The 71598-nt window shown below is 38.6% G+C and overlaps 5 protein-coding genes across 5 annotated transcripts; 3 read left to right on the top strand and 2 right to left on the bottom strand.

Annotated features, from left to right (window-relative positions):
* Positions 1-13496: 13496 nt before the first annotated feature.
* On the top strand, positions 13497-16519 carry LOC133743991 (uncharacterized). The gene is made up of 9 exons (XM_062172092.1): positions 13497-13838; positions 13909-13987; positions 14090-14147; positions 14243-14349; positions 14437-14529; positions 14673-14951; positions 15115-15335; positions 15794-16003; positions 16185-16519. Exons 1-9 carry the CDS (start codon positions 13632-13634, stop codon positions 16293-16295), a joined length of 1365 nt encoding a protein of 454 aa, XP_062028076.1. The 5' UTR covers positions 13497-13631; the 3' UTR covers positions 16296-16519.
* A 365-nt stretch (positions 16520-16884) lies between these two features.
* Positions 16885-21524, bottom strand: LOC133743992 (FKBP12-interacting protein of 37 kDa). Its single transcript, XM_062172093.1, has 14 exons — positions 21375-21524; positions 21227-21278; positions 21087-21145; positions 20551-20618; positions 20392-20428; positions 20027-20114; positions 19802-19866; positions 19548-19625; positions 18872-18919; positions 18682-18735; positions 18066-18227; positions 17740-17809; positions 17553-17608; positions 16885-17265 (listed from the first exon to the last, which is right to left on the bottom strand). Exons 1-14 carry the CDS (start codon positions 21399-21401, stop codon positions 17083-17085), a joined length of 1047 nt encoding a protein of 348 aa, XP_062028077.1. The 5' UTR covers positions 21402-21524; the 3' UTR covers positions 16885-17082.
* A 6594-nt stretch (positions 21525-28118) lies between these two features.
* Positions 28119-31614, top strand: LOC133745265 (short-chain dehydrogenase TIC 32 B, chloroplastic). Its single transcript, XM_062173322.1, has 7 exons — positions 28119-28326; positions 29190-29421; positions 29568-29647; positions 30551-30704; positions 30801-30879; positions 31036-31123; positions 31226-31614. Exons 1-7 carry the CDS (start codon positions 28188-28190, stop codon positions 31486-31488), a joined length of 1035 nt encoding a protein of 344 aa, XP_062029306.1. The 5' UTR covers positions 28119-28187; the 3' UTR covers positions 31489-31614.
* A 3673-nt stretch (positions 31615-35287) lies between these two features.
* Positions 35288-37777, bottom strand: LOC133745476 (kinetochore protein SPC25 homolog). Its single transcript, XM_062173556.1, has 8 exons — positions 37529-37777; positions 37305-37370; positions 36930-37076; positions 36621-36719; positions 36452-36541; positions 36233-36355; positions 35779-36008; positions 35288-35683 (listed from the first exon to the last, which is right to left on the bottom strand). Exons 1-8 carry the CDS (start codon positions 37695-37697, stop codon positions 35672-35674), a joined length of 936 nt encoding a protein of 311 aa, XP_062029540.1. The 5' UTR covers positions 37698-37777; the 3' UTR covers positions 35288-35671.
* Positions 37778-56475: 18698 nt separating this feature from the next.
* LOC133745671 (leucine-rich repeat receptor-like serine/threonine-protein kinase RGI4) lies at positions 56476-61666 on the top strand. Its single transcript, XM_062173786.1, has 2 exons — positions 56476-59877; positions 60961-61666. The coding sequence occupies exons 1-2, from the start codon at positions 57024-57026 to the stop codon at positions 61440-61442; spliced, it is 3336 nt and encodes a 1111-aa protein (XP_062029770.1). The 5' UTR covers positions 56476-57023; the 3' UTR covers positions 61443-61666.
* Positions 61667-71598: the final 9932 nt, after the last annotated feature.

Raw genomic sequence — 71598 nt, 5'->3', positions numbered from 1 at the left:
AGATGAAAACACTAGCAGAAGAAACCAAATGCAAACAAGAGACTAGCTAATAAGGAGGTCTTCATTCAAGATAAAACTCAGATTTTGCAGAAGGATTACTTTCCTATAGACGAGCTTGCTTCTTATAGTCTGAATTATAGTAGAACAAGTCACTTTAGGAGGCTTTGGACTCCTTCATATTCTCTCCCTAACTACTCATTCATATTCCTCCTGTGACTTAAACCCGATTAACCTCTATCAGCTTCCTCAATTCTCCCTTTTTAGGTTATACATTCTGCAAAGTAGTGCATACTGTGCATAGAATCCCTGAAGATTTTTTTATTCCTTCGAATCAAAAGGATTCTCTGCAACTTACCTACCCATTATTAGAAACACCATAGTACTTGCAAGCGTAAGTAAAACACCCATATTTAGAAATCATGTTTCGGTGGCATAGGTTTTGCAAAATACTTAGCTTCACCAATCAAGCTTTTGTTTCCATGATCCACCTGTATCTAAATCAAATTATATAGGCTTATATATAGTCCATGCTGCTCCTTTTCCGATGTCATATTTATTGTGAAACTCAGCATAAAAGAATAATACTAAATGAAACAAAAAGATCCTAGGAGGACAAGTTAATTTCAGAAATAGACTTGATGAAGGTGAACTACAATTGTCTAGAGTGAAAATACTCACCTGTTCATTGCTTTCTCATGCTGCAAGTGGTTAACATATGTATGGGTTCAAAATTAAAAGACAAGATATATGATAGAGTATTACATGTTTGAGATATGATAAAATACAGTATGTCTTGTGGTAATGTGATTTGATCCTCCTCCTTAGCAGTGCCGCTTCCTGAGCTTCTGCAAATTAACCCAAATTAAACATGAAAGCTGTTAACATCTATCTATATAACTATTTTGAATAACAGATCCATATCAATTTTCATACTAAATTAAAAATCAAAAATTAATCGATACCCATCAAAAGTCCTCCTTGAAAATTCAGGAGCTTCAAAATTGTCTACTGATTCATTATAAACATCTCAAATCATCTAAACCAAGTTATTTAGCTACTGGATGCGTCTAGTTCATTATAAAAGAGAAACAAGCACAAACGAGAGAGAGATGGAGGAGAGAGAAAGTGGATCTGGAGGACTCTCTCTCCTCTGTCACTGATCTCTGACCACTAGGGTGGACTCACCGTAACCACCATCTTCTTCGCCTTCCTCCGACGAGTCAACGCCAGGCTGCACGCCATCCGGTCACGACTATAAGAATGGCCACACGGTTCTGTCCAGTCGACCTCCGAGATGAGCCACAAAGAAATCTCACTAGGGTTTTGTGGTTTCGTTTGATTGGGACCACCGCGGGTAAGGTGAATATGTCACCTCTCATACTCCGATTTCGAAGCCCTGGCAATCCGAGGTCTTCTTTCTCTGATTCAACTCCACCCGAAAGCAACAACCACCATCGCCGAAAGATCTGAAGAACCCTAGAGGCTACCCATTAGGTTTTCTTCCCTTCGCTGCTTCCCAGATCGAATAACCAGATCTCTAGGATTTTGGCGTAGGTTTGTCTAAGAGAGAGACAGCTTTGGTTGGGGTTTGTCGAAGAAGAGATAGGATTGGGGTCTATCGAGAAAGGGTTTGTCAAGGGAGAGAGTGGCCGGGACTTGTGAAGAGGAGAGAGAGAGCTTTGTTGGATGAGAGAGAGTGTCGGGGTCTGTCGAAGAAAGGCAGGCGTTTGTGAGGGTCTTTCAGTGTCGGGGTTAGTGGCTAGTCTTCACTTGATGTCTTGGCCGGGTAGTTGTGGAGTGAACGCCTAGTTGTTTTTTACTTTTTTTTTTCCCCCAAGTATACTTTGGTCTAAATGGGCTCACGTACTTGGCACGAACACATGAATAAGCTATTAGTAGATACATATGTACAAGCCATCAGACAATGGTTTTACATATAAGTGTTGTCTCAATGTCACTTTTAAATTTTTAATTTGCCTCCTATTGCTGCCTGGGTGGAGGGAAATGGGTTTGGGGGGAGAGTGGGGGGAAACATTTGGGGGGATTGTTGGTGAATATGTTTCTCTCTTGTAAACCTATGGATTCATACCACAGTTTTAAGCTAACCGTCGTATCACCACTATATGTTGGGAAAATTTGAGTGGTGTCAAATGGTGGGAAACTTGCCGCCCTATAACCATTTTAACCTCACACCACGCTTCCATTTATAAACGTCTTCTGAAGCAATACATAATTTCAGCATGAAAAACACCCGTTGGTTGAATTCATATTAGAAGACGGAAATTTTACAACCGTCGTCTGAATAATGAGAAATGATTCACACCACGGAAAACAGTGTGACGTCGTATGAGAGGTGTCGTGTGATTCATTTTCTGTAGTAGTGACAATCCCAAATTCAAACCCATACTCCAAATCAAACAACAACAAGAATTACTTGTAGAAGAATCTTCTGAAGAAGAAGAAGAAACTAGTGAAGATGAAGAAACTAGTTTCATTCATGAGCATAACCTCAAGCATTTCCAGAATAAGCTTGAATCCCAGAAAATTCCAACTCTTGAGAAAATCAAGAACCTACTCGAACAGAATATCGATGTAGACCCTCAGAAGTTTTGGGAAAAAGACCCAGTGGTCTGTGAATTAAGATTACATGACATGAATGCTATCTGCCATGTCAAAGCAATTCCTCAGTACAAAGAGGAAGACCAAAAAGAATTCAGAAAAGATATTGAAGATCTCCTGAACAAGAGATTAATTCAACCTTCCACTATCCCTCATCATGCTCCAGCATTTTACGTGAGAAATCATGCAGAAAACCTTAGGGGAAAAGCTAGAATGGTTATTAACTACAGAGATGTCAACAAGAAGACCGTAAAAGACGGTTATCAAATTGCTTAAGTACGAGTACTGATCAACCAGCTCAGAGGAGCTAAAGTCTTTTCAAAATTAGATGCAAAGTCGGGTTTTTGGCAAGTCAAGATGCATCCTGAGAGTATTCCTCTCACTGCATTTGGAACACCACAAGGTCATTACGAATGGATGGTAATGCCTTTTGGTCTAAAACAAGCTCCCTCAATCTTCCAAAGAAAGATGGACAACATCTTCAAACATGTTGCGGAGTTCTGCGTCGTCTACATTGATGACATCCTTGTCTTCTCCAAAAACAGAGAAGAACATATGAAACACCTCCACGAGGTTGTCAAGCTGATAGTTCAGCATTGAATTATCCTAGGAGAAAAGAAAATCTTCTTTATCCTCGATGAAGTTGATTTCCTAGGAATAAACATCAAGAATGGAGTAATGAAACTCCAACCTCACATCCTTTAGAAGATCTGGAAATTCCCAGACAGAATTCCTGATGCTAAGAGTCTAGAGAGATTCTTAGGAGTCATTAATTATGGGAGAGATTTCATTCCCAAAATCTCAGGACTAACAGCAATGTTATCTCCTAAAATCAATTCCAAGATAAAATGGAACTTCAAAACAGATGATGAAAAAATTATGAAGCAGATAAAAAATCTCTGCAAAAATCTCCCTCATCTACAACAACTAGAGGAAAATGATGAAATTATCCTCCAAACAGATGTGAGTGATAATTACTGGTCTGGTGTGGTTCTAGCAAAAACGCCTGAAACTAACATTGAAAAGATCTGTAAATTTTGTAATGGCAAGTTCAGCCCTACAGAACTGAATTATCCCACAAGGGAAAAAGAAATCTTGGCTGTCAAGAAAACGATTTTAAATTCTCCAGCTTTTCTTGGAAAACCCTTTACTGTCCGCACCGATTGTGCTAGAGTAAAGAATTTCAAAAATTTTAAACTTGATAAAGCTGCTGATAGAGGAAGATTAGCAAACTGGCAATTATTTCTTAACCAATATGATTATAATGTGGAATTAATTGCAGGAAACAAGAATTATCTTCCAGACGCCCTAACCAGAGAACTGGCAATGTTCAGCCGAAAAGATGACGACGAAGGTCGCAATCCCAGAAGCAGAAGAACTGGGAAAGAACATGAAGATGCTGAGGATCCAAAAGAAAAAAATCCTCAAAAGGTTTCTGCTAGGTCCAAAAGGACTAGCCCAAACTGATCAATCCCAGGGTAAAGGATTGGCTAGCCCGTCTCAAATGGCAGACAGTAAAGACTCATCAAGACCGTTGATGGTTGTTGCTTTGCCAAAAAGCAAACCTACTCTAACTGGAGTAATAAATGTTTTTAATTATGAACTTCAAACGTTTGACACTCATGATTTCAGACCGGGCAGGAGACTAGCTTACCACCAGAAAGCAATTCTAGGTAATCTCCTATTTACCTTTCAGGAAAGAAGCAGTGGTCTGATGTTCCCAGCTCTCTTTGCACTAGCTAAAGAACTCTATGAAAATGCTAGACCACAGTTTGAAGAAATCCATACACAGCAGAGTATTGTTCGAAAAGAAAAAATTCACTTCCTCGAAGATCCAGAAAGTGCTAGAGTCCCCATTATAGCACTCAAAGATTCAGATTGGTTTGAATTCCATAATCTGATAGGAAGCCATAATTCTGAGGCATGTATTCCTCCAACCCTTTTCATTATTGCAGGACCTTATGTTGGAAGATACCTAGTCAATGTTCAGAGTGAACATCTTCAAGAACACAAGCTTTGGCTTGTTGAAAATGGTTTTGTCCATAATCTATGGACTAAAACAAATGATGATCTCAAGGGACTTCCCCCTATCATTGTCAACACAGTCAAAAATGTCAGAAAAAATGACTGTATGCTGAGACTGAAGTTCAGATCTACTCCACCAGAATGGATACACAAAGCAAATGGTGAAATTGAGTATATTTCTCCATATCATTACGTAAGAATTATTCAAAGAAGATATCTTCAGCCCGCCTGTGTCGGTTACAATGGCCAGCCAAATTCAAGCATTCCATGGATGAATGCCATATCGCTGGAATACATTCAGAAGATCATCTCTGAAGACACAAAGAATACCTTCCTGGAAGCAGGAGAAAAAACAATTATCACTGCATACGATCATCCTGACATAGTCAGCAGTGACCTTTTTCTATCTCTCACAAGAAATGAAATAGATTCGACACTGGCATGCTTACAGTGGGTTGAAAAGCTTGAAACAGACAACCACTACAAGATGTATGTTGATACAGATGTCGAAGACAATACCACAACTGCTCGAATGACCCAGGCAGATAACAACTCGTTTGTCCTTGGTCACAATTCAGAAACCGACAAGAACATGTGAAGCAGCAGGTGTAGAAAGCACTGAAAGTACTTTTGGACTCTTCCCAAAAGTTGCTTTTGCTTTTCAAAAAGAAGGGTGAAAAAACATTTCACCAAAAGGAATCTGCTTTTCCCCGTCCGACCTCCACCAGCAGGAGCACTCAGGAAAGCAGGAAATCATGGAGTTGTTCTGTACATTCTGTTATTTTGAATTCAAGTTTGAGTTCCGCTCCCTATATAAGGAGCCTTAGGTTTCATTTGTAAAGGCATCGAAAAATCTCCTCACATCAAAAACTTCCACCATCTGAAAATTAAGTTTAGAAACTTGAGCAGAAGAGTCTTCTCTCAAGAAAGAGGAATGTCATAGTAGCAGTGTGATCTTTCTTTCCAGTCTAGTGTGAAGTGTGCTTTCATTACAAGTAAGTACTGTAATCATTCTTATGGATAGCTAAACAGCTTTTTAGCTGTTTACCTGAGAATGAGGCTCTGAATTTTTAGTTTGTAATTATGTCTAAATAAATACTTTCAGTGTGCTCATCCACTTCATCACGTTTTTAAGAATTTGCAAGTTTTACATTGTTAATAGTTGTATCTAGCCTTTATCCTATATTACCTGTAAGTTCAGATTTTCTGGTTTTTATATAAATTTGCCTCAGCTTAGGATAGAAACAAGCAGCAATGATTCCGCCTGTTAAAGTAACTGTTAGGCATGAAGCCGTTAGGTGAAAGACGTGGGCATGTTGAAGCCTAGTTTTGTTTTTTTCAGAAGTTGGAACAAGTTTTTCTGAGAAAAAGTGAGTTTTGGACCCAAAAGTCAGCATATGATATATTTGGCACTACCCTTAGGAGTCTTTTCCCCTAAATTTTGTGTACTTGGGCACAATACCAACTTGGTTGATTGATTGGGCAAAATACTTCATGTTTTTGGGCAAATGGGCTTAACCCCTTAATTTTAAGTACATGTGACGGCTAGATCGATGCTCTTTTTTTTTTTTTTTTTTTTTTTTCTGTTTCACCCAAGCTCATCTGCTCATGGGCCTCAAGTCTCAACTCTCAACTCTCAAGCCATTTTAAGCACTTGCATGAGCTGCGCATGATTTAGAGCTAGTAGATTGCAACATGTGAAACGAGGGCATGCAAAGCAAGTAAAGTAGCTATTCATTAGCAAATGCAAGAATTTCAATACTAAAATGAGCAAAAGGAGAAAATGTGCTCCTAACATTAAAAACTAAAATGCAGTGCATTTTTTGCAAGGGTTGGTTAGGTAGGTTACATTTTAGCGTGAATATATTTTTTTTGAAGATATTGGAAAAAATTAATGATTGGTGTTATATACATAGAAAGTATATAAGACGTTAAATTTGAATAAGAGGTTAAATCTGTCCTTCAGAGTCCATGAACTACATAGAAAGTATATGATATCACAAGATAATTTCAATGTAAATATGTGATGATTAATGATATAAATTAATTAAATATAGAAGCGTGAGGACTAGCAAACATATGAACCGTATGCAAACTTGTAAAGCAACCATTTTGTGACTTTTTTGACATAAATTTCATTAGCAAAGAAAAGAACAAGAGATTGAAAATGTACTGTTGTCATGCTTTACTACTCAAACTACATTTTAACTAGTGCGAATTCATTGTTTAAGTTAAGATATTGGAGAAATCTAAACATTAATTTCATACAATTTTAAAGTTTTTAATAAAGTAATCTCGCATATTTTTGGTCAAAAGGAAAAGTCATTTCCTCTATATTATGAGTTGCAGTATATTTTAAAAAATTAGTACTAATTGAGAAACATGTAGAGAATTAAGTGATTCAAAAAAAAGATTCAAAGAAAGAGAGAACAAGGAACGTGTCTTCAACCACCATCAAAATCCTTCAACGTAATGTCGCTTCCCAACTTCTTTTTTCCAGCCTATTGCGGCTCGCCGAAACCTTTTCCTTCGCTCTACCGAGCATACTACTTCTCTATTTCCTCCGTCATAATCTGCTATGTAAACAAAGACCAGTAATAACAAATAATAAATTATGACAATTTTGAAAAAGAATAACAATGTTAACAAAGATGCTTGATTATTTATCTTTTAAATCGATGAGGCCCGTTGTATTATGATTAAAAAATAAGAAAACTGTTGAAGGATATCGACATTGAGTGTGCCTCTTCAAACTAGGGTTTAGTCTTAGAGTTGTAATAGGAGAATGTTCTAGATTTCCTAATTATGTTCGGATTCTATTACCTTTTGTGTACTCTGTAAATCCCTATATATATATAGGGCTCCTATTATCAATAATACTACTACAATTCTCCCATCAATTCTCTCTGCAAATCATATTTTCCTTAAACACGTTATCTTTTGAAACACGTTATCAAAAAAAAAACACGTTATCAGCACGAGCCATAACCCTAGCCCTAAAAACCAAAAAGTTGCTTCAAACCCTAACACCCGAAATTTCTTTCACCAAAAACTGCCGCAAGCTCCTAGCCCTTGCTAGCCATACCGTGCCCTGCTCCTGCAGCCCTTGAGCACCCGTGTGCCGCCTACTACCCCTGCAGCACTGTCGCACGCCTGCTGCCCCTGCAGCACAGCAGTACGCTCGTTCCTGTACAGATTAGCCTGTTTGCACGCCTCGAAACATCTTGATCGGGACCTCAGATCAAAATCATTCCTTCATCATAGTTGTTCGTGTCTGCCTCTTCTATCTGACCCCCAAATTTCAGCCCTATTGGAGTCGTTTTGAGACCTTTACACCATTCGAAGTAGGAGCTGTTCAGAAGCGAATCTGCTCCGAATTTCAACAAGTAAGTTTTTGTGATTAAAGTTCCTGCTTTCTTGTCTTTTAAATTTCTTTATTTGCTGCAGGATTTGCAATATACGAACATGGGTTCGATTATTTAATAAGCGGAATTGTGGGGATTCACGCTAAACGAACTAAGAGCGTTCGTAATCAATGAACTAAGAGTGTTCATAATATTCGAACTAAGAGCGTTCGTAATCAATGAACTAAGAGTGTTCATAATATTCGAACTAAGAGCGTTCGTAATCAATGAACTAAGAGTGTTCATAATCTTCGGACTAAGAGCGTTCGCAAGCATCAATTTTTGACCATATTAAACATCATTGTTTCGGTCTAATCCAAATATTCTTGGAAATTGATTTCTTGGTAGTATAACTCGGAAATCTTATTATTTTAGTTTTCGTGGAAGTTTTTACTCCGAAACTAATCTATTCTCCTTCGTTTTTGAATGTCGAATGCAAACGTGCAAAAACTCGACTTCACTAAACCAGATTCAAATAACATTGGTTATCACCGATGGGTGAATAACGTCAAGAATCACCTCACTACTAGTGGGATTCTGTGGAGAAGAGCACGCAGAATAAAGATTAATAGAGAAAATCCTCTCAACCTTCCCAGTCTCAGTGCTAATGATTGCCAAGCAATATAGGCTTGTGTGCAATGCTAGACGGATCACGAGGTTTCATCAACTTATGTCAGTTACTGAGTAAGCTGATAACATACTCATGAAAAACTATAATTCAAAGGCTCGTTGGAACTAAGAGTGTTCATGAGACGAATTATAAATTACGCACCTAAAGGAAGGCGCAAGGAGCGGAACCCTAAAAGTTAGGGGACAACAAAATGGACGTGTGGGTCCATACAACCGCCCTACAAAGGAAGGAAAACCGCGAGATACGCGGACACGTGGCAACATTGGCCAACGTGGGAGAGACAAAACAGGCGCCGTCGGTAGTGGTGGTGTCGCCACCAACGTCCATGGAGGATGTCCAAATGCACAAGGTGCATCTCAATTAATGGGTGAGGTAATGCTATAGTGGGGATCTTTAAAGCATTGGTTTAAGCACTAGAATGCGAGTGGAAAAACAAAGCTGCACAATACAAGTGTATAAAGATATGAGAGAGCATGAGGCTCATCTCGCAGCTGAAGGAGATGATGGAAATGACAATGACGTCAATCTCATCATTACAGATTTCAAATCTGGCGAGGAAAACAACCATGTTGATGCCGCAGATTTTGATTAAATAGTCCATTTATTTTCCAAGAATTATGTAATGGCAATTATGCCTTAATCAATAAATGACAATTTTGTATTAACTCTTTCTCAAGTAGCGCATGCAATGAAGTATGATGTCTAGGAAAGTGATTGAGATTAGTGGTACTTAAGAGAGCCTCGCTCCACCGACATCTCTCTCTACTTCACTGGTCATATTTGATTGGAGTTCCCAAACGGATTGAGTGACTACGATTTGTCTAAGTTTGATTTTTATTTTGGATTAGACTTTGGTTAAGAAACTTTGATGTAATCATTGGCTATTAATAAAGTGTCGATTCTTTTACTTAATGTCTTGGACATACCTTAATTCGAACTTTATTTGAAAGATATAAAAGCCAATGGTTTTCATGTGGAAACACATTGTGAGAATGAACAAGAGTTCATTTGCATCACCTCTAATGTCTACGGACATAAACGAGTATTAGAGAAACTTATGTGTCGCTCTAGTGGGTTGTATGCAACCATTATTCAAGTCATTGAATCCAACCATGTCATGAGAGATGACTTATGGGATTCTGACACATATAGGCTTTGGCACGACTGTTTGGGACACCCAGGTCATGATATGATGATCCGTGATACTAAAGACTTCACACGGACATCTCTTCTTCAGAACGAAGAGAAGTAAGAATCAAAAGTCGATTCAAAGAGAGCATTGCACCACCGCCGCGCCTTGGGGCGCCGCCACCATGCACCACCGGCCGGCCAACGCCGGCGCCGTGATCCCCCTGCGGCAAAATCATGGCTTTGACCCCATGTATGGAGACTTGGCTCCTCTCTCTACTTCTCAAAGTAAATTGTGACATTGTGGCTCAACCAAAACCTTCATTGGTTGATTATAAGGCCAATCTTTCGTTCTGTAAAGCCTATTTTTTTTAAGGATCACGATCATCCTATGCAAAGGACACTAAAGAAATAATTTCATTCTTACAAAGAATCCAAGGGGATTTTGTGGATCGACTCAACCAACTTGCAGACTGCTTAGATGTTTTATGCTGTTGGTTGATATGCGGACACGCTGGTCACGTGTCGCACTATCGTCCACTCGTAATGCTGTTTATGATGAACTCCTAGCCCAGAACATATGGCTACGAGCTCACTACCCAGATCATCTCATTCAGTCAATTTGACTTGATAATGCTAGAGAGTTTACATCGAAAATTTTCGATGACTATTGCATATCATTGGGTATTGATATCAAATATCATATTTCCATGTACACACCCAATTGGTCTCGCAGAAAAGCCACCATTAAAAGACTACGATGGTAGCCCGAACTTTGGTAATGCGCACCAATATTTCCGCTTGGGTTATGCAATATCGCATGCAGCTATGCTAATTCGTCTACGACTCAAAGCCACTCAACTTTTATTTGCGTTACAGTTAGTGACTGGGTGCGAGTCTAATATCTCGTACTTATGCATATTTGAGTGTGCGATTTATGTGCCAATTGTGCCGCCACAGTGCATCAAAATGGGTCATTTCAACGAATGCATATATATATATTTATGTTGGACATAAATCTCCAACTATCCGTCCACTATGTAGAACCCTTGACAGGCGATCTCTTTTTCGCTGGATTTGCGAATTGTCACTTTGATGAGACAGTCTTCCCGTCGTTAGGGGGAGATTAGAACGTCAATGTTCAACAGGAACGACAGGAATTGTCGTGGTCTATCCCCACTATGTCTCATCTTGATCCCCTAAAAGTGACGAGATCACATATACCTGCTGCAAACATGTCTGCAAGGATTGATGTCCCCACAAGAGGACATGGTGCCACCCAAAGGAGATGGGTACGGTGACGCCACAAAGGTGGCATAATGGCGTCATAGGCCATGGGTTCCGCTAGAGAGCGTAGGAGACCCATAGGTTCGATGGATTCTCGCCCTAGGAAGAGAGCGAGTTTGGCACAACTTGATCCATTGATCATTGATACTCAAAATCCGTCTCATGAGAATATTCTGGATTGTGGTTATGTCCAAGAGATATCGTTGGGGGACGCCTCAATGTTAGAACCAATTCCTGAGAATATAGAGATCTCTACGAACTACACTAGTGTACATGAGGACGTGGAATTATTGAGACCAATGACATCAAACCTTACTCCGTTGAAGAATGCCAATGTAGAGAAAATTAGCCTAAATGGAAAGATGTGATCCAGGTTGAATTGGATTCACTAACGAAGAGGAAGGATTTCGGGCCTGAGATGCCAACACCTCCTAACATAAAACATATTGACATTAATAGGTCTTCGTTAGATAGCGTGATGAGAAAAAGAGATGATAATCTCGCCTTATGGCGCAAGGCTTATCACAAAACGCCCTGGAATCGACTACGAGAAGACATATTCTCTCGTAATGGATGTCATTGCACTCCACTACCTTGTCAGTTTGGTAGTTTCCAAATAACTGAACATGCAGCTTATGAATGTGGTCACTACGTATCTTTATGGGGATCTAGATATGGAATATAATGAAGGTTCTCGTGAACTTCATCCACCTAAGTCAAGTGGCTCTAGACCACGGAGCGCGTTTACGATGAAGTTGCAACGCTCACTAAAGTGACTACTTGATTGGGAAGGGATATGATGAACTATGCCCCTGCGTTTTCATGACAAGTTCTGGATTTGCAATTGTCACGGTGTATGTTGATAAACATAATTGGAACCCTTGAGAGTTAAGGGAAACCGCTGAACACCTGAAATCCGAGTTTGAGATGAAGGACCTTGGGAGAACACGGTTTTGTCTAGATTTAGAACTTGTATACCGTGTCAATAAATGCTTTGCATTTTGATAAAGTCAAAAATGCACTCCCATGGTCGTCCGTAGTCTTAACCCTAAGAGGGATACGTTTCATCCCAGGGATGATGACGAAAACGTGTTAATTGGCAGAAGTGTCTTATCTAAGTGCAATAGGCGCATTATTGTACTTAACACAATACAAGACCGGACACCTCATTTGTTATGAACTTGTTGGCTAGATGTAGCCCTGCGCCAACGCAACGTCATTGGACTGGTATAAAGCCAATCTTTCGTTACTTAAAATGTACGATAGATATGGGCTTGTTCTATCCCTGCAGAGAGAAAAGAATGACGGAAGAATGAGAACGGATCTCATTAGTCCAAGTGGCACCGTCCAAGACGTCGTGATCGGCAAAGCCGCCAGCCACCCATCCTCCTCCTTTACATCAAAACGATGATGATGTTTTGATGGATTTTGCTGATGTAGGGTATCTCTCTAACCCTCACAAATGTCGCTCCCAAACAGGTTATGTCTTTACCATGGGAAGCACCGCGATATCTTGGAGGTCTACAAAGTAGACCCTTATTGCTACTTCCTCAAATCATGCAGAGATTATTGATCTACATGAAGCCGTGCATGAATGCATATTGCTAAGGTCTGTAATTAGACACATTCGTGGAGCTTGTGGTTTGAAGTCTACCACAGATGAACCTACATGCATTTATGAATTGAGCAAATGAAATTAGGTTTCATCAAGAGAAACAACACCAAGCATATATCGCCTAAGTTCTTTTACAATCAGCAACAACATTAATCACTTCTAAAGATTGAACTGAATCAAATCCGATAAGAGGATAATGTAGCGGACTTATTCACTAAGTCGTTACCTAAATCCACCTTCGAGAAACATGTGAAGAGTATCGGATTAAGAAAGTTATCTGAACTCCCATGATTGTAGCAATCAGGGGGAGATATTGACATCAGGGGGAGGTATGATGTCTACATGTTCGATCTCGAGGAGTGAAGGACGTGTTGTGCTCTTTTTGTCCTTCGACCAGGGTTATTTTTGTCCCACAGGGTTTTTGTTACCTGGCAAGGTTTTTAACGAGGCAACGATCAAAGCATCATCACCAAGTGTGAGCGGCACAAGGGGGAGTGTTGAAGGATATCGACATTGAGTGTGCCTCTTCAAACTAGGGTTTAGTCTTAGAGTTGTAATAGGAGAAGGTTATAGATTTCCTAATTATGTTCGGATTCTATTACCTTTTGTGTACTCTGTAAATCCCTATATATAGGGCTCCTATTATCAATAATACTACTACAATTCTCCCATCAATTCTCTTTGCAAATCATATTTTCCTTAAACAAAAACAGATAAAAAAAACAAATAAAATAAAAAAAAACCAAGATCGTTTCGGCCTAAACTAACCATTTAGGACGGTCCACGACCAAATATAAACGAGTCAAAGGCTGGCCGGCCAAAATGGGCTCTTAGCCCAAATTCACCACTATACCTCGTTTCTGTTACGGCGGGTAAAACCGTCGCGGAGATTCCGATTCCGATTAGTGACAAAAGGAGGCAAATGAAAATGGAGAGTCCGATTGCCACCGGATTACCCGACTCCCAGAACCCGGAAAATTCCTTCGTCTGGGACGAACAGTCTCAGCTCTACTTTCATGCCAGTACCGGATTCTACCATGACCCCAACGCCGGCTGGTACTACAGCACTCGCGACGGCCTTTATTACAAGTTCGAAGATGGAAACTACGTTCTTCTTCCCTCTCACCAGGTACCCCCTATCATCCTCTCTTGCGTGTCTCAAAGTTTTGAAATTTATGTTCGGGAGTTTTATTTTTCAGGGTAATAGTTTGGAAACCAGTCATGGCCAAATGGGTGCCACTGAGAATCCCAGTCAAGAAGTGCCCTTTTCAGCTGTAGGTGAGAATACATATGCAATGTGGTTGCAATTTTATGGTTGGAAACTATGAATGATATTTTTTGGTTACTTCGAATTATGGAAATGGTTTGTTTTATAAACAGGCAATACAGAGTGCAGTAGCAGTGATGCACCTGAAAACCACCCTCCTCCCTCGGAATGGTATTCTGCCTTTTCTCATTAGTCACTGCTTTTCCTTGTTGATTTAAATGCTTGGTCAAGTATTTTACTTACTGTGATGATTTGGTTTTTGCTAGGCTAGAGGATACGCTTATTGAACTATATTTGTCTGGTTATTCCAACTTAGAAGCCAATGCTGGTGATCATGATATGGCAGTGTACCCCGAAACATTTGTACCTGATGGTTGGTCCCTTGTTGTTCTATTCATTTGAAATATAAGATTGCTATGGCTGAAACAGGATTCTAATAAGTTTTTCTCTGGAACTGCAGGGAACAATGATGGTCATGAGCTCAATGAATCCGCGCCGATTCCAGAAGACTATGGTGCTGTAATTGAGTCGAGTGAAAATGTCTCTGATGAAGGTGTTGCCATTTTGTTGCTTCTACATATTGATTGCCCACCTTTGTTTTGATAAGTAGCACATAGTTAACCTGTAGGGTTCTTGGTTTGCTTCTAGTTAACCGGTTGCATAATATATTGAAACATATGATCATATTTTCCCCAGGTGGTTCATGGGATGAAGAGAACTGGCGAGCTCAGTATGGTCAGGTCGTTCAAGATGCAGAAGTGCCAATCCCGGAGTCTTCACTGATAAGTTTATGGGACTGGGAAATGGTCACAAAGCCAAGAAATGATGGAAAATGTGAGGTACCAAGGCCAAGGCTTGTTGGGAGGTTAGCGAAGCAGTCTGCTAAGCTTCATCCTTCTCTGCAGTCTGGTGGTGGTCTTTTAAAAACTGCTCCAATCTGTGAAGTGCATCTTGACCTGGTACGAGTCACAACAGGTTTGCTTTTGCCTCTACCATTTGGCGAGTTGGCAACGCATACATAATAATGAAAAACATGCTGTCTGCTTGTGTTGATGTTGTGTTCTGTGTACAAGCATGTTTTTACAGTTAATTTTAATATTTGATTGTTGTATGGGATAACCTTTCCTGATTCTTCCAGGACAAGTTTATAAATTGAGGACTCCCAGTAAACAATATTTGGCCTCCTTATCAACTTATGATTCTTCGAACCCAACCAAGGATTGGGGCTTCCCAGAATTATCAGACAACAGAGAAGTCCTTCCGCACGCTAAATCCAGCGTAAGAGGTGATTCCAAAACTGCGGATGTAATGGCATTCAGCAGGGGTTCATCGTCGTTGCCAGACGCAGCACATGAAAAGGTAACTTGGGCATGCCAAATCGCTGAATTGTACTCTTCTTGTTAAGGTTAATTATAAAGGTACATCAATTGTCAAATACCACAAGTTTTACACACTTGCACAGTCCAAGTAAGCAATGCTACATAAGCAGACCCATAATGTCAACAAGTAACTAGTCACAAAGATTCCCTCTTACCAGTATACCTCATTCTCTCAGAGTTCAATTATATACTTATATGTTAAATCTAGAACAGTACCTGGATACACCAAACTATTAATTTGGTCCGAATTGCATGTCCTATATATTTTGTTAATTTTTCACTTTTTAAGACTTCCAGATTCACATGTATGGTACACAGTGCATTGGTTACAGTTTGATTGCAGTCATTTTTAGTTTTATTCATTGTAAGATGTTGAGGATGCAATTCTTTCACAATCTTCACACTTCCCTCATAATTTGTCTTCTTTCAAATTTCCAGCTTGAAAGCTATCAATATAGGGATAGAGCTGCTGATAGAAGAGCCTTGTATGGTGGTTTTGGTGTGGGTCCAGGACAGAAGAATTCAGTAGATGGTGATAGTGATCGGCCAACACCCTCCCCAGAGGAGGCTGCAGCAGAGGCCTTGAATATGTCATTTGGAGCTGGAAGTTACGCCCGGAAAGTTTTAGAAAGCATGGGCTGGAAGGAGGTACTGTTACTAGTATTCTAGAGTTGTCCGGTAAATTGTGGGTAAAAGTAAACTGAAATTCTAGTTACCTGTTTTTGGACTTGCACCAGGCTAAAGTTTTTCGTAGTTCATTCGATTTGTATTCAAAGAGAGCCATTTGTAGCCATACTCACCTTTCATTCCTCCTATTTGATGTGCATAGGGGGAGACGCTTGGCAAGACTACAAAGGGATTGGTTGAACCTATTCAAGCACAAGGCAACATTGGTAGTGCTGGATTAGGGTGGCCTCGGGGAAGATTAAACCATCTTTGAAATGACTGCCCAGTTTAACAGTTGTATATATGATCTCCTCATGTAAGTTGCGGTTTGCATATCATATTAGAAAACATATCATATTGGAACAGAAATGAATGCTTGAGGTTATCCGCGGAACTGGATTTTGTGGCAACAACATTCTGGGTTGTTCTCCCAACTTTAAACGAACCATTTCGTTTTGATCAGATAAAATAATGGAACTCTAGTTTATGTCTTTATGATTAAGGGGGCAAGGGATACCAATTCAACCAAAGAAAGAACTTTGGACAAATTAAAACCCCAGCATTAGGAACTTGCAGCTCAATTCCCTTGCAACAAATGTATATTTCAAAGTTAAAACTGAAGCATTGGGAATCCTGAATCTCAATTCCAGATTTGCAACAAATGTATATTTTGCCAAAGAAACTGTGTTTTGAGTAGAGAAAACGCATAAAGTGGATGTGAACGTCCTCGCTAGTAAGAAAATATATGTTACGAATTGTTACCCATCAACCGAAACTAACTGGGACGGTAATGTACACATCCACCACGTATCCAGATGAACTGTTGATCTATCATCTCAAATTCTCAATCAACCAGCAACGGCTTTGAAATTTTAACCATAGAGCAGATTGTTACTCAGCATTAAAAGAAAAGCCTTCGCTTGCGCACTGAGACAACACATGCGCCAAAACTACATTGAAGCAGAAACGCTCCCAAAACATTGCATTTCCACCAGACTACTCAGTTTTCAAAATTTAATGATAAATGTACATAAAACAGGATTATTGAAAACTATGATATCCTACAAATCTTTATCATCTGAGCCATTGGCTTCCCCAGATACCATCACTTCATCGCTGAATTTTCCATTATCAGAAGCTGGATCAATTTTCTCCTCCACCATTACGCTCTTCTGCTCTAGCTCGTCCTTTAATCTTTTGATTTCACTATCCTTCTGTTCAAGCTTCTCTTGCATGATGACCACCTGCAAAGTAAGATGCTTCACGTATTGGTTCTCAACAAGTAACAAAATCATAAGATGTTTACACAAAGTTCTCCTCTTTATATTGTCAAGTCAGAGTATCTAGAATTAATCCCAGATTGACTTTCCCCAGCGATACACATAAAACGACTCTTAATATCTAATTAAAGTCAGCCAAAGAATTAGATGCAACCAAAATGAACAGAAATTAGACTTGTACATCGTTATAAAAGATGTGATATGCTCCGGTGATATGTATATCAATAAATGAGAAAATTAGAGAATCATACCATTTCATTTGATCTTTCCACATCATTTGTGAGGCCCTCCATATGCATGTGCAATGCTATAAGCAAAAACACAAAAAGAATGTGGAATTGACTATAAAAGCCAACTTTTAATAGCTAATATCAAGCATAACACAAAGCAATTCTCATTGGTATGAACCAAAGTCTGAATAATGAATGTATGACTGACCTTCAAATTGACTTCTAAGTTCTGCATTTTGGTTCTTTTGCAAAGCAAGTTTCATGGATAATTCATGCATCTGCAGACCAACAAATACCCAATCCTTAATCAGATAACAAGTGTATAATGTAGAAAACTAGATCACCCGCAAGAGTGAAACAATACACATTTGTTAAAAAAACATAACTAGGACAAATTCGTTGCAAGCATGCACGTATTTTGGCTATTGAAAGAAGGGAAGCTATTTTATAAAATTAGGAGCCATCAAATGCATAGAATAATTACAGGCTTAAGAAAAAGAAAGGACAAAGTTACATGACACAAAGTTATATCACCTTTCCCTCAGATGCTTCATTGCCGATCTCCTCATTTTCCTCTTGCAGGGTCTTACATTTAGCCATTAACTGTTTCCCCATCTTGCTTGTTGGAGTAAAATTATTGGCAGCGACATCTTCCTGGAACTGCTTCAATCTTTTTTCTTTCTCCTCAACCAAATTCTAACATTTCAGCATCAGGAAAACAAAGATAGAAGTTAGTTATAAATGTACAGAATACCTCAACCAAAAGAACAAAACATTTTCTTCTCGTGATTCACAGTTCCCTTTTAATTATTCCTGACGGTTATCACTCATACAAGTGAAGGTGATACATGAAAATAAGCATACAAGAGGACAAAGTGCATTCTTAACTTGTTTCCCTTGTGATGCTATTCACAAGAGACCTTAGTTTATTTCTCCTTCTTGGCCAAATGTTTCTTTGTACAAAGGGTATTATAAAGAACAAATCTCACGGGTTATACCCATAGCTCCAAGTGAACATCTACCAAAATTTAAAAAGATAACACATGATGGTATGAACGAGCTCCAGCCCACATCCAACTTTAGAAGCTAAAATAGTCTGTCATTAACTTCAACAAAATTTTACTAGAACTCAAACTTTTAGATCACAAACCTTTAGACGAGTAAATTCTTCATGAATTGCTGGATCAAGCAACAATTTTCTTGCCTGTAAATTAATGAGAACAAAAGATTCACACGACAAGCATTTTATTTGAATTAATAAAAACAATTTCTTAAGTACAACCAAACCAAAATTTAGATCAATTTTGAAATCATAAAAAACAATGGATGAGCTTAGCTACCTGCAATGATGGTGGCTTGAGTTGAGCTCTAAGATCCCGAACTGCAGACTGTGTATTAAGAAATTGGGTCTTAGATCACTCAGAAATAATTAAACTAGTCGAAAATCAAGCAGTGTAAGACTTTCCTAGCATAAAAAGAATCACATGTGTCATCTATGATAAGGAGGAGCATATCAGAAGTATCTTATGATCAAGAAAACATAGTAAAGGTGCAATTGCAACATTACAATCTTTTCCTTCAACATTACCAAAACCAATTGGTATTTGGTAATGAGTGCAGATGTCTATGGCATAAATTGATGTTCAAGGCTATACATTCCAGAAGCCTTTGATCAGCGATGTCTTCATCAGAAAATCCTTCTTACTTTTTATTTCTTCCTACTCTCTTTTGGTCACCCCTAAGGGTGTCAAATTCTGATTTTAGGGACTACACTCTTCTTCTGTTATGTAGATGCTAGCTCCTGTGAAGTGAAGGGTGCTTTTAATTTTGAGTGTTTCCTCATCCACACTTTGTACATATTTGCTATTTTAAAAATCTTGTTTCTCCTTGAGGACTTCAAAAATTTATTCCTACTAGAAAGAGAGTTTCCTACAATGCTCCTATATTCTCACATGAGTGATGTACATAATGTATCTCATATGGATTTAAAAGGGACCAGACATCAAAAGACATTACCTTGAGCTCTGCAACCTCCTGCTCCCGTTTTGCAAATGTAACTATGAATGCAGCTTCCTTTTTCTTTGCTTTCTCCAACTGGTGGAAAAAAAAAATTAAAAATTAAAAATTAAAAATTAAAAATTAAAAATTAAAAATTAAAAATTAAAAATTAAAAATTAAAAATTAAAAATTAAAAATTAAAAATTAAAAATTAAAAGATGAACAAAAGCTGGAGATTACTGATGACTAATAAAGGAACGATGAACACAAACCTGTTCTTTCAGTGACTCCTCAGAGTTTTTCAGGGTCTGAAGATAATTGATGACTAATGTAGGATCTACAATTACAGGTTGGAATGACTTTTAATCGGAAAGACAACAGATACATGTTGAATATCAAAAGGTAAGTTGATTCTCATAGAATAACAAGTATAATGTAAATTACATAATATAATGGTATGCAAAGAAGGAAAACACTGATGATATTGTGAAACTAACCAGGAGAAGTCCCCGGATTTATAAAGGGTTCATTCTGAAATGCAGAATGCCACTTCTGAACCTCAGATTTTGCAGCATCATATTCCATCTGTAACCAAGAAGATCATAATTTAATATATGAGAGAAGAATTAGAATGTAGGTACAACCATATAACACATATAATGGTGGTGCATGCATCAGGAGGTGCCATGAATCAAGCATGTGACTAGAAGGAATTACATTTGACATGATTTTTAAAATTACACACTAGTAAGCATTAGATTTTCCAACTAGATGGAATTTGATGTCACATGAGTGATATATCACTAACTGTAGAAGGATAATGAAGAGATAGAAACGAGGGAAAATGAAATATGATACATACTTGGCACTTTGCAAGATCATCCTTACAGGTCTGGAGACTGCAAAACAAATTCATTGTAATAATCAATTTAGGCCCTCCTGAATATTCAATGCAAAACCAACTGCCCAAGGCATAGAAGTTTGATCAGTAAACTATAAACCATTCTAGATTTCAGAGTACCTCTCACGCAGAGACAAAATCATTCCTGTTGCAACACCAGGAGCAGTTTCTTCGACTTTTGCTTTAACCTACATTGTAAATAAATCACTATCTTTCTCTTAAAGGGACTAAACAATAACTGAACGATAAGCAATGCATATATCAGATGTAACTTGTTAAAGTTCCCTTCCTATATATCCTATTAGAAACTATCCAAATTCGGACTCCACCATAAACCCTACTCTTATAACATTATACATTTACGTTGGATAAAATTTACGCAATGGTTTGTTGAAGTGCGCTAATGTACTATCATCTAAGTTATGCCTTCCACAAAAACCCTAATGTCTGAAATACACCTCATACATATAATCCTTAACCGCGGCGTCATCAGAGTTTCATTTGCTAAAAATGTTACCAATTCTGTTGTAAATCGAAAACGAATAAAATTTCGCAACATTGTATCATACAGGTCCACCTTAGATAGTAATGGAAACAATGGATTCACACAATTGTTCAAATTTCCAAATGAATGCCATGAATGAATATAAAGATACCTGCTTTGAGCCAAAGAAATCATCTTCGTCCTCAATCTCCCCAAAGCTTCTCTTGTTACCTTAATTTCCACAGAAATCAATAGCCAAATTCAATCACACATTAAGAACCAGCGTTCGGTCACATCGAAATTGAAACTAACCTGACCGGCGGGCACCGCTAGTTCCCGGAAAGTCACCTCCGAAATCGTCATCCTGGGTTTAACAAAAACCGAATTGGAATTAATCCGAATGCAAAATTAAGGTGATGTAAATGTACTGAGGGTTTAGCTGAGGGATTTGAGGGCTTACGTCATCGAGGCGAGTGTGGGGATCCATGGGAATTGAAAACCCTAATTCTGGGGAGTAAGCAAGCAAGAATGAAACTTTAGTGTGTAGCCGCGAAGTAGAAGCTGTCCAAAACCGGAAGCAATGGAGTCGGGAACAGTTGTTATCGGCTGTGTGCGGTTGCAGGGAAGTAATATATTCATGTCCATTGGGCTTTTTGAGTCAGATGAGTCTATTGGGCTTGAGGACTGACCATTACTTGGCAACTTAGCCCAATTGATATTCAAGGAGAATTTCATTTTGTGAAATTGAAAATTTTCATTTTAGGGTTTAGAGTCTATAGGTCAACTTTGTTTAGGGGGTATATATGATTGTTTTCCATTAGGGTATGATAAAAACATGTTGTGATATGTGAACCACATCTAGTTGAGCCGTTTGTATATGTCGATGTTCCACATTGAAAATAAAATATTGCATGAGAGCTTTATAGAGTTTCAGGTCTCACTCATTACTAATTGACTCGGAAGTAATACTCCGATTTTTTCATGATATCAAAGCATAAAATCAAGCTCTATCAGGTCATAAGTATCTGCAATATAATTCTTTGTTTAATGTTTAAGTTCAGTTGACAAATCTGATTCCTTCAACACTACTCAATAAAAAAAAAATGATTTTTCTTTCACGTGATAATAGTGACGCTCAAGCTATCACATATCAAACTTAGGAAGATTAAGCACTCCCGATTATCATCATTTCCTTTGGGAAAATATGTTTTGAGTTTTGACTTGCTCTATTTTACATAGTATAAGCCACTCACCAAGAATTAATGGCAAACACATTATGTTGTCTTTGAATGTTAATTGGTCTAATTTCTTGTAAATGTCTCCTTTCCCACCACCCTAGTTTTAACAAGAGATCATCCATCATGTGATTAACCAGTGATCCTTCAAGAATATATATGTTTAACCATTTCTTTAATAATGTCGGTAAGAAGGAGGTATGTCCATACCTTCAACCAAACCTAATGTTAGCTACATTAGCATATCCTAAAACATATATTAATCTCCTCTCCTTGGACTTTGAATTATAATTTAAAATCCCACGTCGATTTGATTACATTAGATAAGGTTCATACACATATGGAAGATGAAGACAAACAAACTTTTCCTCCAAATCTTGCTTACAAAGGGCCCCCTACAAATAAATTCTTTTAGAATCTTATAGCAATTGATCATTAAGATCCTTAACATACAAAATGGCAATATAGATTAGCTTCATTAGAGAGGTATAATAAAGGGTAAGCAACTAAGCACTAGGGCTAAATTGTGTCTCACTCTATTCCGTGATTGACTCTCTTCGTGAAGGTCCCATCGATTTTTTGATCGCATGGTTGGATTGTGGGCACGTGGGGATGGCACTCATGATCAAGATGAAATGTGTATAAGGTTCTTTTTCAAGTAACCAACCCTAGTTTTTTTTTACTTAATCTCATGGAAGAGGAAAAAGGGTTCGCTTTGATATGATTGATATGAGGAAAAGCTTTGGGGTTTGTCGGCAATGGGAATTTTCGTATATTACAGAGTGAATCAATTCAGGTATGGAAATCTTGGTGAGGGAGGAGACATCATTTGAAGCCTCGGGCCCTTAGGTTTTTTTAGGGTATTTCAATTCTCTTCATTTGAAGGAAAAATGTAGTATAAATACTGTGTTTAAGTCAATTATGGGTTGTTGAGATGATCATAGAAAATCATTTTCTTTGGTTAGGTTAGAGGTTGTGCTTAAGCTCTCATAGACTTCTTTTCCATTTGGTCTTTCTTTGCACTAATCAAGAGTTAGGACTGATTTATCAAAACTAATTGCCAAGCTTTAGAAAGAGACAAGATTTAAAATGTAGGATTTAGATTTTCATAGATTTTATAGCTCTTTTAAATCCATTTTTCAATGTCAATGTTTTCCACCCTCTCTTAATGAATTAGTCACATGACTCACATTGGGTAGGCTCCTCCCCCAAGTAGCAACTAGGGATGACAACACTATATGCACTGGTAGATATCTAAATTTTCAGGTCGCATAAGCTTAATCTGATTTAATATCGATTTATTGTATGCAAAAGTGAGTACATATGTTAAACGATATTCATCATCAAACTAAACAAAATTAAAAAAATAGTTTAAATAAAAACATAAACGAAAGCGAATAACCAACAACAAGTAGTCAAATAGATTCTTCATAAACAAAAGCAAATAACCAACAACACGTAGTCGAATGGATTCATCCGATGAGATGGGATCGATAGACATGGAAAGCTTGATCCATACGCCTAATTGATCCGTTGTTATCCCTAGTCGCAATTTTTTTTTTTAATTATCAAATGGGAAGAGAAATTCGAATTTCAAACTTCTACAACTAATATTTTTATTTGAAAGAAATACTTTAATCAACTAGACCAAAAACTAGCCGGTATTATTAGTCACAATTTGCCCCTCCAAAAATAAAATCCTATAATTTGAAGTGTAGGAATATGCTTTTCTCCTAGACCAAAGACTAGCAGTAATTGCAGAAAGAAAATATCGAAAACAAAACTACGTTAGGACTAACTAAATTAATGATCTAATTACTAAGTCTGAGAAAGACTGAAAGAGACAACAGAAAATTAATAATGTGGGTGTGGATTTTAATCTACTAATTTTGTCAATTAAATCTATTTTTTTAAGGGGAAATGATCATTTGCCCAATTTCAGCTTAAAAATTGCCCACTTGCTCCACTAACAGTTTTTAAACCTCATTTACCCAAAACACTCTAAGAGATTATTTCCCTAATACCCATTAATTCTTTTTTTTATTATTTTTATTTATTTTTGAGACTTTTTTGCCCTCTCCTTCTTTCTCACTTAGAGAGAAAAGTCATCCTCCACCTTGCTATGCTCTGGTGACCAATGACCGGCCGCTGACTCCGGCGACCGGTCACCGGAATCAGGAATCCAGAATCTGGCCACCGGATTGTTGACCAGATTCCGGTGTCTGAATTTATTGCCCCCTAATAATACCCAGTAATCATATTATTGCCCCCAAGCCCCAGTAATCATATTATTGCCTCCCAATACTCATATTATTGCCTCTAACAATCATATTATTGCCCTCCAATGAATTGCATAAACTCCCAAAACCAAATTGAATACACTACAGACACAATTGATCAATTTATATATATATTATTGCCCCCCAATACTCATATTATTGTCATCCAATAATCATATATATTATTGCCCATCGGTGAATTGCATAAACTCCCAAAATCAAAATAAATACACTTCAGGCACAATTGATCAATTTATATGTTCAATTTTACACATATATATATATATATATATATATATATATATATAGAGAGAGAGAGAGAGAGGAAGGACCTGAAGCGGACGTCCGCACTTTTGCGAAAGTGCGGACGTCGACGCATAAGGCGGTTCCAGGAGACGACGGCGGTGCGGGGATGGCCGGAGTGAGGCCGGAGGCGTCCCAGACCTCTTCTGGGCGGCGTTCGAGGTCGGGCTTGCCAGTTTCTGGACAACTACCTCACCTGCAGTTTCAGGTTCTGTGCAACACTGTAGAACAGTCGCCGGCGACTCCACCGGACCGCAGACCCCTCCGCACGACCCTCGGCGTCCCTCCGGCAAGCCGCGCCGCGCCGTCACTGCTCGATCGAGGCCGGAGGAGCGACATCCGCACTTTTTCTGGGTTGCGAACGTCCTCTTCAGAACATTTTCGTATATATATATATATATATATATATATATCAATTTATATGTCGATAGTCTGGGTTGAAGTCGAAATCTGAGAGAAGAGTAGTGGTTGTTGATGGCGGGTCTGGTCTGAATCGAATGGCAGATGATTATTGGTTGTCGATGGCGGGTCCGGTCTAGGTCGAATGGCAGATGATTCGCTGCTGCTGGGATGCAATCGACTGGCTCCGGTCGGTGGTTGAACGCCGGAGAGGGAGTCATCGGCGTCTGGGTGGTCGAGGTCAGCTTGTACAGGTGAGATCGAGGTCGTCGCTGGTGCTAGGAGATGATCAGGTGGAGTCTTCGCCGGTGGGCTGGAGTCGTCGTTGAGGCCACTGAGATCGCTGGTCGGGCTGGAGTCGTCGTCCTGTCCATGTCGGCGTCGAGATGGCCAGAGTCAGAGGAGCTGATGGAGTCTGGGTCAAATCTGGTGTATGGGTATGGATATGTGTTTGGCGGAGAGAGAGAGTGATAGTAGGAGAGAGAGGTGTTTGTAGTTTATTAATTAGATTGTGGGTAAAAATGTCACTTGGGTTTAAATTGGGTAAGTGGGAGTAAAAAACTCTCAGTAGAGTAAGTGAGCAATTTTTAGGTTAAAATTGGGTAAGTGGTCACGAACTCTTTTTTTAATGTGAACGTTTTCCACCTTCTCTTAATAAATTGTCGTATTACTCACATATTGAGTAGACCATCCTCCCAAGTAGCAACTCTTTGCCCCCATATAATATCCGCATAAACAGCTAGCTGGCTTCTGTTTAGAGTTGCTTATTTTGCTGGATATGTTTTTTGTTTGAATTGCATATAGATCGAACTTGTCAAGCTAGCTTTTTGAAAATACCTTTAGAACCTACTAAATTTATAATTTTGTCTAACCTAGCTACTACACTGTTTTTACTTAATTAGTGCTATAAGCTTTTCAAGTAAATTCTTACAGAAGAAAAAAACGGAGGATCCATGATCGAGGACATCCTAATCAGAGAATTCTCCCATTTGTTTTTGTTCGAAAAGCAATGACATGATCTTGAAATATAGGTCACGCCCACGACAAAACTATGTGCAAAACAGTTTGAATACAAAAGCAAATTAAAGCCCTTCTTCCTCTTCACCTTTTGTATTCCACAAGCATGTATCTGTAATGGCGCACTGTACGCACAGATCGAAGACTGGCATTCCATTCAAGCTAAGCTAGCTCAGCAACTTTAATACTTTTATCATGCCATGATCAAATGCGAAGATCTAGCTAGCTAGGGCAAACACTGTACAGAGAGAGAGAGAGAGAGGTGCTTCTTCATGTGTGGCAAGTCATGAGAGGTGTATGGAGAAGAGGAAACAGGAGGGGTCCCTTGTGCAATAGCCAGTTCACACTCCATTGTTGAGGAGTCGACCTCAGTGTTCTCTTTTAGTCCATGAAAGAGCCAACACCGCGCATCATTTCTATACAAGAAAGTAAGGTTAATTGATCGAATGTGAAAAATGGCCATGGGGACAAAAAGGAGACGTGAGAGACAGATCGCACGCAACCAAGCATTTCTGTCTACTGCAAAAATCATCTAAAGTCTACAATTTCATTCTCTTCTGTTTCATAGAATACAAAAACATTCTCAATAAAGAACATTGTCTGTAATTATATCATATGCAAGATCATTTTCTTCTTGCTGTGCACGTGTGGGGTTCTCAATTCGCACAAATTTTTGTTTTACTTTTTCTGGGGTCTTAGCCCTTTTCTGCTTTCGTGCATGCAGAATGATGCAGATGCTGGAAACGGAACTACTTGGATGAATTCACACATACATATATGGTCTTGTTTAGATTTTTTTTTTCTATTTAATTAATTTAATTCATATGTAGCAGATGATTCTTTATTGTCTGACAAGTGTTAATTTATTATCTTGTATTTATCGTTTAGAGTTTAGAATTTAATTAATTAATAGATTAATTCAAACTCTGTATTCTCAACACTAACCAATTTTGAGCGGTACTTCGTCCGCCATACCATTAGACATTGTTATACACATAACGCATGGCAATGTAAAGACTAAAGAATAACTTTCTTCCAAATCCTTGTCATCAACTTGCATTTCATTTCATCAAACGAAACAATATATCGTTGATGTACAAGGGTTTATAATCCGATATAAAACACAATTAATTGATCCACATATGGAGCATGCAGGACCATATATATGTGTCCATGTGCATGGTACGTGTGCTATGATGCAACTAAAAGAGTAAAAGCTGTCATGTTTTACCTCTGCGCGGGATCTCTCTCTGGATTAGACTAACTTGTTAAAGTAGTAATCTGCAGGTTGATTAATCTTCATTTCTACTAAAATATTGCAATCAAGCACCTAATCAAAGCACAAATGTCATCCTTATAATTACTTTTTGGGTTCGACCGGCATTAGGGACAGTAATTTCCCACAAGATGATTAGCTAAGAAGAAATTGTCCATTAAGCAAAATTAATTCTGGCCACCCCAACGGCCCAACCAATCAAATCCAAGTTTATAAGATAATTAAAAAAAGAAGTGGTCAACAATTAACCACACCATTACTTTACCCCCAAACTAATATCCTACTTAATTAATTCAGTGACGGTACCTCTTTTTGTGATGGATGATCATGATTAATTATATCTATGATAACTTTAATTAATTAAGCAATAAAATGCACTTGAAATTGCAATTAATCAAGCCTGAAATTGACAGACCGTAATAATGAGAAACAAAGACAAAAAACTAATGGTGCATTTTTGCTCTAAAAGTAATAAACTTTGAACTTTGAAGTTAATCACTTTATCCCATGGACCATTGGATATAATTACAATAAGTGGTCTGGACCAATCATTTATATTGACTGGTGACAGAAACTTCCAATATTTGTGTTTATTGGTCGAGAGTCGAGACCACACTAGTTAGGGTGGTCGAATGACTACCCTAAAACTCTCCACGTCCACTGTGTTGCACTATAAATTCTGTAATTCTTTCTACCTAGAATAGGTCTCTTCTAATTTGCTGCAGTCTAGCTAGGATAATATTCTTTCTTGGAAATTATCCACCATGAAAGAAACACTAAAGTACTTGGCAGGAATTGCAGGGCCAAGTGGTTATGGCTCAAAATCAACTGCTGAACAAGTTACTCAAGATTATTGTTGTTCTTCATCAGTGCCTTCTCATCGTCTAACTGCAATAATCACTGGTTAGTTTCATTCATGGTCTCGGACTTAGAGAATATCTGTGTGGATGTATGATAAAGACATGCATATATTCATCTCATTCTCTTCTGTAATATTTAGTACTATGATAAACTCTAGATTTTATATACATGATGAAGATTTCTATTTTTGTCCTTTAATTTTCACTGTCTAACAGAATATACATATATATATAGTTTTCTGATGGATGTTCAAGTCTTCAAGAGTGGCTTGTTTTCTAAAGAAAAACTCACCTTAATTTGTGATGAAGATCTATATATTATGTTTTCATATATATTTGGTCAACTTTCACCAACAGAGAACTGAAAGAGTTGCCAATTCTTATTGAGTGTTGGAAATTTTCTAGAGTATCATCAGAGAAGTGTAGTGTGTGTGTGTATATCTTAGCTTCTTCTAAGATGCGTCTGCAAGCTTTAATCTCTCTCTCTCTCTCTGTGAAAGAACAAGTACTTTTAAGCAAGGCTATCTGCAGGGATGGAACATATCTGACAAGATCTCTCTGGAGAACATACACTCCTACCCTTTTTTCCCAACAATTTTCTAATATACTACTTTAATTAATAAATTATTTATAATTCTAATATATAAACAATTCTAAGATTCTAAGTTCTATAGAGTATAACTTAGTGGTTCTTTTTGGCTCTGGCAAGATATTGTTTTGTCTCTTTTGATCAATAGTAATTTCTTATTGGTTCAGAGTTGTTCTCAGTACTGCTTTCTGGACCATTGTTTGGAAACCAATAATGATCACGTACCTACTTTCATGAACAGGAATTAAAAAAATTAACAAACATATTGGTGTTTAATTAAAGAGCTAATTTCTGTGTTGAATATGCAAAATGTTTAGGAGCAACTTCAGGGATTGGAGCTGAAACTGCCAGAGTATTGGCGAAGAGAGGGGTGAGGATTGTGATGCCGGCAAGAGACTTGGCGAAGGCGTCGAAAGTGAAGGAGGGAATCCAAAGGGAGAATCCAAAGGCTGAGGTTATAATAATGGAGATTGATTTGAGCTCCCTTACTTCTGTTAATAGATTCTGCTCCCAGTTCTTGGCTCTAAGACTACCCCTCAATATCCTCATGTGAGTTTCCTCATTCTTCTGATGGTGATTATTCGTGTGTTTCCTTTTTAAGCTCGATATATATACCGTTTAGACTATCGGATCGACCAATGTCAGAACTTGTTGTTCATGGCACTGATGCATGAAATCCTCAATTTAATTTGCAGAAACAATGGAGGGATATATTCTAAAGGTTTGGAGTATTCTGAGGACAAGATTGAGATGACATTTGCTACAAATTACTTGGGTATCTTTCTATATCACTATGCATACATCTTTATTTGAATCACACATGTACACATGGATATTTAAAATGAGTTTACTTCATTTTCGGTCATGTGCTAAGTTGAATTTTCATTTGGTCCTTATGCTACAAATTTAGTCAATTTTAATAGTGTGTTTTCAAATGTTTAAAATCCCAAACACTTTTGTCAAATTCCATCAAATTGATGTCATAATTCGCATGTTTACATCATGTTGTTTACAAGTTTTTAGACTCGTGAACATGTATGCATGATTCAACTTTTATAAATTGTCGATCAATCAAATATGTGTAAATAATTAAAGTAATACGCATTGATAAATATATGTGAACAAAATTATACACAAATGTACATAAAATCGACCGCTTCTGTTTCGTACGTAATTTAACATAATCAAGTAAAAGTGGCCAAAATCAAATGACGTTGATATAATAAAAACCAGCACAATGATTATATCTTCCCTAAATTCACAACACAATAACCAAAAACCTGATATTCGAGGGAAATGTGTTGAGCCCAAAAAGATATTAGGAATCTATTTATGCAAACTTGGTGATTGACAAGCATATATATCCAGGTTCATCATGGGACAGGAATAGACTGTCTTACCCTCCCACAATTTCTTGGGATACAACCTTAATTAGGACCCCCGCTCCCAAAACATGACAAAAAAAGTTGGGCCATTCCCGTATAGTTTGTACAAATTAATGGACCACAAGGGCACGTTTATGGATTGGCCAACAATGTTCATATTCTAGCTCGTCCTTGTGTGAACCACCATTTTAGGCAAAGCATGCATGAGCATTCAATCATTTCTGTATTGTGCTAGCTAGCTAGGCATGTAGGATTGAGGATATGAATCTGATCACTTGGGGTTTCTTTTGCAGGCCATCATTTTTTGACAGAAAAGCTGCTGGAAAAAATGGTGGAAACGGCAGCTCAGACTGGCATCCGGGGAAGAATCATTAATGTTTCTTCTGTGATCCACAGCTGGGTGAAGAGGGAGAGTTTCTGCTTTAATCAACTGCTCAACCCAAAGAAGTAAATTTCATAAACTTTCATCTAATTGACCATTACTAATTAGACAGTGATTACATATTAGCAGGTAGTTAACTATAATTAGTTTCATTCATGCAGTTACAATGGCACAAAAGCATATGCACAGTCCAAATTGGCCAACATACTGCATGTCAAGGAATTGGCCAAACAGCTTAAGGTAATTTCGTGAGAAATTAGTATGTGAAAGTGAAACGATTACAATAATTCCATGTGGATAATGGCATGTTGTATTAGAACTAGCATCCATCCGCATTGTCGGAATAATGAGAGATATCGGCGTCTCACTCAGCGGAGTGTTTCCTTATCTTTACAGGCCAGAAATGCAAGAGTAACCATCAATGCAGTACACCCGGGAATCGTGAAAACCGGAATTATTAGAGCTCACAAGGGCTTTATCACAGGCATGGATTCAAGATCTTTCCTCGATCTAGTTCAAAGATACATGTGAATCAAATTTGCAGTAGTGCAAAATGAAATCTAATAAACTTTTCCTTCTCATGCAGATTCTGTGTTCTTCATAGCATCCAAGTTACTAAAATCAACATCTCAGGGTGCTTCAACAACGTGCTATGTTGCTTTAAGCCCAGAATTAGAAGGGGTAACAGGAAAGTACTTTGCAGACTGCAATGAGAACGAGTGCTCAAATCTAGCAAATGATGAATCAGAAGCATACAAGTTATGGAAGCAAACTCGTTTTCTAATCCATAGACGACTATGTCAACCAACAGCTAAATCAGTGCTCGGTCATTCTGTCATGTATATATAAGCACTTACATTCTTACACAACTAAAAAATAATCTTCATCAATACCCTAAACTTTTATGATCAATAAATTGTAATTGTCAAGACTTAATTTAAAGGAATGACAATGAATCTCCTGTTTTAAGTTTAACTACAAATAGCATAATAATCATACAAACTTTCAACTTAAAAGAAACCACAAAAATATATTAATTCAAACTATGTTCCAAAACTTGGTTAATATTTTCTCTTTGTTTTGTCTAATTTTTGTTATCTCAGTATATATGCTCTTTTAATTTACTTTTTACATAGTTTTTCTTGAACATGTGTGTCACTTTGATGGCTGAAATTCATGCCTCGCTTTCCCCACGATGACTTGGTACATTTACCAAGCCTTGCCTACCTCTTGGCGCATCTAAAACTCATTAACTATTTCTAACTATTTCATTAGAAAAATAATTCCTCACTTCTTACATACACTTTACTGTCGTACGTACTTTGATAATCCTACTACTTATACTTCATTAGAAAAATAATTTCTCACTTCTTACACACATTTTTCTGTCATATTTTGATTTTCCTACTATTTAAAACATTTGCTTTAGTCTTTCGTCTTTGGAGAAAGAAAATGAAAATAATTTTATATTTTATCTTTTATTTTTCATCATTGGCTCCATCATTATCGAAGTAAAGCCCCAAGTCCCGTGGTTCTATTATCATCATAATATGGGATGAAATCTGCTGTCCCCAAAAACCATGTGCCAAGCCTGTCTCCATATTCTGATTGGTCCATTAAGATTAGAAAATGAAAGAAAGATTAAGATAATGATTTTTTTAATCATTCTAAGCCAATCAAAGCATGGGGATAGTGTTGGGAGAGGGTTTTTGGGACAGCAGATTTCATCCCACCCCTTGTCGCTATTCACACGCCCCATTTACTTTTCTATTACTTTAATTTAATTTTCTTTTACAAATTACCCTAATTAACATCCCTTGCAATTATGTTTCTTTTTCTTTTTTCTTTTTTTTATTTGGCAAATCAATCATCTCTACCATTTTTTCTCATCATCATTCTATCTTTCATCCTCAACATGGGCTCGAACCCAAACTCCATCATTTACCTCAAGTCACCCCCGTCTGCTTCATACACCCCCATATCTGCACCTCATCAATCAAGCTGTTCGAGAAAGACTCACACACCTTCTTAATCGCCATGTTTAACGAGCCGACACCAAAATGAAGGAATAGATCACCCACACAAACCTCCTCACTCTGGAAAACAATGCCACACTGATGACATAGAAATCAAGCAGGTCGTGAATTTAAAGGATGACAACGACGAATTGGGGGACCTCGGGGATTCCAAACCCTTTGGGTTAGATTTTAATCAGAGGAGGATCCATCACCGAGTCACCACCCAATTGAAATTTTCAAATTCTGTGGCTTTGTTTGCTTCTCTTTGCTGGTTTTGGCCTTTCAGTTTTTCTTATACTGGTGGTGAGTTTTGAGGTGGCTGGCGAGGCGACACATAATGGAGATGCGCTATCCCCACCTGGAAACTCCGTAAGTTGCGTCGGATGATTAATTTGCCGAATAAAAAAAAAACATAATTGCAAGGAATGGTAGTTAGGGTAATTTGTAAAAAAAAATGTGAATTAAAGTAATCAAAATAGTGGGGGTGTGTGAATAGAGAAAAAAAGTATGTCAATAACACCGCCCTTAATTAATTATATTTTCTTATATATTATATTTCTTTTCCATTGCACTGCTCTTTCCTTAATCTGGGAGAAGGTTTTAACGAGACCCTTGATCATACTAGTTTCCTCCAATATCTTAATATCCTATGATTGTATTTCTTCTGAAGCATCTATGCGTATGATATAAACTGTGTGTGTATTTGTTCATTCTAAATATATGCTGGTCATCTTATCATGCGTATGGTGATTTTAACTAATATATTTCACCTGGATATTGCAAGTCACGAAGATTTTATTTGAACCTCTAAATTTACTATATATTTCATTTTGAAAATCTTAGAGCATCTCCAACAGTGTTTGTTATAAACATAGCTAAAAATAGCTAAAAGTTAAATATAGCTATCCAATTTGAGAGTTGTCCTCCAGCAATGATAGCTATTCTTGAGTTAATTTAAATTTTGAAACGTTGAGGATGTTACATGAAGTTATTTTCTCTGGATCCGGATCCTCTCCTAAGCTCATTCCCCTCCTAACCTACCTAAGCTTTTATAGAGATTAAGACACCTGTCAAGTCTCATATCCAATGATCTACATATCTCCTCAACATAAAAAGCTACTGATTTTACAAAATAACCCTTCTTTTTGTCCGTATTATCCTGTTCTCCTGTTTCAACTCTCTTCTCTCTCTCTCTCCACCTTCCTCTATTCTCAGACATGGTTCCAAGGTAGCCCACAGATTATTATTCCTTCCATTGATTATCCTACCTCCATCATCTTCAAGATTACATGATTGAACAAGATTTTGCAAAAACCACACAATTTTACAGACCAGTCATCAAATCAATCAACCTCCACCGTTGCAGTCATCATTCAACCTATTTCAAGATCTTGTTTTTCGGATAAGAACAAGATCATCTTGAAATTCAAATCTAAAATTTTTTCATGATAAAAATTGGGGAAGACAAAAAGAACGGACCAAAGGATAGTCTTAGCATCGAGGCTCCCAAATCCAGTTATAGGGGTTGTGGGAGAGAGGCAATTGCATCTTAAAGGTGAGTTATTTCTAGGGTTTGAAGGTAGAAACCAGAGGAGGAAAGTAAAGAATTGGGGGAGGTTGTGAAAATTAAATAGGTTTACTTTGATGTTTGTAATCGGTGCTGAGTGAAGAAGAAGAAGAAGAAGAAAGTCGCCTTCCATATGAGAGATAGGCACTGCACGTGAAGGAAGAGAAGAATAGGGGACATAAAAAATAGAAAAAGGTAAACTAAAAATGGTAGACCATTAGATTAATTAGAGCCACGTGTCCAAATCTTGTAAAAAGCTGAGGCAGGTTAGGAGGGGAAGGTGCTCAGGAGAGGATCCTGATCCATTTTCTCTCTCCTCTCTAGCTATATTTAGCTAGAGCTAAATTTAGCTTTTAAATAGGTATTCTGCTGGAGATAAAACTTATCCCAAAATTTGTTAAATTTCAATTTTTTTTTTAAAATATGTATTCTATTGGAGATGCCCTTATTTCACAGTTAAAAAGGCTTGGATTTCATTCCCACACATTTTCGTAATAGAGTTCACTGTGTGGCTGTTTACCAGGGAGGAGAGCCATTGTGAATCACATCAGGAGCTACTTTGATTGGGATAATTGGAAATGGTTTCGGTAGAAGTTCGCTAAAAAATAAAAATATAGACCTTATCACAGAGGCTACGTTTGAAATTGTTTCTAAAATTGACAGAAGCTCTTTCATAGCATCAAACCTAAACAATAATCACTTTCGCATAGTGAGCAAGATCCAAATTCAATGTTCTTTCCTAAATGCAGACCATCTACAATGAAAATTCTGACAGCTTAAAATAATAAAATGGCATTATCAACATGATTAAGGTTAGGGTTGGTTATGGTGAGACCTTGACAGCAACATTACAGAGGTCCCTAGCAATGTGCAAGAATATATTTATCGAAATCTATAGATCATACTTGCATTACCAAAGTGAAAACTGATAATAATTCTTACATCTACACGAAAAATCACAGCGAATAATTGTCATAGAAGCAATAGTCAAACATTTCATAATCACAAGACTCGCAACCAATAAACATGAATCACATGGGGAGGTGAAAATACAACCAAACAGTTGCGGTGAAAAAGATGGTAATACCATCTTATAACCATTGAGCTCTACTGCAGAAGTGCAGAGAAGTAATAACGCATCACAATACTGAAATTATAACATATCAGCACACAAAATAAAGTGATATACACACATCCAGTACTACAGAATTTGGAAATTGCATGCCCTACATTCCATCACATCAGCTTATCATTTCAGAACAAACTACACGAGCAAACCAAACTAGCAACAAAGGTGATGCTGTCATGTTAATTTGCAGAACTTAATCCATGAAGCTCTTTCTTTCTGTCAGTTTAGGTTATTTGTGACAGCACTCAAGGTGGGAAGTATGATTATTTGACGAGGTTAGTACTCAAGTTAAAATGACAAACAGTCTGTCCTCCATCTTCATTTCTTGACCTGTCATGGATTTTCAATGGATGTCAATCAAAAAGTTTCTGCACCAGAGGGATCCAAACCAGTAAAACAAGTAGCGAAAGAACTAAAGAAAATACCTTAAAACGAGGAGAGCGACGAAGAGACAATGCCGACCCAGGAGATAGACTTTGTGATTTATTCCACTTTCCAGGGCTAAGTTTCTTGACTTGTCTATCAGGTTTTTCATGTTGAACTTGGTGTTGCTCATGACTCTTGGCAAAAGATTCACTTCTGACAGTTGACATTGACAAAGCTGGAGCAGACCCAGAAATTGTGGAATACTCTTGATGCATAACCATTGGTAACCCTGTTGAATCATAATGGACACATTATTTATCAGTAACAAAGAATAAAAGAGTACTAATCCTTCTCTCAATTGTCAACTGCAGTTGATGTACATATTTTCCTTTTTGGAACTAAATACTAAAGAACTGCTGCATTCGCTAGCATATATAAGAGAAGACCATTATTAGGGTGTGCTAGATTTCCATCATTCAGGATTTTAGGTAAAATGGAAGAGAGAAGTTGTACCTCGAGAGGCAGCTTCTTGAAACCTTTGTCTCATATCTCTGACAAATTTAAATAATCCATTGGTTATGTTCAATTCGTCTAACAACTCTTTGATCTCATTCAAGTGTGGATCACAATCTATCACTGAGAATTAAAAGAAATCAATATGCGGATGGTTAAGATGCACATTATTAGACAAATGAATATCAGACAATAACCTCTAGAAAGTACAATGCTTACAGGTGTACACATCATTTGCATGCCTAACAGTGAAGGAGAATTCCTCATCTGGATTTTTCAAGTTGATGTTCTTAAATGTGAATCTCACCCCTGGAAAAAAAGAAGGTTTTAATTCATTTTTCATAATATTTACATGATAAATTCTGCACAATCAAATGACTTCAATTACCATGTCCGCCTTCAATATAGAAACCAAGGACCTTATTATACCATGATATGGCCTCTTCTATTTCTTCTTTACTGTCTTCGATAGACCTATCTTCAGATTCTGCCAATGTTAAAAACTTTCAGAAGTACAAATAGAAGAGTGGGAAAAAGCAGTTGTAAACACAAGCATACGTTTCTTCAAAATACAGAGTCTCCATCCTTCTAAAAAGCCAGAATGCGATCAAATAAGAACAAAAGAACACGCATTGACCATTATTGGAAAACGATATAGACTTAATCCTGCGCACCAAAACCGTCAAGAGGAAATTACCAGAAAATTGCTGAGAAAGAATTGCACCATACTCATCCCTCTTAGCCCTTCGATCTTGCACCACTCTCTTAAGTTCGTCTATTCTAGCTTTCCTGGCAGCAATCGCATCCGTCATTGCCATCCGCTTGGTCTCTTTACGAGTCTTTGCTACAAACCAATCAAACATATATGCACATAATAAAACACACTGAGATGTTATCATACAAAAAACCAAGATTTCAGCCAATTGAAGTGATAATAATGGCAATGGATATGTTCCGCCCTATAATTATTGATTAACAACCGGAATGAAATTTCAATTTGAAATTTTACCACCTACGTAATTCCTAATTCCAATTCAATAAATGCAGGTGGCAATGTGGCATAGACATTTACCTGCTAGGGCTTTAAACAATTCCTCCTCGGCTTCCCTCAGTTTAGCTTTAGCCTCTCCGAGTTTCCCTAATTCCAAACAAAAACAGAAAATTCAAAAGTCAATTAATATTTACACCATCCCCCAATCCGAAAACCCTAATTTCACAGCGAATCAGTACAGTAACAATTGACAAGGCAAAAGCCCCAACGAAGCAAAGAGTTAAAAAGTGAAAAAGAGACTGGACCTTGGCAGTGGACGGTTTCTTGTACTCTGGCGCGGATCGAAGCCAGGGAGTCGCGAAGAGCCGCCGCGGCAGCGTCCGTCTTCTGCAGGTGAGCCGGAATCTCTCTGTCGCAGGCCAGCTTTAGAGACTCCATTTTCGACCGTACGGATTCTTCTGGTTTGGTGTCCATCGCCGGAGACTAGAGTGAAGAGGTTGAGAGAGTTTTGAATTTTTGGGTCAGAGGAGTGAGATGATGACTTTTTGAAAGAAAAAAAGTGTGAGAACTTTTTTGTTTTGAGTTTGAATTAAGTTTAGGTTTAAGCCCGCGCCACTTTTTAATTATTGGACCGGATTAAGATTGGGTCAAGATTGGCCGTGCACCCTAAGTACCCATATGTTTTTCTCAGTTTTGGGCCTGTTGTGCACTCATCATATGGTTTGTTGTACTCGGCTCATTACCGAGAGGCCGCGTTTGTTGATGGATATTCATCAACGATTATACCGAAACCTTATCGAGGAGAAGATTCGAATTTGGGACATTTATCAACGTTTTGTTGGAGAGAAATGTTTTGTCAAAATGTCAATTGGCTAACTATTGATTTTTTCTCCATGCAAAAGATAAGGGGAAGGTTAGAGGACGCAAAAGAAACCTATTGCAATTTTAAGTCATGCAACGTGTTCTGACTACTTTTATATTATTCCAAGTGATTTAGTGTGGTTTCAATGAAAATTTAACCCCGAACTGGATTTTGTTTCTAGACAAATTGCTCTATATGTTTCCTATACTCGATGTGGTAAAAAAGGTGGAATCAACATTGCATGCTCTAGCAGTGGCGGTTTTGATAACACCATCTTTGTGATCGAGAAACTTCTCATTCACATTATGTGAGAATGAAATAAATGGAACATGGTTGGATCTTACTATTTAGAGGCAATGTTGAGAATAGATTATAACATTTTCTTTTATTAATTTTCTCCATAACCTCTTTATTATTGGTGAGAATTTACTTTGTAGATTGAGAAATACAAATATTGAGCCCCTCCGTATTTTTTGCCATTCCAATTATAGATTACAAAACAGAACTAAGAATCTAAGATATTGGAATAGAACTAAGAATCTAAAGGTATTGAAATAAACTAATTTGAGAAACAAATAGCTATGTGGTAAGCAAATAACTTGATGAGAGTCTAGATCTGTTAAACTTGTATAATCAGTTAGCAACTTAATAAAAGTTGGAGTAAATTCAGTTTACCCCCTTGAGGTTTGAGGGTAACTTCATGTTAGTCCCTCTGCTCTCAATTTAATCAGAAACACCCCCGAGCTTTCAAATTTCAGTCAGTCATGCTCAATTTCTATAATTCCGTCCAAATCAGACATTAAGTCTGAAAATGAGGCCCACTTTAAGGGCTAAAAGGGTCATTTCAAGACAAAAACACCTCATGACCAAAAAAAAAAACTTCTTCTTCTTCCTCTGATCGTCCTCTCCCCAATCTAATACAGAAGCCCATTTTTGATTTTCCTAGCACCCACATAATTAAATCAAAGAAACCCCATTTTGAGCTACAACATTGAGCTAAACCAACATAAAAGCCTATTGCAAAACAAAAAAAGAAGATCGAGGGCTAGCTCAACGGTAATGGTGGCCGAGGAAGAGGCTGCAGCGAGCATGTAGATATCGAGGGCTCCTCAGTAAAGTCGGCGACTTTGTCAGCCAAGAAGATCGCCGACGAGTAGAGGTGCTTGGTGATGCAGAATCTGACCACCGCGCGAAGCTTTGGTGGTCTGGGTCGAACAACCTGGTGCTCTGATGATTCTGATCAGCAAGGTTCGATGTGGGTCGTCGCCGGTGTTGTGAGTATTAGAGGGAGAAAAAGCAAGAATTTTTGCATAGATTTTTAGGGAAGGTCTTTTCAGCTAGCCGCATTTCTTGGTTCTTCTTCTTTCACCTGTTGCAATTTTGTTGCCAAATAATACACGCTCATGGTGAGTATGTGCAAGATGGAGTAGTGATGTGATTTTGGTTTTTGAAGATAGTTTTGAATTGAAAACAACTAGATGCTCAAATGTAAACTAAATTACTCTAAACGAAACTAGTGATCAAATTGATGAAAGTTAGGATTTAGATTGTCTACCACTAACCTCCCTTGCAAGTATTGATGCATTTCTATATGAATGATGCTAAATTAATTAACCAATTTCTTTCATTGCATCCCTCTCGGGTATGACAAAGGACATGCTCCTTTTGTGATATCAAGAAACCTCTCTCGGGTGTAGTACTTAACTACTTAAGTCATGCATTTCAATCCGGTTAGGTATCAAATGCATTACCCTAAGTGCATAAAGTTTGGAGATGAAGAAATCAAGCAAACCAACCAAGCTTATCTCTAAGTGATTGTAATTCACAACCCCTACATGCACACCTAGTGTGCTTTCATGCTTTAACATTCAAAGGTTACCAATCTCTAAACATTATATCATGATATGGAAAACACACATACTCAAAGTAGTAAGGTCTAAGCATATACATTCAACTTTTGAACTAGCATGTAGGTAAGCTAAAAAAAATTACATCACATCATATTATAGCATCAATCCATACAAGATTGGCTAGGGCTTTCAACCCTAGCCCCAACAAAGTAACTACTCACTCATATTCATACAAATTAACACCAAATCTAAAATACATCAAGGAAAATTAAGGAGTTTAAGGAAAGAGTGAACTAGTTGAAGCTTGACAAATTGATGGCTAACTCCTCCTTGTCTTCCTTGATTGCTCCTTGGATTCTTTTTTATGGTGGAATGAATGGATGATGGACTTCTTGTTAATGGTGGATGAATGGAATGGTGATGAAGATATGATGCTTCTTTGGCAAATTTTGAGTGGTAGTGATGTAGTTTATGGTGGTGGAAGATGGAGGAGATGGAGTAGTAAGGGGAGTATGGATATTATGGGTTTGGATTTTGGGAGGTGGATATAGAGGTTTTATGAAAGAGATCATGAAGAGAGAAAGAAGATCTAATGGGGTGGAATGGGTGATGCCTTAAGAGTGTAATGAAGGGATCCTTATATAGAGAAGAGAGAGGAGTAAAATGATGAATGGAAGCAAAAGGGAGCAGCTCAAGCATTGTAAGAAGCATGGAGGTGGAGTATGAGAGTGACAATAGATCCTAAAAACAAGGGAAATGAGTATGGAAGAGATGGAGTAAAAAGAGGGAAGTAATGATGAGTTATGAGATTGTAGAGTAGAAGAAAATGACTTAGGAAAAGAAAGGAGCAGCTGCTCTCTATGTTGTCCATGAGAAACATGAAAATGAAGAGTGTTGGAGTGGTTTTGCCTCACCAAAGTCAAGGTGACAAGCATGGGAGAGAAAGTGTGCAACGGATGCCTATTATCCAAAAGATAATATGATGGATTAATCTTGCCATAATATTGTAGGATTCTTCTAGGGCTCTCCTTGATAATTTCAGCATCATAGACCTTTCAAAAATGCACAAGAAATCCGCCCAAAGAAGGTTCTAGGCCAAACTGCCATGTTTTGACTTTGTTTTCTGCTTCTGAAACTTCCTTCAATTGAATCTCCACCGAGAATTCCCAATTTGCCTTCGACTTCTTCATACCAAATGTTCCTTGATAAGTTTAGATCATCCTGGTAAAATTTCAGAGCTTAGTTCACCGTGGTTTGGCAGGAAATGCTGCCAGAATTCGTACAAGTCCTGTTTTGCCGTTTTCATCTTTTAGTCAGAAACTTCGATCAATCTTTTGAAGGCTTTCCACTCCAAACTAGCTCTTGCACTTTTCATAAGAAATGATCCTTAGGATGTCTAGAATATATCTGAAAAGTTTCAACTTATTTGAAGTTCGTTTGGTCAGGCTGAAGCCCCTCCTTCCTTGTCTAGCTTGCTTTCTTCTAGCCGGAGTGGGAAAATGTGCTAATTAAGGTTGACTTTTTAGTGCATTTTCATGCTTCTCCATCATTTCCTAGCATGATAAGGAAAACATAATAAATATATATAAATAAACACAAAGGTTAAGCGAAAATACAAGATTAGGGGAATAATGGAATTGGATTAGTCAACATTAAATTGGACTTTAGAACAAGTAATTTCCATGTTTTAGGGCACAAATATGTATATGAATTATGATCAAACAGGGGGATTGGAAGAGAGAGGTGGACACCATTGTTGGAAGAGGAGGCCGATTGGAGGAAGAAGGAGGTTTTTTTTTTTTTTTTTTTTTTTGGTCATGAGGTGTTTTCGTCTTGAAATGACCCTTTTAGCCCTTAAAGTGGGACTCATTTTCAGACTTAACGTCTGATTTGGGTTGAATTAGAGAAATTGGGCACGGCTGATTGAAATTTGAAAGCTCATGGATGTTTTTGATTAAATTGAAACCAGAGTAGGGGTGTAAATGAGCTGAACCGGAGCGAATACTAGGGTGATCATGTTCGGCTCATTTGTTTTTTATCGAGCTCGAGCCGGGCTAAAGCTTGAATTTTTTTTTTCCATGTTCAAGCTCGGCTCGGCTTGAATATTTTTTTAAGCCCGAGCTAGGCTCGGCTCGGCTCGGCTCGATTTATTGGATAAGATCGAGCTTAAATAGGTTCGGCTGGGTTCATTTGACTTTAAATTTAAAAATTAAAAAAGAAAGAAAGAAAATTTAAAATAATAATCCAAAATTTGATGTCTAACCATCACACAAATCCCTTTTAACTTTATTGTAATATATTTTAATTAAAATCTCAGATTATCTTCTAATTGAAAAGGAATGTAATAAAAAGAATTAAATATTTGAGATCAGAAAAATTATATTTTTATTTATACTATAAATTTTCATGAGTCGAGTTTTAACAAACGTCGAGATTTAACAAACTCGAGCTACTCATGAGCTCGACGAGCCTAATATATCATTGTTCAAGCTCGGCTCGTTTTTTTGTCAAGCCTAATATTGAGCTCATACTCGGCTCATTTATCTTACGAAAACGAGCCGAACGAGCTAAAATCGAGCCGAACACGAGCTGTATCGAGCCTATTTACAGCCTTAAACCAGAGAGACTAACATGAAGTTACCCCCAAACCTCATGGGGGGTAACCTTCCCCTTATCCATGCAAAAGATAAGGGGAAGGTTAGAGGACGCAAAAGAAACCTATTGCAAATTTAAGTCATATGCAACGTGTTCTGGCTACTTTTATATTATTCCAAGTGATTTAGTATTGGTTTCAATGAAAATTTTAACCCCGAACTGGATTTTGTTTCTAGACAAATTGCTCTATATGTTTCCTATACTCGATGTGGTAAAAAAGGTGGAATCAACATTGCATGAGTGGCGGTTTTGATAACACCATCCTTGTGATCGAGAGACTTCTCATTCACATTATGTGAGAATGAAAATAATGGAAGATGGTTGGATCTTACTATTTAGAGGCAATTTGAGAATATATTATAACATTTTCTTTTATTAATTTTCTCCATAACCTCTTTATTATTGGTGAGAATTTACTTTGTAGATTGAGAAATACAAATATTGAGCCCCTCCATATATTTTGCCATTCCAATTATAGATTACAAAATAGAACTAAGAATCTAAGATATTGGAATAGAACTAAGAATCTAAAGGTATTGAAATAAACTAATTTGAGAAACAAATAGCTATGGGGTAAGCATTTACTTGATGAGATTCTAGATCTGTTAAACTTGTATAATCAGTTAGCAACTTAATAAAAGTTGGAATAAATTATTCAGTTTACCCTCCCCCGCCCCCAAGGTTTGGGGGTAACTTCATGTTAGTCTCTCTGCTATCAATTTAATCATAATTGAAACACCCCTGAGCTTTCAAATTTCAGTCAGCCATGCCCAATTTCTATAATTTCGTCCAAATCAGACATTAAATCTGAAAATGAGGCCTACTTTAAGGGCTAAAAGGGTCATTTCAAGGCAAAAACACCTCATGACCAAAAAAAAAAAAAACCTTCTTCTTCCTCCAATCGTCCTCTCCCCAATCTAATACAGAAGCCCATTTTCGATTTTCCTAGCACCTACATAATTAAATCAAAGAAACCCCATTTCGAGCTACAACACTGAGCTAAACCAACATAAAAGCCCATTGCAAAACAAAAAAAAAAGATCAGGGGCTCGACTGTAATGGTGGCCGAGGAAGAGGCTACAGCGAGCATGTAGATATCGAGGGCTCCTCAGTAAAGTCGGCGACTTTATCAGCCAAGAAGATCGCTGATGAGTAGAGGTGCTTGGTGATGGAGAATTTGACCACTGCGCGAAGCTTTGGTGGTCTGGGTCGAACAACGTGGTGCTTTGATGATTCTGATCAGTAAGGTCTGATGTGGGTAGTCGTCGGTGTTGTCAAAGTATTGGTTGAAGAGCGCAGGTCCGGTGAGTCTTGGAGGGAGAAAAAGCAATAATTTTTGCATAGATTTTTGGGGAAGGTCTTTTCAGCTAGCCGCGTTTCTAGGTTCTTCTTCTTTCACCTGTTGCAATTTTGTTGCCAAATAATACACGCTTTGATTGGATTTAGTATTTGAGTATTTGTATTGACCAGCGAGCTGGGTCTCTGATCTGATCTTGTTCAGATCATGACCTCAAAATCATGATGGGAGGATTGCTACGGCAGCGTTTGGCGACGGGATCTTTTGGGGTGGAAGGAGAGGGAGCGGGTGAGATGGAGGAGGCTGGTGGCCTCAATCTCCAGCGCATTTGATGGCGGTGAAATGGGGTTCGGTGGAGGGTGGGTAGATGGGCTTTTGGGGTTTGAGAGAGAATGAGGGGGATTGGAAGAGAAAGGTGGACACCATTGTTGGAAGAGGAGGACGATTGGAGGAAGAAGGAGGTTTTTTTTTGGGTCATGAGGTGTTTTTGTCTTGAAATGACTCTTTTAGCCCTTAAAGTGGGACTCATTTTCAGACTTAAACGTCTGATTTGGACGAAATTAGAGAAATTTGGCACGGCTGATTCAAATTTGAAAGCTCAGGGGTGTTTCTGATTAAATTGAAACCAGAGGGACTATTGGACTAATATGAAGTTACCCCCAAGGTCAGGGCGATAAACTGAATTTAGTCCATAAAAGTATATAGACCACACATGCACAAATCCAGAATATGTAAGATAAAATAAAATAGAAAAAGATAGAAATGCGGTGATAGAATAGAGAAATGATAAAGAATTATGTGAAAGATTGATGGGAACGTACACCGACTTAATTTTTTTTATTAATTATGGAATAAAATTAATATTCACCATTTTAGTCCAATAAAAAAAATTAAGCTTGCATTGGGCGAGTCTTCAGCGATAGATATATCTTGTGATTCCAAAGAAATCTTTGGCTTCCGAGGACAAGCATCATGGGACAGTGGTTTACAGTTATGAGCTCCCGAATAGAAGCTATCATCAAAACTTCGGAGCACACTTTTGCAATTCTATGTTACATTCCTTCTAATATGGAGTCGCATTTCAAACAACAATTTGTCTATATAGAAGAACGTTTTGTCGCTGGAGTTTGTACATAGGTTTAGCCTTTAGAGTCTTCTCAAGTGATAAAAAAAAGGGCTTGGAAATTGGGTTAAACTAAAACACATAAATTAGACAATGGTGGTCCATGCAGATCAGTTAATTCTTGCTTGGAAGATGATCGATTCTGTCTTCGAGAGTCATATAATTAAACATCATTTAGTGCACCACGTCGAGTAAATAATTTTAACAATTAGATTATAATACATAAGCTGTCTTTGTTGATCGATGCTTTTCTTTCAAAGCGCCGAAAGAAGAAAAGCCAATGGAGGCCATTAACCTTGAAAGAAGGGAAGAACATTCCATAAACTGAAAGCAAAAGATCAAAACTCCAGAAAACGTTAACTTCCTAGTCACCAGCAACAAAGAATTAATATCAAAATTCCCATACAAACTTAATATAGTGCTACTGAGTTTAATTTCTAGCAATAATGCATTCTCTTTTGAAAAGGGACGAAGTATAAAACAAAAGTAATACACTTAAAGGGATATTTGGTATGTAAAAAACATAAACAAATGAAAAGGCGTTTGACTGATACAGGCTAGGTATTATTAGATGGAGCGTTTTGGTCGTGCACACTTTTGAAAATAATTGCTCTTCTTTTGTGATTGTGATAGTGATTCCTTAATTATTAGAAGATATCAATTAGTGAATACAAAGATTGTGTTCTTTAAAAACAAGTTCATGCAGTAAGATCCTTAAGAAGCAATTTTCAATTCCATTCCTATGCTTCCATATATTGTGAAAAGGAATTCCTAGCCTTGAATCATTTAGTTTTTAAAGGATCATTATTCCAACACATGCCAGTTTCAAGACAATATAATCTGCATGGCTGCATGAACTTCGTTCTGTTTCTAGAAATATTCAAATGAAATGGATCTAACCACATAAAAAGAACTAAAATTGTTCATCTCTATAGATTCGAAACTCGTTTCTAATTATATTATACATCACTCCTTAAAATGATTAATTATATCAACATGACAAGATGACATACCAATTGTCAACTTTCTCACATTCAATCTATTTGATTAATCAGATGTAAGGCACCGGGTGAGAGAAAAAACCCTAGCGAGAGAAAAATCTTGGGAGCCGCGTGGTCCTTCTTGCCTGTCCGGCTGTGCCTCGGCGCTGGCGCTGGCCTCTGGCCTCGCCGGTGCACGGTGCGTGCGGCCGGACGGGTGGTCTGGTTCGTTGGCATGCTTGTGGCTCAGTGGCTAGGGTTGGGAAGCTGCTTTTCTCGTCGTGCTCATGTGCAGGAGGCGGCTGAACGTGGATCGGGTTGGTGGCTGCTAGGTGGGATCGATGTTGTTTGGCTCTATGGCGCTGCAGTGGGACTGACGGCGACGCTACCATGGATAGGTGGGAGATCGGAGATGGGAGGCGGAAGGACAGGCTGGCTGGGACCGGTTGGGATCGGAGGTCGGTCCGGTTTGGTTCTGATATCCGGAGTGAGGATGTGTGGGGCTGGGGTGGTGGAGTGGGTGGGTAGTCTTGGCCGGTGGTTCGACGGCGGAGATGGCTCCCAGATGGTTGAGGTCCGACATCGGGGGCGGAGCGGCGAGTATGGTGGCGTGTTGGTTCAGGTGCCTTCCTGGACTGGGCTAACGAGGTGGGGCTTGGCTGCCTTAGCTCTCTGGGCCTGGGCTTGTTATTTACTTATAGTTGGTGGTTTTTGGTTAGGTTTTTTCCGTTTTGGTTTTTGTTTAGGTATAATAAGTCCCTCCTCAATTGAGCGAGGGTTAGTTTGTTTTGGGTTCATGGGTGTGTCGTGGTCTGGACTTTTGTCGGTGCTTTTTGGTTATCAACGTGATGGTGAATCACCCTTACACGTGGTCTGGCAGTTTTGGATCGCGGTGTCCGAACGGGTGGAAACAGTTCATCGTTATGTTGGCGACTGGGTTGTATCGGTATATGTTAGGTGGTTCCTCATTGTAGCTCGAGGGTATGAGCGTAAAATTTGGTTAGGGGTTGAGCCTTTTTGGCTCATGGAAGTCACTTATGTTGACGGTCCCGTAACTATGGATCTAATGTTATGTAATCTGTTTGGTTATTAATGGAATTATTTATTCTCAAAAAAAAAAAAGATGACATACCAATTAGTATTTAATATAGTGATAAATTATTTCAATTTATAATAAAGTACTTGTTGGTAGAAGTTTCGAATTTGATATTGAAACTCGAAAGCAAGTACATGAGACATAACTTATCACTAGGATTAATCATAGCCATTATTAATTGGAAAATTCTTGGCACCAATCATTTGAACTTCGAACTAGCTATATATATATAGTCTCATATTATGTCCTCAAAGAAATTATAACATGCCTTTTTTTTGTTCTTTCCAGATCGATATCATATAGACCTAGAACAAAATGCATGTTTTATTCGTACAAATTAACTTGTCGTGGATTATCAATTCAAGATTGGAATATCACAACATCTTGGTGATTATGTGGCCATATATGAATGGTGTGCATGCAAGCAAGCAATTATTTGTCACTTTTTAACATGAACATATGTATATAAGAGAAAATGTATATATGTACTTGTATCATTTTATCTATTTGTAGCATACTTGCAAGTTGCAAGGCACTGTTCTCTTAACGAGAAACTAGTTTTTTTCATACATGCATGCTCTGCATGTGAATAGTTTTTTATTTAAGAAAATAAATAAAATAAAACAATTATTGTACAGAGAAAATAGTGGGAGAGAAAAGTGGGGATTGTGGGATTTTTTTTCTTTTTAATTTTCTTAATAAAAATCTACTTTGTAATTGTCATATTTACTCTTGTGATTTAATTTATTATCAAAGTTCCTGAACCCCTGATTACAATAAGTATAAACATAAAGTATTCTCAAAGTTTTTTAATCTTTCAGGGTTAAATCTGTCAAAAATTTCAGTTTTGGCTAACAAAACCTCTTCTCTTAATAATAGTATAGATTTGAAGAACTAAATATAAGTTTGTTTCAACATATAATCATATATAAGGCACTTGAAACCCTAGCGCCGCCGCTTTTAGTGGCCTGCTTTTATGGAGATCTCCGTCATCTTCGCATCTTCGTTCGCCTCAGCATACGTGTTTCACAACTGATCGTCCTCACCCTCGGCGTGAGGAATGGCGAGGCAGTCTTTGGATGACAGTTTTGATATGGCTGCACTGTGTTGTCTCACGACCCCGTCATGGTGGTCTTTGTAGTCAGGGGAAGAGAACCGGTCTTTGGATCGGGCGGCGTAATTGGGTCTTCAATGGCCGAATTGGTCTATTGGTTGCTCTCTTGCAGAGCGGCGGTTGGGCTTTGCACTGGTGGATGGCCTTGATGTAGACGACGCCGGCATTGTTGGTGTTGTACTGTGACGACTGGCTTCTGTTTTTGTGGTGGCCAGGAAGTCGACTTGGCAAGACGTCAACATCGGAGATGCAGATGCGAACAGAGCTTGTCGTACGACGTCGTGGCTAGGTGTCTGACGATAGATGGGTGTACAGATCAATTCTGGCCAAATTCTTGGCCGTCTTTTTGGCCCAAATCAGGATCTTTGTGATGGGTTTATGCTCTCTAGCAAGGTGGATTTAGGACCGAGGAGGTGTTTTGACTGAATTTTGGCTCAATTTTACTTTTATCTCTACTTTGGGTTTGCTACTATTACTTACTTTTAGGTTGATTGATCACTTCTATATTCTACAGAGAGTCACAGTACTATCACGCTGTGAGTACCACAATTGCGTGTCTTGGCGAGCAGCGTGCTTTAGGTTGGGACAATTCTAGTTTTGATTGGTTTGCCAATTTCTTGCATAACCAGATTGCAAATTCTGATGGTTTGATATACAAATCTCAAGGTCGAGACAATTTTCTTGTTAGTATTTATCTTGAGGAGGCTGAGGATTTACCTTCAGTTTTTACTAGTTTTTCTAGAAAATTTCAGAGTAGTGTCTTATTGTACAAGGACAATTAGTTGGTGTAGTACACTTTCTTGTTTGTTCTCTCTTAGCTCTAGGGCCAAGCTGGACTTTGTATGCTTCCTATTGGGATACCCTCTTAAGCGATTTAAATCGCTAATTCAATGAATTTTCCTTTCAAAAAAATATGGATTAAATTCAGTTTAGTCCCTCAAACTTGAGGCCAAACATCAGTTTAATCCCTCTTTTTTTTTTTTTTTTTTAATCAAACTCATCCCTGATCTCCCAAATTGCATCAACTTCGTCCAAAATTTGAATTTGACTCCGAAGATGACGTCATTCGCTGAGCTGGAGCCGACAAGGAGGTCCCACATTTCTGATTTTGAACCCACAAGAAGGGCAAAATGGACATTTCAAATTTAATCTAATTTCTAACTCCCAAAATCAAAATTGCAAACAAAATCCAATCCAAATAAAATCGTAAGATGAGCCCAACTTCAAATCACTAATATCTAAAAGCAAAATCTAGAAATTCAAACAAAACAAAAAAAACAAAAAAAACCAGCAATTTTTGCATTTGCAATTGTGATTGATATTTGATTCCGGTTGCAGAAGGAAGTCAGGAAGCATATCCAAGCCAAGGAGGGGCTTGGTCAACTCGTCGGCCCCGTTATCGGGTAAGGTCTCCTTCATCGATGCTTCGACCTCCGCAATCCGACCCTCCAAGTCGGTAAACGCCATGGGCGCGGCGGCGGCGGAGCTGTAAGCCAGGCGCATGAATACCTGGGCCAAACCGCTGACGAAAACAAGAAGGCCGAACCATTTGCAGAAGATACGAAGGAACTTAAGCCAGTGGGGTTGCTGGGTTCTGGGTAGGGCTTTGCGAGAGCGGCGATGAGTGGAGGGGTGTGAGACGGTAGAAGTGGCACCGATTGTTCAGGTCTGAACGGAGCGATCGACAGCGGTTTCGCTTCTGATGGACTGGTGACTTAGATCTCTAGTGTTAGCGGCGGTTTGGTGAGCAAGAGTGACAGGGATGACATCAAGAGGGAGATACAGATTATGCAGCACATCCGTCGAGATCTGATGCTTTCCTTGATTCTGTTTTTGTTGAGATTTTTGGATTGCTTTTTCTTTCGATTGTCTGGTTTTGGTTGATTGTTTGTGTTAGATCTGTTTAGCTTGTGAGCAGAGATTCATGGTGACCGGCCGGTGTTCATGGTGGCTGGGATTGAGAGAAAAGTAGAGAGAGAGAGAGGAGGAGGTTTCAAATTTGAGTGCGAGGCAGAAGGGAGATAAAATGAGAGAAAAAAAAATGTAGAAATTAGAGTAAGGGAAAATTTTGCAAACAGTACACCGAGTAAATGCCACTAATAATTTCCATACATAAAGTTCCAAACCGAACATTTTGGTACATGGACTTTTGAGCCCGACCCACTATGTAGACACGACGTCAATGACGCCGTTAACTCTTATGTCATTGTTCATTTGTTAAAGGGTAATTTAATACTTTCATACTCTGATTCATTTTTTTGGTAAAATAATAATAATAATAATAATAATAATAACATATCTCCCCTGGCTCTCTCTCTCTCTCCCCACACCCAAACCCAGAAAGCTCAATCCCGGCGACCACCGCATGTCCTCCACCTTCCAAATCCACACCCACCAAGCTCAATCCCAGCCATCTCTTTTCTTTTCCTCAGAAGCCAAAAGAGTAATATAAGATAATTAGATTATTGACTAAGCTAGATCAGGTGTTCGATTTTCTTCCAATTATTACCTCAGGGTCGTAGAGGGTTCTGAGATCATCGACAGCTAATTAATAATCTTGTTCCTTCATGGTTGTTGGATCATGCAGCCAGCACATGAATGTGGACTTTGGGTAAGATTACACCTAATTGTTTGTAAGATTCTCACTTTCACTTGGGTCAACCTGGCTAAAAGCTCAATCCCGGCGACCACCGCATGTCTTCCACCTTCCAAATCCACGCCCACCAAACCCACCGCATGTTTGGGTCAATCTTACCGATCACCACCACAATCTCTACGCCCATCTCTTCTCTTCAACATCAATTCGCTCCGGCGAAGCCTTCAGATCGCTTCCCGGAGCCTACGATGCATTATTGATGGACGCCAGAGGTACTCTCTTGCAGATAGCCAACCTTGTCGAAGAGGTGCGTTTCGATACCACAATACTTCAATTCTCGATTGAAAATCCCATCACAGAATCTAATTTTGATTCTTGTTATAGGTGTGACTGCAACTCCAGCTGAAATCAAGCAGGGTTTCTCAAAAATCGATATTCATTTCTATATTTAGTTCACGTAATATTGTAGAGACTCATTGTTCTGTGTATGGATGATTAGGGAGATGGGATGCCATTTTGGAAACTAGTTGTTTCTGAAGCCACTGGTTGTTCTGATCTTGATTATTTCGAACACGCGTCTATCAGGTAATTAGTTTGATGATATATCCAGAGGTTAAGAGCTCACATGGCTGGGTTTGGATCTCTGCTTGTTGTGCTTTTTCTCGGTGACTAACTAGTCGCAAATGGCAGCCAGCTGCTGCTTCTTGGTGGATTGAATGCTGGCGCCGCCACTGCTGCTACTTGTGGTTGTGGTGGTGGTGTTGTTTCAGCCGCCCGTGAAATACTGATCGGATATAGCTGTGAGAGGGAGAAATGGGTGGCCAGAGTAAGAAAGAGGTAGAGACCAATTTACTCCTAAAAGTATGCCAGCTGGCAGAGATCTCACGGCGTCATTGACGTAGTGTACGGAAAGCGGGTCGGTCTTCAAATTTCGTGTACCAAAATGTTTGGTTTGAAACTTTATGTATAGAAATTATTAGTGGCATTTACTTGATGTACTGTTTGCAAAATTTTCCCTTAGATTAAATTTGAAATGTCCATTTTACCCTTCTTGTGGGTTCAAAATCAGAAATGTGGGACCTCCTTGTCGGCTCCAGCTCAGCGAATGACGTCATCTTCGGAGTCAAATTCAAATTTTGGACGAAGTTGATGCAATTTGGGAGATCAGGGATGAGTTTGATTAAAAAAAAAAAGAGGGACCAAACTGACGTTTGACCTAAAGTTTGAGGGACTAAACTGAATTTAATCCAAAAAATATTATATATAAGGCACAGGTCTAAATAAATGTTGGACGATGATCTGAAACATTGATGTATTTACATCTGGATAATTTGTTTAGACGTTCTCATATCTTGATTCGATGATTTGAATAATTAGAGATTTAGCACGTTAGAGTTTGATTTCATACTTATTCTGATGGGTTTCAAGCTGGCATATATAAACATACTGGAGATAGCTAGACGAAGAATTGATTAACTATGATGTAAATTTGGTATAGATTGAAAACTGAAAACTCTGAACAACTCATTTGAAATGTTTTAAATCTGTAGTTAATTGTTTTATAGATGGTCAAAATTCAGTGAGAATTTTGATCTATCCCACTTCTTGCCGACTTGACATTGGTATACGTATATCCTCACTCAGCCAATTTCAGTATATATGTCAATTATGATATATAACTTGATATGATAACATCGTCACTAATAATGATATATATGCATATTGTAGATGACTCGTATTTTGTTTCGAGCTCTTCAATTATCGTTGCTAATATTAATATTTTTTAGGTAGGAAAAACGTATTTTTGATGAAAAGATCTTATTTCTGATATTTTTTGTGGTCGGAAATTATCGTCTATGTTCTAGTAGAAAAGGATAAATGAAATATATGAGCAAGCTACCATTTTAGATTATATAGAGGGTATTAATAAAGGCGATTTGATTATGAAATCTCATTGCTTGAGGTTGAAAATGAAAGTAGGAAAAGAATGAGGATGGTGACCCTAAACGTACGTACGTTTATATCTGATGGCCCCAAATTGCCAAATATCGAAAGACACGAAATATTTGGTGAAAGCTGGAAAGCTAAAAAAGCTGAATAGGCTTTTCTTGGCCAAACTCTGGTTGTCCAATTATATGTTTGTTATGAACTCTTATGCACATGATGTGCTTAGCTTCACTTTATGCACTTATATGAATACGTGTCTCACAAAATGCACTATATGCCAGGCCCCCAGCTATTTGTGTATATAAAGTTATGAACTTAAAATTCATCAAATGACGATGTTTACATTAATGGACAATATAATTAAGCTCTCGATTGCTGCTTGGAAGAGTTTATGTATGACAAAGCTGGTTTGGTGTGATTAGACTACTACAATGCACTGTAACGGTGACAGTTTAAGTTTTTTCTTAACTTCATATTAAATAGTTGGTTATTTTGTGTTTTTTTTTTATTCGAATGAGGTCAGCTATTTTATTCAATAAGAAAAAGTAATATTACACCGTGATCCGCCTCTGTGGGGCTGTCAAATAGAGACACCGCCAAAAGCAATATCACTACACTTATTGAGTGAAGCTTAGGGTGAGTAAACTAATAAGATTGACAATAAAAAATTTCCGCAGAATTTATCAAGTTATTTTGTGTTGATTGTGTTTAACTTTTAAACTGCACAATTTCTAAGCTTTTAAATTTCAAATATTAACTTTCCGCAGATTAGCTTCATGATCAAAACCGTTTATTATCCAAATCAATCTCTCCTCAATTTTGTATTTTGTCTATCACATAAAGTCATAAACCCTAAACCCTATAGAAATCACCAAACAAAAATCTCGACTGTTGAAAGAAGGAAAGATATTGTAGCTAGCTAGTAACTCTCATATCACTAGCGATAGAAGCTCGAGAAAGAATGAACGGTAGTGAGATCGTACGTCTTCTTTCTGATGGGAGGTGTGCTTTGTCTCCTTCCCTTTGCCAACACGACAATGAAGAAAAAGACTGATATAACACAAAAAGCTCGACGCATATGCATGCCCTAGTACTCCATATATGGCCGGTCTCTCTCTCTCTCTCTCTTTCTCTCTCATGTGCTGTGCAACCTTTACCTTCTCGTCGATCTCGTGCTGAGATTCCTAAACTAGATCATTAACAGCAGAAAAATAATATATAAGGTCGTGAGTGCGGTCACGAGGCTTCTTCAGCTTCAGGCAAGAGCAAGCATTATCTGTGTGATTACTGCACTTAATCAACTGGATTGATTCCTCTATTCTCAGTCACACGACACCACGTGACCAGCTTTTCCCACTAATCACCATTCTTAATGGGGTTGTTTAAGTACTAATTTAAAACAGAAAAGGATGGCAGGTTTAGTGGGTGGCAGAAGCACCAAGTCAAATAGACGACTCACCAGTCACCGCCATACTTATACTATATATCAGCTATACATTTAATTTGATTTCTGATCGAACATAATGCCACTGATCGATTTATATATGTCTATATATATAGAGAGAGAGAAGTTTACGGTATATTAATATATTAGTACAGATAAATTCTAAGATAAATTTACTCTTTATAATAGTAAATTAGCACTCTGCGGTTGTAGACTAGATTTAGATTAAAATGAGACCAAATTAGTCTATAAATACATGCAGCTTGTCTAACCTTATATCGAACGTCTAACCTACTTGATGTAACTACATTAATGCACTATATATAAACTCTATTAATACATATACTAATTTTCGATAATGATATACAAGCTAGTTTCATGAAGGTAAATGCAGAATAAACTATACATAGTGTGGATTAACTCCAGGCATGTATGGAGTTGTTTATATATCCCTGTTAGGAGGTGATTTACCAGTTCCCTAACCTAATTTACCTGCCACCAGAAATTAATTTCTTGATAAGTACTGCTCCAAAATCTGATTTGGTGGTTGATATATATATATATATATATATATATATATATATATATATATATATTTGTGCTTATTATATTGAGGGATAATTCTGAATGGATCTGAAATTGATATGTAGCTTAGATATATGACAGACGTGTCATACATCTATTTTTGGAGCAGTACTTGTGTCTACATTTTTATATTTAGATCTAAATCTGGATTCAGTTCTAACGTTAGGATTAGTGGTATGCAGTTCTTCATATTAATGGATATGAATGTTTAAACCTATATGGATATGGAGCTAGCTAGCAGATGTTAATAATATAATCCTAATTGATACATATACTAAGCCTTCCTTTGCAGCTTTCTACTTTGCTGTTCACTATGCAGCTTTTGAAAACCTTTTAAAAGATGTTTTGGACATGAATGAGAGGTTCTTTCATATTTTAACTCCAGACATGAACAAATTTTTTTGTTCTTCTAAATTTATATAAATAAATAGAGAGGAGTTTTAAATACATACCCCTATTTTCTCAATATACACCTCACACTCAATACACCACCTATTTAATTTTTCATTCTAATAGTAGACTAGATACACAACCCAAATTCTTCTCAAAAAAAAAAAAAAAAAATAGATACACAACCCAAATGACCTAAAATACCCTTAATATCTAAAACCATGAAATATCATATTATTTGACTATATTAAGATTATTATTTAATATGATTATTATATATTAGTATATTGAGATTTCATAATTTTCTTTTACATATTTTCTTCTATTTTTTGCTGGAAATTTTGGCCTATCCCAACTCCATTACGACATCAATCAATTGGAATTTGAAAATATAAAATTTCGAACATTTGCAAGTCCTTCAAAATTTAAACTTTCAATATGATCTGCAAAATTTACACTTTCATGCACTACGTGTTCAATATGTTATGCAAGATGAAAACTAAAAATTGATAGGAAAAAAAAAAAAACCTCAATGCTTTGCTTTCTTACTCTACTCACTCTCACAACTTACTAGCTAGTAGTTACCACCTCCAAAACGACGGTGGATCCCAATGAGATAGCTCTCGAGATTAAATTGAATTGTATTCAATACAAGAAGAAGAATACATATCTCAATTGAAGATTGTTGAACAAAGTCTTCAAATTCATGTCCATAGTCAAAATTCAGGTGATGAAGTGCGGAGAATAAAGATGTATTACAACGTATAGGGTTTAGAAAAAGAGACATAGAAATGCGCGATTCAATTTTTTTTTTCTAATACATAGATGTCTATTTTGGTCATTTAACATACTTATAAAATTTAATTTGAAATATAAAATAATAGAGATATTTATTCAGTAGTTAGGGGTGTGTATTTAAAATTTATCATAAATAAAAGGCCGGACAATATTAGTTTTTTCATTGCATATTTCAATAAAAAGTGCCTATGACCAAGAGGAATGCCCAACACCTTCGAAAAGAAAACTATCATTCCACGTTGAATTATGACAAACTTGTAAACTTATCAAATCACCGCTAATTTAGTTCATTGCTATAAAGATATATATTGATTTACAACCTATCTTGTAAAAATTGGTTATCTCTCATGACAATAATACCTAAAAAAAATCTAGATATTGGATAATTTCGATCATTGAATTGGACGTCATGACTTTCTAAAAAAAGATGTTCCCTTTCGAATGCGTTACAAATTGACAAGTGAAAAAGATTTCATTGATGCAGCATCCAAAAACAGAGAGGCTAGCTGAGTCAGGCTCCTCAATGCTTCTGAGTATATGATGCAATGAAATGCAACTGACAAAACCCATAAGCTGAGGATTTCTTGGGAGCAATTGAATCCTGCATATAACAAATCCAAGAGAAAGTGAAAGATCATTGTTCATATGTAGAAGCCTCATCAAATGAAAAAGGGCAAAAGTTCAAGATCATAAAAAAATTCTTGGACAAAAGCACTCATTCACCCACCACTTGTTTTGAATATAAAAAACAGAGTAAGCAAGCCCCTCCCCTCCCCCCCCCCCCCCTACCTCTCATCTCTATAAACAAATGCAGAAAAGAACAGCAATCTGAAATTCCATTTCACTCTGCACAATACAAACACATGCATCATGGCCTAGCTGTTCTTGGATCCGGAGATTCTGGGGTCTTTGAATTTTGTTATCTGAATTATAATACTCGTACCATAGCTCATAGCCCACCAGAAATGATTTGGTTCCTCCCATTGTCCCTCCCTAGGCTCATCTCCCACCCTTGTTTCAGTTCCTTTTGTTGGAGTTTGTAGCCATAGCTTACTTGTTTCTAATGCCTGTAAATCCATGGACCTTCCTCTTCTTCTTAACCCTCTCTTCTATTCTTCTGGTTCACTTTCCTGCTCTGGCCTTGAACCAACAAGGCCAGGCTCTTGTTTCATGGAAGCAGAGTCTCAATGGCTCCCCTGAGGGGCTGAGCAATTGGGACCCAAGTGATGAAACTCCATGCGGGTGGTCCGGGGTCACCTGCAACTTCAACAACCAAGTTGTGGAGCTGAATTTGAAGTATATTGATCTTCTAGGTAAGGTGCCCTGGAATTTCACTTCGTTGCTGACCCTAAACAAGCTCATCTTGTCCGGCACAAACCTCACCGGCTCAATCCCACGAGAAATCTCTACTCTTAAACAACTGACCTCACTGGACCTGAGCGACAATGCACTGAGCGGCGAAATCCCAGTTGAGATCTGCGAGCTGCCTAAGCTCGAAGAACTCTACCTCAGCACGAACCGGCTGGAGGGCTCAATCCCAGTCCAAATCGGAAACCTCACAAACCTGAAGTGGCTGGTTCTCTACGACAATCAGCTCAGCGGGAAGATTCCTAGCACCATTGGAAATCTGCCTCAACTTCAAGTAATCAGAGCTGGAGGGAACAAGAACCTTGAAGGTCCTGTGCCTCATGAGATTGGGAACTGCACCGATTTGGTCATGTTGGGATTAGCAGAAACCAGCATTTCCGGCTTCCTCCCTCCAAGCCTTGGCCTCCTCAAAAAACTCGAGACATTGGCAATCTACACCACCCTCGTCTCCGGTCCGATCCCCCAAGAGCTCGGAGACTGCACCAAGCTCCGGGACATCTACTTGTACGAAAACTCCATTAGCAGCTCTGTTCCAAGCAAATTAGGCAACTTGAAAAATCTTCAAAACCTTCTGCTATGGCAAAACAGCCTTGTAGGGGTTATTCCACCGGAGCTCGGCAATTGTCACCAGCTATTGGTCATTGACATTTCTATGAATTCCTTGACCGGAAGCATTCCTCAGTCTTTTGGGAACTTGACTTCGCTTCAGGAGCTCCAATTGAGTGTCAATCAAATCTCAGGCGAGATCCCGGCGCAGCTAGGAAACTGCCGGACCCTCACTCATATCGAGCTGGATAACAACCAGATCACCGGAACGATTCCTTTCGAATTCGGCAGCTTATCCAATCTCACGGTCCTCTTCTTGTGGCAAAACAAGCTTGAAGGAGCCATTCCTTCGTCGATTTCCAACTGTGGCAATCTTGAAGCGGTTGATTTCTCACAAAACTTTTTGACCGGTCCGATTCCGGGTGGGATTTTCCAGCTCCAGAATCTCACCAAGCTTCTACTACTGTCGAACAATCTCTCCAGCGAAATCCCGCCGGAGATCGGAAACTGTTCCTCGTTGATTCGGTTTCGGGCGAACAACAACAAGCTCACCGGAGCAATACCGCAGCAGATTGGGAGTTTGAAGAGCTTGAATTTCCTCGATCTCGGATCGAATCGGCTCAACCGAAACATACCGGAGGGGATCGCCGGCTGCCGGAATCTGACGTTTCTCGACCTGCATTCCAATTCGATCACCGGAAACTTGCCTGCAGGTTTCAATCTGCTTGTGTCTCTCCAGTTCGTCGATTTCTCGGATAATATGATCGAAGGGACGTTGAGTCCTGGACTCGGTTCGCTGACGTCACTCACCAAGCTCGTTTTGGGAAACAACCGGTTCGCCGGTTCCATTCCCAGTCAACTCGGTTCGTGTGGGAAGTTACAGTTACTGGACCTTGGCGGGAACGAGCTAACAGGTACAATCCCGGTGAGTTTGGGAAAGATTCCGGCACTGGAAATCTCTCTGAACCTGAGCTGGAACCAACTCTCCGGCGAGTTACCGAAGGAGTTCGCCGATTTGGACAAGCTCGGCATTCTGGACCTCTCTTACAACCAGCTCTCCGGCGACCTTCAATTTCTCGCTGACATGCAAAATCTCGTCGTCCTTAACGTCTCGCACAACAACTTCACCGGGCGCGTGCCGGACACGCCCTTCTTCGCGAAGCTCCCTCTCAGCGTCATGTCCGGCAACCCCTCCCTCTGCCTCACCGGCAGCCAGTGCGCCGACGCAGGAAACCCCGGCTGGTCCCGCCGCCGCAACGCGGCCGCGCGCGTGGCGATGGTCATCCTCCTCTGCACCGCCTGCACACTCCTCTTAGCGGCGCTCTACATCATCCTCGCAGCCCGAAAGCGGGCCCGGCCAGGGTTCTTCAGCGGGGCCCACGAGCCCGATCCGGAGGACGACACCGAAGTAGACGTGGGCCCACCGTGGGAGGTGACGCTCTACCAGAAACTCGACCTGTCGATCGCCAACGTGGCGAAAAGCCTGACGCCTGACAACGTCATAGGCCGGGGGCGATCCGGCGTCGTTTACCACGTGTCAATCGCCTCGGGACTCTCCCTCGCCGTGAAAAGATTCCGTACGGCCGAGAAACACTCCGCCGCCGCTTTTTCCTCCGAGATTGCCACGCTGGCAAGGATACGTCACCGTAACATTGTCAGGCTACTGGGCTGGGGGGCCAACCGGAGAACGAAGTTACTGTTTTACGATTACTTGGCACAGGGTAATTTGGGCTCGTTGCTCCACGAGGGGTGCGCAGGATTAGTAGAGTGGGACACGCGGTTCAAGATAGCACTAGGCGTGGCGGAGGGTTTGGCTTATTTGCACCACGATTGCCAGCCGGCTATTTTGCACCGGGATGTGAAGGCCCAGAACATTTTGCTGGGGGATCAATACGAGGCCGTTTTGGCAGACTTTGGGCTCGCTAGGTTGGTTGAAGACGATCGAAACGGTCCGTTTTCGGCCAACCCCCAGTTTGCTGGTTCATACGGCTACATTGCGCCTGGTAAGTTTTTAAAGTTTTGAACTTAAGAGTTTCACTTTTTACTGTCCAATCATGGGTTTAAGTTTTCAGCATCATTTTCATTGCTCAGTTCTGTGATGATCAGGAAATGACTTCTAATTATGATTGGGAAAAAAGGGTTTGGTTGATCATTAGGAGGCTTTTTTTGTATTATGTGTCTAATTAGGGACTTAATGATGGGATAAGACATTTTGATCATCCCTGAGTGAATAGATTGAAGCTGGGTCCTTTTCTCACCTTTTTTTTATAACCAAACTGGGTCCTTGGTACTTTGCTAGTGTGAGAAATTAAAGCAAGAATTGACTTCTAATTGTGGTTGGAAGAGAAGAATTTTGGTCTAAAAGTTTTTAATTGATTGATCATAAGGAGGCTTTTGTTGTATCATGAGTCTAATTAGGACCTTAATGATGTGATAAGACATGTTAATCATCCTTGAGGGAATGGATTGAAACTTAATTGGTCCTTTCTCAACTTTTATAACCAAATTACTGTCTCCTTGCTAGCTATTGTTAGAAATGAAGACAAGAATAGACTCCTAATTGTGGTTGGAGAAGAATTTTGATCCAAGCAAAACCACATTTGGAATCTTAAACCTGTTTTTAAACTATCATTCATCATTATTAGGCTTCTGCTTTAATACAAGCTTAATTGAGGACCTAGATGAATATGATTGAAGGGTTGAGGTAGATGTGAATGGGACTGAATTAGGGTCCTTGCCTTGCCTTTTTTTATAAAAAAATTGGGTCCTTGCTCTGGTTTGGTGTATTGTTCACTAGGTGCTTCGAAATGTGATTCTTCTTGTTGGGTAGCATTTGTTTTGTTAAGTCCCACAATGATATTATACTGCTGGTACTAGACAAGTGACTTTCTACTGTGTGACATGACCTGACATTCCCCTTTGCATAGCTTGTGTCCAAAACCATCACATTCTTGCTGTTAAATGCATAGTTTTCACTTCATCTTTTTGCATTTGGAGTCATTGATGATTGCTATGAACTTTTGACAAGTTCAATCTTGCATAGTTTTGGCGAGGCTGACTTTTAGATGCAATCAAACCACTTACAGAATATGCCTGTATGCTGAAAATTACCGCGAAAAGTGATGTGTATAGCTATGGGGTAGTCCTTTTGGAGATCATAACTGGGAAAAGGCCAGCAGACCCCTCATTCACCGAAGGCCAGCATGTGATTCAGTGGGTGCGAGACCACTTGAAGAGCAAGAAGGATCCAATAGAGATTCTTGATCAGAAGCTCCAAGGCTACCCGGATACGCAGATACAAGAAATGCTCCAAGCGCTTGGAATTTCGCTCCTATGTACCAGCAACAGGGCGGAAGATCGTCCCACGATGAAGGATGTGGCTGCATTGTTGAGAGAAATTCGACATGATCAGCCTGCGACAGGAAGCGAGGCATACAAGCCTGCTAGCACCGCGTTGAAGAACTCATCTTCTTCCGTGACTCCAGCTCAACTGCTGATGATGCAAGGATCTTCTCATTGCTCACTTGCCTACTCTTCTTCGGCTGGTTATCTATCAGGAACCCAATAACAATGTCATGCTGTGGAAAAATATATGATTTGTTAGGATTAATTAGGCTTGATATTATTTGTAGGATTAGGTAGGGCAATATAATTGGCATTGCCAAAGAGAGTGGGGAGCTTCATAACAAGTTGAGAGCATATTGAGTGTACGGCAACTTGACATTATTGTACTACTAATTAGTAGTCAATGAAGGCCCTTTCACTTTTTCACATTTGATAAATGCTAACGATTTACTTCTTTCATTATCGGAAGCTCCATCTAACACTCCGAAATTTTTATATACCATTTTTACTGCTTCCGAGCTAAAATTTTCAGATGTGAATTGTTCAGATTTGTATATAATTGGAGGGTAGGTGCATCAAATTTTTTGAGTGCAGTAATACCATAAGTATGTAAAAATAGACACTGAGTATATTTAATAAGGAAACCAATGTATAGGAGAAAGAAAACGAAACAATCACACTATGGCTTGTTTGTGATCGAAGTCATATCCATAAGAAGTGATTGATGCGTGTGTGTGCATTTAGTGGTTTCTTCTATTATTTGCTTAATTATATGCATCTGCACAACTACATATTCTCACTCATGTGTCGTTGTGCTTGCCATAACTTCGTAGAGAATGACTTCTCCTATGAGGTTGTGAAAGGGGGAACTAGGAAGTTGTGTTGGGGGCTGAATAAATAAATAATGATGATGATTTTTTTTATTTTTTATCACTTTCATGACTAGATATGGATAGTCTTAAGAAAATTGATAGATAATTAAAAAGTTAACCACCTGGTATAATAAGGTTGGTCGAACGGCCTAGCATAAAACTCTCACAAGTTTGTAACTAGTAGATTTGAGGGGCCTTCGGATTCATGAGGCCTGCTGCAGAAGATTAGTCTAGCTTTAGTGAGATACACTCGTTCGAATATTAATTGGGTGTGTATTACTAACTCGCAAATATAACCGAGGTGGCTTGCTATCTCACCCCGATCAAAAAAATAAAAAAAAAGTTATTTTAGGTGTGAGAGTGGGTAGTTAAATTTAAAGATGGTTTAGAGACTAAATTTCAAAGTAAAAATATCTTCTAAAGAGAGTTTAGTGATTGATTTTCAATGATAAATTATTTATTGTTTTTTTTTTCATCCAGCCGAGGAGCGGCCAAGATAGCAGCCCGTCCGATGACAACATCCCTGAGACGCACCACCGGTCGGAACAAAATTTTCTCCGAGTTGGACCCAGCGAATGTCGCGCTCTTTGAGCCTTTAATATTTTGTCATCGTTGACAAATCTTGTTCTCTTTATTTTTTATTTTTTTTGAGAAAAATCTTGTTCTCTTTATAAATAAAGATATATTTTGATTTAAATCTAATTAAAACGAGTTGACTCGTTTCGACAAAAAATGGAAACAAATGGGACTGAGACTTTTGCTCTTAGTTAATATTTATAATATTTACTGCAAAAATATTAATGGCAATTTAATTTAAGAAAATTCTAAATTAGAAGGTTCATACCTTTACTCTTCTATTTAATGGAGAAGCCAAGAATTTTCTTTCTTTCTTAGTTCTTATCTTTTTTCTGGTTGGATCAAGAATCTTATAACCTAATGAAGGAAGATATAGTATATGAATATTCCAGACGCAACCGCACTCTCTCTAAACTAGGGTTAGGGTTTTTTCGACTGCGTAGCCTATCTCTCACGTCAATGGCAATTGATGCAATGGCAGCCCGCTTGGCCTCCTCCCTAGCGCTGGCTGATGGAAAGCAACCGGTGGACCTGCGTCCATCCAAAGGATTGAGACAACTCGAAGCTTTCATGGTGGGGAAGTTGCTCACGGCGTGCGCGGGAATATTCCCGTCGCTCTTTCTTGGGCATGTTCCGATCTGCATGGCGGATCAATGGCAGACTGAGAGTTGAAGAGATCGGAGAAGATGACAGAGTTCTGTTCACATTCACAGACCCCTATGATGTGGATAGGGTTTGGAAAAGAGGACCGTGGGGATACAACAGGGCTCCTATAGCCCTAGCGCCGTATGAAGGTGTCAGTCCGGCAAGGGAGGTACCATTGAAGAAATCATCCTACTGGATGACACTGCAAGGAGTACCGCCGACGTTCAGGTCGGAGCGTATTATGCGCCTGATCGGAAGTACGCTGGGTGAATTCAAGGAGATTGATCGTCCAGCTTTTCAGACCCGAGTCATGCGCATCAGAGTCGAGATAGACTACGAAAAGCCTCTCTTGTTTCGTCACCGGTTCAGGGTGGAAGATGCAGTTTAGATCATGGTGCAATTCCGGTACGACAAGTTGTTTGGCCGGTGTGGTACCTGTGGCCTAGTTACCCACGTTGGCCTTCCTTGCTCAGGGCCGGATTTGGTTGAAGACAGCGATGTACCGGTTGGAGCGATGGTGCAGCCCACGGCTTTGGCAGTACTACGGGGACATGAAAACCCTAATGCTAATAGGGTGGTGGTCAACAACCAAACCTTGATCTTCAAGGCTCATATACCTAATAGCATACCGGAAGCTATCCTCCCCCAATTTGTGGCAGCCATGCGTCGTCACCGAAGACAGGTGCAGATTAGAGAATTGAGTGAACCAAGACTCAATGAAGATCCAATTACAGGACAACGACAAAATCAGGAAAATGATGAGGTAATTATCTCTCCAAAAAAATTGCGATTAAGTCTTTCTATTGGAAAGAAAAATTTGGATGCAATGACTATGGGTTTATTGGAGGGACCTTCAAGCAATAATGAACAACCCAAGAAGAAGAGAGGACGCCATGTTGGGAGTGTGAACGAGCTGCCATATGGAACAGCAGGAAAAGAAAAAAAGAAAGATGGAGAACCAGAAAAGGCAAAGAGCAAAAAGACCAACCTTATGCCGAGGTTGTTAGCTGCTGATGAGCTTGAAACAAGTACTAGCTCTAACCCTAAGGGGAAAGAGCAGGTGCTTGTTTAAGGTACAAAATTTCAAGACATTCTGAATGTCAAGCCTTCTCAAGTGGGAGTGATTTCTATATACTTTCTAAGATGTTTCTAGTTGATATATGTACCATAATTGAGTGTTGGCAGATAAGACTAGATGAATGATTTTGCCTTAGAAAGTAAATTATTCTTGCTTAGTTTGTTTGGCTTGCTGATTCAGCGAGCGACCATTTAGAATTTTAATGAGTATAGATGTGACTTAGATAGGACATCCGGTTTATTCTGGCTCTTCTTATGTAAGTTCTGTTAGACTGTGGCCTGTTTTTCATGGCTTTGATATCTAATAAAATCAAATCCTTTCAAAAAAAAAAAAAATGGAGAAGCCATGTATGGAAATTAATTATTTTCCTAGAAAAACTATAAGGAAAAAATGCAAAATTATCAAAAATGCGAGCACTGAAAACCAAAAATGGTGCACAATTTTAAACACTATAGCAGATAGTGAGCATTTGCAATATTTCTTCAAATCTTTTGAAATCTTATCCTTGTTCTCTTTTTAAATCTTCTTTTGCCATACTAAAAGAGATAAATACTAGTATGTTGGACTCTGAGGGCTAGTTTGGGATTGCTGTGACTTTTAAAAAAACTGTCGTTGCTGTGTTGTGAGAATAATCAGCTGTGAATTAAAACAGTTTCGTGTTTGGTAAATAATATTTTTAAGGTAAATTTTTAAGAACAGTACATGAACTTAAGGCCACTCCGAATTAAGGTGCCCAACTTTTATATAACCCAACATAAGTACATGGGCTTTGAAACCCGACCCACCTTCCGTACATGCCGTTATCTCCTCCATTACAGAGGGTGCCACGTGTCATATTTACAAGGGCAATTCAGTAGACAGCTGGCACCCTCCGTAACGGAGGAGATAACGGCATGTACGGAAGGTGGGTCAGGTTTCAAAGCCCATGTACTTATGTTGGGTTATATAAAAGTTGGGCACTTTAATTCGGAGTGGCCTTAAGTTCATGTACTGTTCTTAAAAATTTTCCTATTTTTAAGGGGTCGTGACCACTTACCCAATTTTAGTCTAAAAATTGCCCACTTGCTCCACTAAGATTTTTTAACCCCATTTACCCAATCTAACATCTATTGACAGTATTGCCCCTCATACTCTCTCTCTCTCTCTCTCTCTCGACTCCCCTCAGCTTCTCTCTCATCCCAGACACTCTCTCTCAATGGACCGAGTGAATCACACCCAAGCCCTCGCCGGAATCCGAATCAGACTCACTTAACAACCAAAGGATCACCCATATTCCTGCAAAAAATAACAAAACAAATTATTGCCCCCCAATAATATAGTCAGAACTACCAAAACACATTAGAAGTAGTCTTTAAACACAAAGGAAAATATCACTGAACACAATTATAGAGACTTCATAACAATTAAGACACATTATTGCCCCCCAATAATGTAGTCAGAAGTACCAAAACATTTCAGAAAATGTAACAAATTGCTCTGAACAAAAAGTAAAAGATCAGTAAACAACAATTATAGAGACTTTATAACAATTAAGACACATTATTGCCCCCCAATAATATGGCCAGAACTACAAAAAAAAACACTTCAGAAACAGTAACAAATTGCTCTAAACACAACTAATATTTCGTTAGAACTAGAAAATATGAAATCTAACTGTTTCAGAACAAACAGAATCAACACATACGAAACGAAACGAAGATCAAAGTCAAAAAACCAGTTCAAACTTAACACGAAGCTCAAATTCACCAAAATCAGTTCGAAGTTAACAAAGCAATTCAAAACTAACACAATGTACACAAAAAGACCTAGAAATTCAAATCAAACAAATTAAACCGAGCTAAAATCAAAAATTTAGAGATCGATGAAGAAAAGAATCAAACCGCGATGAAGGAGGAACACAAACAAGAGCTCGATCTCGGTCTATGGTGATAATCACAGCACAACTCCTCTCTCTATCTAGAAATCTCAGAGCTTCTCTCTCTAGAAATCGCAGAGCTCCTCTCTCTCTCTCTCTCTCCAATTTGCAGAGCTCCTCTCACTCCAGAAATTGCACAGCTCCTCTCTCTCTCTCAAATGGCAGAGCTTCTCTCTCTATAATCGGGGAGTTTCTCTCTCTAAGTCTCTTTTTGTTTCAATTTTCAGCTTTGACAATTAAAAAAGTGCAAAACAGTCCAAAAATATGAAGAAAACAGGTCCAACTCTTAGAGTTTTGGGTAAGTGGGGTTTAAAAATAAAAATTGTTGTGTAAGTGGGCAATCTCTTAGAGTATTTGGGTAAATGTGGTTAATTAACCTCAAAATTGGATAAATGATCATTTTCCCTATTTTTAAAAGTATTGTCTGTACATAAAACAACTGCAGAGTGTGTTTTGATCCACAACAGCTTCTAAAAGCAATCTCTGGGCTGCTTCTAAAATCTGCTGCTAGTGACCTATAACTTTCAATTAAAGCTGCTTTTTATTTATTTACCAAACACAATAAAATCTAAAATTTTGAACAAAAACGGATTTTTTTAAAAGCGAAGCAATCCCAAACGGGGCCTGAACTCCCTCTTATAACTAATAAGCATACACAAGTACACAACTCCTTTGGAAGAAGAACTAAACAAAAGAGGCCAAATCGCAGAGCGAAAGAACATGAGGACGAGGCTGAGGAGAAACCCTGAAATCCCAGAGGAGATCATATATGAAATTCTTGCATATCTTCAGGTCAAGGCACTATGCAGGTTCAGATGTGTGTCAAAGCGATGGTGCTCTCTGATTATGTTAAAATGCACACTAACAAAGCCATCGAGAATGAGGATATTTTGTACCAGAGAAGGAGACTCATTTTCACTGATGGGATAAATAAGTCACTTTACTCTTTGGCCCTCGATGAGTTTCTGAATCGTATATATGCAGTTGATGCTGGTGTGGTCAGTAAGCTTGATTTTAAGCTGCGTGATGATGGAGATAATGGGGTTTTGTTGGTGGCTTACTGCATTAATGGCTTAGCATTGTTCAAGTTATATTCAGGGGAGAATATAGCGGAGTTATATATAGCTAACCCAGCCACCAGGGAATATAAGCAACTGTCGATGGCACCATATCCTGACCATTTTTTCCCTTAGGGTTTGGATTTGATACCTCCATTGAGGATTACAAATTGGTTACCATGTGTGCATTGGAAGAGGGAATTGAGTTTAGTGTCTATACTTTGAAAACCGGTTCGTGGAGAGTGATAGAAAGGTTATATCCTTACAAACTACGGCGATGTTTCGATGGGGTCCTGCTGAATGGAGGTCTTCATTGGTTTGTGCGTTCAGAAGTAGACGACGAAGCTCATGAAGAAGAAGATGATGATGAAGAAGAAGAAGAAGAAGAAGAAGGTGACCCGTGTGTGATTATATGTTTCAATTTAGAAGCTGAGGATGTCAGAGAAATTTCGCTACCATTTGATGAGTCCTTTGAAGCCGACAAATATAATGTGGCGCTCTACCAGGGACAGCTGTGTGTAACACATAATGATTTCGGAGAACAACATAATGAGTTTTGGGTGATGAAGGAATATGGAGTGGAGGAGTCTTGGACCAAAATAATAATCTCTCCCGTCCTTCCCTATTGGAATTATACCCCTACTTGTTACCGGACAAAAGATCGTGATCTTTGGGTCGGCGATGGTCAGTTGGTTATGTGAAATTTTGATGATGATGATAGCTCTTGGAATTTGCCATCTGTTCGCAAACTTCCCCATGTTAGTGGTCAAGTTGGGATCTACATTGAGAGTCTTTTTGAAGAAAACAAGACAGAAACTTTGTGGAAGGTTTTCTGATATTACTTCATTTATTTAACTGAATACAAGCTTTTCCTATATATACACAAAGAAGAGAAAAAAAAAAAACAGAAAAGCTGACCATTAATTTAAGGGACAACCCACCCATAACTTAGCTAAACTACTCTAACAACTAAGGTAAGCTATCAACAGTAAAAAGTAAGGCTAATGACAGTGAATAGAAGAAGTCATACTGCAACCATACTTCCAATACTCCTCCTCAAGCTGGATCAAGGAGATTCATTGATCCAAGCTTGCCCAAAATTCTGTGAAACTGAGCAGTGGGAAGGGATTTGGTGAAAATATCAGCTAACTGATCATGGCTTCGGGTGTAGTGAGTATCAATGATCTTGGATTTGACTTGAGCTCTAATGTAGTGACAATCAACTTCTATGTGCTTGGTTCTTTCATGAAAAACTGGATTAGAAGCAATATGCATTGCAACTTGATTGTCACAAAAAAGGGACATTGGTTGACTACTAGGAAACCCCAAATCCGATAGGAGACCTTTTAACCAAATGAGCTCACAAGCAGTGGTAGCCATAGCTCTATACTCAGCCTCTGCACTAGAGCGAGCAACAACTGTCTGCTTCTTGCTTTTCCAGGTAACTAAGTTACCACAAACAAATGTGCAGAAACCGGTAGTTGATTTACGATCAAGAGAGTTCCCTGCCCAATCAGCATCTGTGTAACTCATGATTTGAGTGTTACCATTGTTTTTAATCAAAACACCTCTTCCAGCAGAGCCTTTGAGATAACGAAGAATTCGTTTAACAATGTGAAGATGAGCCAAAGTGGGAGAATGCATGAACTGACTGACAATGCTTACTGCATAAGCTATATCCGGCCGAGTAATGGTAAGATAAATAAGCTTACCTACCAACCTTTGATAATAGCTCACATTTAGGAGAGGCTCACCTTGTACATCAAATTGGAGCTTGCTGTCAAGAGGAGTGCAAGCCTGGCTTGCAATCCTGTAGATCAGTATCTTGTCAAAGATCAAGAACGTATTTTCTTTGGTTTAGAAAAAGTCCTTTCTGAGAAGTGGCCACTTCTATACCAAGAAAATATTTCAGAATGCCCAAATCTTTCAAAGCAAACCTATTTCGCAAGGATTGCTTGAGAGTATTAATCTCTTCAACATTGTCACCTGTCACAATTAAATCATCAACATAGATGAGCACCACAAGCTTACTTGTTGAACCAATCCGAACAAACAAAGAAGAATCTGCATTGCTTCTTTGAAAACCAACTTCCTCAAGTACTGAACTGAGCTTGGCATACCAAGCACGAGGAGATTGCTTTAAGCCATAAATAGACTTGTGAAGCTTGCATACTATCTCAGGATCATGAGATTGAGGATGACCTGGAGGCAACTTCATATAAACCTCTTCTTCAAGATCACCATGTAAAAATGCATTTTTTACATCCATTTGATATAGAGGCCATGCATGATTGACTGCAACTGATAACAAAACTCTCACTGTACTCATTTTAGCAACAGGAGTGAAAGTCTCCTTGTAGTCTACTCCATATGTTTGAGTAAAACCACGAGCTACCAAACGAGCCTTATGTCTCTCCACAGAACCATCAGAGTGAAGCTTCGTTTTGTAAACCCAACGACTGCCTACAGCCTTCTTCCCTTTAGGAATTCGAACAACACTCCATGTATTATTGTCATGAAGTGCTTGAAGTTCATCTGCCATAGCTTGCTTCCATACACCAAGCTGATTAGCTTCCTCAAAACTTTGAGGTTCATGAGTACAATCAAGAGCACTTAGAAAAGCAGAATGAGCAGAGGAAAAATTCCTATAAGATATAAAGTGTGTCATCGGATACCTTGCAGTGTAGGTTTTATAGTCATTGAGCTTTGACGGAGGACCTCGTTCTTGTGGAGGATTTCTACGAAGAACAACTGCAGGTGGAGATACCAAAGGGTTTCTACGAAGAATAACTGCTAGTGGAGAGGAAGGCTCAACAACAGATTGCATATCAATTTTTGAATCAAAGATTACAGTTGGAACTTCTCGAACTGGAATATCAGGATTGATAGACGAGTTGAAATCGTCATCAACAGGAAGATTAGGATTGATATCAGGATTGACAGGCAAGTTGCAATCCTCATCGACAGGAATATTAGGACTTGGAAACGGATCAGATAGAAACTCCCACGACCCTGGAAACAGGATTGACCAGTATTGACCAGTATCACATGATTTCTTAGTGAAATAGGGAGTTACTTCATCAAATCTCACGTCCCTGGAAACAATAAGCTTCCTAGTAGCATAGTTGTAGCATTTATATCCCTTTTGAGTAGATGAATATCCTAGAAAAACACACTTATTGGCTCTAGGATCAAGTTTATCACGTTGATGAGCTTGAATATGAACATAGCATGTGCAACCAAAGACCTTTAAGTGAGACAGATCAATCTTTCTACCTTTCAACACTTCAAGAGGAGATTTGAAACCAAGCACTCTACTAGGAAGTCTATTGATGAGATATGTGGCAGTGAGAACACCTTGAGACCAAAAATTTTTTGGAACATTCATTTGAAACATAAGAGCTCTGGTTTTTTCAAGAAGGTCTCGATTTTTTCTTTCGGCAATCCCATTCTGTTGAGGAGTACCAACACAGCTTGTTTGATGCACAATGCCTTGTGTGCTCAAGTATTGGGACATGTTATTGGACATATACTCAGAACCATTATCGGATCGTAAAATATGAATAGATGATGAAAATTGAGTGGTGACAAGATTATGAAAATCCTTAAAAACATCCACAACTTCACTTTTTAGTTTCAAAAGATACAACCAAGTAATCCTCGTAAAATCATCTACAAAGGTTACAAAATACTTAAATCCATCATAGGACTCAAGAACTGGACCCCAAATGTCTGAATGCACGATTTCAAAAGGATTACTAGCCCTAGACAAGGAAGAAGTAAATGGTAATCTAGAGGATTTTGATAAATGGCAGACATCACATTGATTAGTTGCCTTGCACATATTTGGAAACAAAAAAGACAACACTTTCTCAGAAGGATGAGCCAAACGTTGATGCCACAGGTGATGATCTTGTGCTAAACTTGAACTAGCTTGAAAAGCCTTGGAGACAAAAGAGTTTTTTGACAGATAATAAAGTCCATTCAAGAAGAAACCTTCACCAATCTTCTTCTTGGTGATGAGATCCTGAAATATAACATTATAAGGAGAGAAAATGACAAGGCATTTTAAGGCATTTTAAGGTATGTATAATTCTTCCGACGGACAGAAGTTGAAAGGGAAAGGAAGAAACATAAAGGGCAATTGACTCAATGAAACCAGAAAGTAGTTTTAGTTTTCCCTTTCCCAAAACAGAAACTCCTTTGCCATTTGCTACTGAAACTTTAGAGGGAAT

Source organism: Rosa rugosa, chromosome 4 (assembly GCF_958449725.1).
Source record: "Rosa rugosa chromosome 4, drRosRugo1.1, whole genome shotgun sequence".
In the NCBI taxonomy this organism is placed as follows: Eukaryota; Viridiplantae; Streptophyta; class Magnoliopsida; order Rosales; family Rosaceae; genus Rosa; species Rosa rugosa.
Note: the sequence above shows the minus strand (reverse complement) of the source record. Positions and strands in the feature narration are given on the sequence as shown.

Coding starts and splice junctions, on each gene's coding strand:
- LOC133743991 (XM_062172092.1), top strand. CDS start 13,632: ATGAAAATGGAGAGTCCGATTGCCACCGGATTACCCGACTCCCAGAAC. Junction 14,148..14,242: donor CACCCTCCTCCCTCGGAATG/GTATTCTGCCTT, acceptor GGTTTTTGCTAG/GCTAGAGGATACGCTTATTG. Junction 14,350..14,436: donor CGAAACATTTGTACCTGATG/GTTGGTCCCTTG, acceptor CTGGAACTGCAG/GGAACAATGATGGTCATGAG.
- LOC133743992 (XM_062172093.1), bottom strand. CDS start 21,401: ATGGATCCCCACACTCGCCTCGATGAC. Junction 19,626..19,801: donor AGGAGTCACTGAAAGAACAG/GTTTGTGTTCAT, acceptor TTTTTCCACCAG/TTGGAGAAAGCAAAGAAAAA. Junction 18,228..18,681: donor AAGAATTTACTCGTCTAAAG/GTTTGTGATCTA, acceptor CTGAAATGTTAG/AATTTGGTTGAGGAGAAAGA.
- LOC133745265 (XM_062173322.1), top strand. CDS start 28,188: ATGAAAGAAACACTAAAGTACTTGGCAGGAATTGCAGGGCCAAGTGGT. Junction 29,422..29,567: donor CTACCCCTCAATATCCTCAT/GTGAGTTTCCTC, acceptor TTTAATTTGCAG/AAACAATGGAGGGATATATT. Junction 29,648..30,550: donor ATTTGCTACAAATTACTTGG/GTATCTTTCTAT, acceptor TTTCTTTTGCAG/GCCATCATTTTTTGACAGAA.
- LOC133745476 (XM_062173556.1), bottom strand. CDS start 37,697: ATGGACACCAAACCAGAAGAATCCGTACGGTCGAAAATGGAGTCTCTA. Junction 36,720..36,929: donor TCTTTCTCAGCAATTTTCTG/GTAATTTCCTCT, acceptor TAACATTGGCAG/AATCTGAAGATAGGTCTATC. Junction 36,542..36,620: donor CTATATTGAAGGCGGACATG/GTAATTGAAGTC, acceptor CTTTTTTTCCAG/GGGTGAGATTCACATTTAAG.
- LOC133745671 (XM_062173786.1), top strand. CDS start 57,024: ATGCCTGTAAATCCATGGACCTTCCTCTTCTTCTTAACCCTCTCTTCT. Junction 59,878..60,960: donor ATACGGCTACATTGCGCCTG/GTAAGTTTTTAA, acceptor AACCACTTACAG/AATATGCCTGTATGCTGAAA.